The 62708-nt window shown below is 46.1% G+C and overlaps 1 protein-coding gene and 1 long non-coding RNA gene across 2 annotated transcripts; one reads left to right on the top strand and one right to left on the bottom strand.

The window, feature by feature from the left end:
* Positions 1-10848: 10848 nt before the first annotated feature.
* Positions 10849-13519, top strand: LOC116183824 (uncharacterized). The gene is made up of 2 exons (XR_004148520.2): positions 10849-10981; positions 13370-13519. It is a non-coding gene; the product is annotated as an uncharacterized LOC116183824 (long non-coding RNA).
* Positions 13520-20583: 7064 nt separating this feature from the next.
* LOC116183825 (helix-loop-helix protein 13-like) lies at positions 20584-22453 on the bottom strand. Its single transcript, XM_031505316.2, has 2 exons — positions 22006-22453; positions 20584-20621 (listed from the first exon to the last, which is right to left on the bottom strand). The coding sequence occupies exons 1-2, from the start codon at positions 22451-22453 to the stop codon at positions 20584-20586; spliced, it is 486 nt and encodes a 161-aa protein (XP_031361176.2).
* Positions 22454-62708: the final 40255 nt, after the last annotated feature.

The raw sequence follows: 62708 nt of genomic DNA, 5'->3' as shown, positions 1-62708 counted from the left end.
CAGAGCCATCTGCACAATTTTGACAGAGTGGGGAATATCTGAAAAAGCAATAATAGGCTCAGGGAGCTGTGAGCCAGCTTCAAAGTCTGATTTTCAGGATGCTGCTGGGCAGCCTTTCATTTAGAGGGAATTAGCGTTGGAGGCACTTCGCTGCACAGGTTGCCCTGGGCTCTGGAAATGGATGTATCTGGTGGGTTTTAATACAGCTCTTCTGGAGTTCTTCATGGCAGATAATTCAGATCAAGGTGCCATTGAGGGGTCTGGAATCAAGTTGGACTCAATGATCTTGAAGCCTTTTCCAACTTAAATGATTCTGTCTTGTGAGAGAGGGAAGGGTCAAGCAGTGGGGTGAGCCATTTTCTTGGGGACAGTAGAGAATGAAGGGGGAGATGCAACAGATTTTGGGTGGAAACTCAGGTCCAAGCAGTAGGACAGATGATCCATTAACTACTGGAAGGACTGGGGGAAAAAAACAGGATCCTCATTACAAGACCCCTTTATCATTCTGCTCAAGATTGACATCCTGGGAACAGCATGTTCCACGGTGAATCAGGGAAACACTTCTCCCTCTTGATTTTTTGGAATGTCACTAAGAGGCAGGGGGGACATTTCTGATAAATTCCAGCAGAACCACCTGATTTCCATGCAAAGTCCTCTGTGAGGACCAAGTGATTTGCAAGCACATGAGCAGCCACTTCCTCAGAGCTCACCTCCATAAAACCACAGAGTTTTCTCTGGAAAACTCTCCTCCCTGTCTGAGCAGGGAAAACAGCCTGAGACGAATGGAGACAACTTGGCTGCACCAAAAATAAAAAGGGTGATGAGCAGCTTTGGGTGGGGTGTGACGCTTCCATCAGCTCAGGTGTATCCCAGGCTGGCATTGCCTTGTGAGCTGTGACATTTGGGTGGCTCATGAAGATCGAGGGTCTCCAGCTCATCACCACGCAGGCACAGACAGCACTTCACAAACCTTTGGCATGGCTGGTGGGACAAATACCTTCTGGCTTACGAGGCAAAGTCCAAATTAACAGCCAGAAACGTCAGCGTCTCATGGTGTGTTGTGCAATCAGAGCTCTGATATTTTGTAATTAGTGTTGCTCCCTGCTTTATTTTTTCTTTTCTTAAAGCGGGGTCTAATATTTTTGCGGGGAGCACATGGTGAAAAACTGATTCAAAAAGCAAATAATAATAATAATAAAAATTGGTTGCAAATAGACGCCTTGTTTTCAAGGAAGCCGAGAACTTCCTAAAGGAAGTTTTCACAAGTCTGAAAACTCCTCTTTGGTGGAAAGCAGAAGTTTGATGCAGCAGGGTCACTGCAAGTGTTACAAAAGATCAATCTTCAGCATGACCTTGCTGACATGAGAATTTTGAAAGCCCCGAAGTGCGACTGCTCTACTTTGTGCAAAAACACTTATGGGGATAAGGATTGAGGGAGGTTTGGTAGTGCCTTGGCAAAAACAGGAACACAACGTGCAGCTGAAGATGTGTTGGTCGCTAGAGGAGATGGCTTTCATATGCTGTCTTGTGATGATGGGAACCTGCTGGTGGAAAAATGGGCTTCTAAGTGACAATTTTGGGTCAGCCAACAAGATGTGCTCGGTGTGTGGGTGCTGAATCCTGACACCCCCAGACCTTGAGCACCTTCATTCTGCTGTGTGACAGACTGTGAACGTGGAGGATTGAGATGGGGTGGGGTTTTCTCAATCCCAGGGGGTGTTCCCCGCACTGCTCCCAGCTCCATTCCCAGGAGTGTTGCCCCCGTGGGGAATGGGGAGCACCAGGAGTGAGGTGAGGCCGCTGCAGAGCGGTTTGCAAGCAAACATCTGCCGGGCACTGAGCACAGATAAATCCCAAAAAGAGCGGAGCAGACGTGTGATGAAATCCTTCCAGGCAGAGGGGAGGGGGAGGGGGCCAGCAATCCAACGTGTCCTAATATTTTCATTATAAACCCGGCGTATCAGTAACACGCACACGTGAAGCTCTGGAAATGCCGGGCCTGCAGCCGTGCCATATGTTTTAAATATCATCAAGTAGGCCAGTTTTGGGCTATATTTGATATTCTGGCTGTTGTCACTAGAACTGGACCAACAGATTCATATGGAATATGAATTGGTCTTGAGCTCGGTCTAATTGCTGACCCAAGGAGGGTTTTGCAAAAGGCATTTCTAACCTGAGGAGTGATAGGCTCGGTCTTGCACCGGGGGAGGAGGGCGGGCAGACTCTTGACCTAGATACAAATCTCTGGGGTTAAAATTCAAGAGGCTGTTGGATAGCAGGGACCAAAACATGTCACTGATAAGATTTGTTCTCTCTCTCTCTCGTAATCTCTCTTTTTTTTTTCCTTTTTTTAAAAAATGTTTTTGCTGGAAAATGCACCTCGCACAAAAATCCTGATTGTTGTTTCTTGCAAGTTGCAGTTTTCAGCATTTTCTCTTCAGTTTTTCTCACCACGAGGAAGTAATGAAATGTAGATATGTCCACATTTTTAATTTGGAAATTAATGTGAAACTCCCAGTTTCTTTCAAGTCCCCCACATTCTTTTTGGGGAACAATTAAATATGGAAGAAATCTTACTTCTTGCATTTTTATGTCTGTTTAAAAAGAGGGGAACCCCATCCAAATCTTTATTTTGAAATATTTACGTAAGAGTGTCTCAGGTTTAGGAGAAAAGCAGAGAAATATTTCTGGGGACAAATTCTTTAATTCCTTTACTCTGTTCCCTTTTGCTTTTCCTTTGGGAAGGTCTCCCTGTTAGCAGAAAGGGGATAAAGCAGAGAAAATTAGGGAGTGGAAAAATTAGATACATTTAAATTTTATTATCAAGCAATTCCCGGTTCTCTCCATTTTATTTACTTTTTGAGGAAAGGAAGGATGAATGATGTTGGGAGGGGGGTAGCACATGACAGATCCTTTCCCCTCTTACCCCCACCCTTAGCAAGGAAATGGAGTTCATGTCAAGCTGCGGAGGAAAGCGCTGTTCTAGGGGAATTTTTTGGGGTGGGAAAATTCGGCTGCCATGTCTCGGCAGACCCGGCGGCTCTTTGCAGGACGTGGGAGCCGAGCATCTCGCAGGGCTCCTGTTGCCACGTCGGCGGCAGGAGCCGGGCTGCGGGCGGGTTTGGGATCCCGGGCAGCCGGAGCGGCGGGGATGGAGCAGCCTCTGGCAGAGCCCGCCTGGCTCCGCAGCCCCGGCGCGCCCAGCCTGGCTTTGCCGCCGGACTTGGCACATCTGGGCGCGGGGAGCTCGCAAGGTGCTGCTCCTACAGACGCTTCGCTGGCTACAAAGACAGTTTGGGCTCACCCTGCAAATCCTGGATGCTAAAGATGTGGTTTCCCCCCAAGGGAATTCTGTTTGCTCTCAGGTTTGTTTTGCTTTGGTGCCATTGGAATGTGCAGAATTTGCTCATGGGTGCTGTCGAACACAGATGTGATTTGCTGTTTCTCTGAGCTTTTCCTTCTTTTCCTATCAGCTTCTGCTCAGGGAAATCAGTGCAAGGGAGTGGAGGCAGGGGATTTGTGTGACTGCAGCTCAGCCTGCAAAAATCGTGTTGCCAGTGACGCAGAACCAAAAGGCAGAAAAAAATCACCCCTCACCCTGGTTTTTAACCCTCTGTATCAATCGGTTATGGTCATTTGCTGCCAGCTCTTTTTGCTCTCACAGCTTGCATTTTGCCTCCCAGGTTCCTGTCGGGTATAGAGGTAGAATCTGTGGGCACTTCTTTGTACAGCTGAGGGAATCTGGGATGGACCAAACCCTGCTGATCCGATCGGTGTTGAGATGTGGTGAAAATTCAGGCTTGGCCTCCTGGGACCCATTAGAGCTCTTCACTGATTTAATCAAGAAGTTTAATACCAGAAGGGACTGTTTGATCTCTCGGACCTGGAGAACTTTGGTGAGACAATTCACTGAGGCGTTTGCCTAAAATTTGTCACTCCCTACCTCTTTTTTTTTTTTTTAATCTTTACCTACTTTTTATTTCCTGCTGCGTTATTTTTCCTTTCAATCCTGTAAGCAAAGTCTGTTCAAAGAGCAGCATCCCTGCCAGGATGGATGTGTCTCACTCAGCCCCATCCTGAGCCGCTCAGCCCGTGACAGCCTCTCAGTCCACGGGCCCAGTGTGACAAGAGCAGTGCTGGCTCCTTCCCTGCAGTGGCTCATAAGGACAAGTTATTAAGGTATTAAGTCGCAGGATGGGGGCCAAGGGGGTTCAGACACTGCCTGCACCACTGTTGCTGTCTCCATCCTTCTCTGGGCTGTGTTTACAGATCAGCTGGAAATTTCCTAAATAAGTTGATTCTATCCATCAACAAATCCCCTTTGGATAACGCACATTTCATGTCATTTTCCAGTGTTCTGCCTACGGGAGGATATAAAAACTCCTTTTGTTATAATATAGCCTCCTTGGCAGCTTGTAACTCAGTGGGAAAGGCTCTGGATTCCTGGAGGAGCGCACTGTGTCAGCAATTTTGGGGATTTCAGGCAGAGGGAGGCCTCACTGGGGAAAAAGAAGGAAAGCCCAACCAAAACTGTGCTCTCCTTCTGAGATGAATGGGTAAAAAATTAGGTTGAAGATAAAAAAAGTGCGAGTAAGGGGTGTGAAAAGAAGTTCTTCTTCAGCAAATCTGGTGGGATTTTTCAGGAAGCAGGAGCACGGGGTGTGTGTCAGTCAGATTTCATCCCAGAATGGAAATTCCAGGGAGCAAAGGCTTCCCATGTACACTTTTCCCAGGGATATTGTCACCTGAGCAAGGTGATGACAGCACGTCCTCCATCTCTGAGTGGGCACATCCCAAAGGGAGATGCTGAGGAGCATCCAGAATTTGGGGTGTGATAACACTGGAGACTTTTGTGGTCTCCAGTGGTGTCCCCAGCCATGACTTCATCCAAAAGTTTCCCATTCTTCTTTTTCCCAAAGAACATTTGCATTTCCAATGCAGGTTGGCTTTTTTTGGGGGTTGTTTGTGTATTTTTGTTTTTGTTTTTGTTTGGTTTTTTTTTTGGGGGGGGGGGTTGGTTTTGTTTTTGTTTTTCTTTTTTTTCTGAATTCAGTTGATCTGACCCAACAGAACATTAAAATAGTCAATTCCCCTCATCCAATTAATTTTTTTGCATTATCAAATGTGTATTACTGGAAGGGGTCTCTTTTCCCTAGAAATTTGAATTAATCTGGAAAAATGACTCCAAAGGTGGGCAGGGGAAGCAAAACATTTTTAAATTTAAAACCTTTCCTTGGAAATTTATAATTTTCACAGGAATTCTAACCCTCACAAAATATGGACTTGGGGAAGAAAATTTTAGCTGGGGGCAGTTTTGTGACTTTTTCTTTCTTTCTTTATATTTTTTTCTTTTTTAAGTTTTTGTTTTATTTTCCTTTTATCTTTCTCTTTTAATTTTTATTTTTTCTTTTCCTTTCCCTCTTTATTTCTTTTTTTTTTATTTTAAATTTTAAATCCACACAGAGCCCTATTCTCTGCCTTCCCTCTGCCCTCCTCCATAAAAATCCAGAGAGTTCATGTAACCATCAATAAATTGCACTGCATCCTTTTCCTACTGATTTTTCACAGAAATGGCTTAAATTTTAGTACCTCAAATGAAAAAAATTAAACCACAATGATAAACACAGTGATTTCTTCATCTTCCTTCTTTTGCCCTTTGCTGATCTGCACACAAAAATTATCTTTTCAGACTAGTGTTGGAGACGTTGTGAGTGTCTCCCAAGGAAAATGCTGCCAAAGCAGGGAAACTTTCATAAAAATTGAATCTGGCAGTGTTGGTTTTTTTTTTTTTTTTTTTTTTTTTTAAGGTGTTTGTCTGGAACCTGTGGCTTGTAGGACAGGCGAGCCTTGGATGCTCTCAGATATGCAGTAGCTCTTCCCTGTGATGTTTTTAAGTGTGGAAGGGGCAGGTGATCCCTACTCTGAATTTCAAGTTGACAAGGAACTTGAAATGTCACTAGAAGATAGGAGAAAATCCTGGGAGATGAATTTAGGATGGGCCTGCCCAGTCCCTTGCTCAGGGAAGCACTGCAAAAAGCAGAACTCCTTGGGAAAGTGCTCTTACAAGTGCTTTTGGTTTTTTAGATGCCATATTAAAAATGAAAGAGAAAGATCCTCCAAAATATTTCTTTTTCATAAAGGACCTTCTGTCAACAGCATAGAAAGATAAATCAAAGGAATATTTCGGGCAGCTGCTTTTAATTAGCTGATGTGACTGGCTGGTGGAAGAATTAAATTAGAGGGTTGATTTTCTTAGGGAGCAGCGAAGGTGAGGGGCAGAGCAGAGCCTGCCCAGGTGTGGGAGCCTCCCTCGGACTCCAGCACCTCCCAGCTGCTCCCACTGGCAATTTGGCATCTGCCCCTCCACTGGTCAGCCCCATGCCCTGAGCTGGGTGTATCCTGCACACATTTACTTCCAGCCTTGGTGCACCGGGCTGCCTGGCAGAGGGCCTGTGCAGCCCTACCGTCAGCGCTTTTTTGGGGAGATAATTACCCCAGCTCAAAGCCCCCTCAGCCAATCGCGTCCTGCTATTCATGCGAGCTGTTTCATAATGCTGTTTTGAACCCTGTTGGTGGCATAATTAAGATTTAATTAAATACAGGAATAGAAACATGTTGTTCATTTGACCATCTGTGAGTCAATGACTGCAGTGGTTTTCGGAGTTTCTATGCTACATGCTGTTAGTGAGTGTTTCATATTATTTTCCATCTCCCCAACCATACTTGCACGTTTTTGGAGCCACCAAAGAGCTAGAGCAGATATTATGATGTTATTATAATCTTGTGTGGGTGATCATCTCTTTCTGCTGCTCTTTGTTATTGATCCTGTCCCTCAAATCAGGCCTCAAGTGTAGCTGGCGCTGCTGGGACCATGGGGAACGGGGATGCCAAAAGAAAGATGGCTCAATCCAAAGATAAAAGGGAAACGGAGGGGAATTTTATTGATTTGCTTTGTTGGTGAAATAGTCAAACAACAACAACAACAACAATAGTATTTTTCTTAGTGCCTTCTACAGCACCTGGCACAAAAGCAACCTAGGACAGACCTGGCAATAGTCAAGTACCCAAAGTGCACATCAGGACCACAGAATGGCTCCTCCTCCAATCAAAGCCCAGGAAATGTTGAGCTGATGTGCCCAAATTGTGCATTTTTTCAGTTTGACAAAAACCCTTTGTGAGTTGGCATTGAATATAAGTCACATCTAAATGAAAAGAGTGGGGTTTCCCCTAAATAAAATTGGTTTATTTCTGAAACTTTAGATTGGAAATATTTTGAGTTCAAAAAAATATTATGAGGCTAAATTTGGTTAAATGTTGTGTTTTTAAATAGCGTAAAATTCACTCTGAGCCAAAACTGAAACATTTTGTCTCAGATACAATGAAATGTTGTGTTTGATTGAAACATTTCTTTCTCTAATGTTTGCTGACCTAAGGGATGAAAGTAAAAGAAGTTTAACTCAAACGATATTGATGCATTCTTGGATTTTTCTTGTGGAGGAAGAAAGAGGTGTATCAATGACCCAGTCCTAAAATAAATGCTTTCCAAAGCTTGTGCTGAAGCACCTAAAAAAACACAGCAGGATTTTGCCTTTGCTCCTCTTGAGCATTTCCTCTTTCCCCATTTTACACTACCAAATTAATCTACTTTTTTCATCACAATACTGCTTTAAAAATCAGCATTTTAGTGCAATAATTCCTTTTTCTGTATTTTGTTTGTTTGTTTGTTTGTTTGTTTGTTTACACTAGGTTTTTTTTGATTTCTGCTTTGGGGCACACATGAGGGTAACCAGTCAGGTTAGCAACAGTAACAGATACTTTCAAAGATTTGAAAAAATGTTTGCGAAAATGAACATTTTCTGGAATTTGGAGGGAAATAAGTAGGAAAAACACTGATGGTTTATTTCAGACTCAACAGGTGTGGATCCATGTTCTTTCTCAATAGAGAAGTTTGGGTTGAAGTTCTGCGGTGCTGTTCTTCCTAACGATGCTCTATGAACACATAAAGCACACGACTGTGACATCTCCTCTGCCTCTTAATTTATCTCAGTTCCACGAATTTCCAGAGATCCAGGAATCATTGTTAGTTGCCATCTTCCTCCACCTCATTCCAGCCTCTTCGTAAACGGGAGGTGTCGAGGGATCCTGGTGTTCAAAGGGACATTTTGGTCTCCACCAGCACTGAGTGCTGACAGCTACCCAGTGATCCCAATTTCCAAACCAATCCTACTCTTCTCCTTCTCCAGTATGTCCCAACCATCTCTGGCTTTGCTGCTGTTCTTTGTGCCTTTATCATCATGCAGGACACATCATGGATGGCTCGTGGCTTTCCAGGGCATCAGCGGGTTTTGGGAAAACACGATGGAGTGTTCCAGGGAGCTGTGGCAAGGGACTGAGAGAAGGCTCTAAGGCAGCAAGGAACTAGTTTCATTCTTACAGAAAATCTCATCCCAATTTTAATGGTGTTTGGAAGTTCCTGCTGGGCTCAGTCCCACTCTGTGGCAAGCCCTGAGATATGGCAGGTGCTGGGACAGCAGGAGTTTCAAAATGTTTTTCAATCTGTCTCTGCTACCGTTGAAATTGCTGCCTTGGAAAAATCCCACTTTTGTTTCAACTGGTTGCCCTAAAAAATTAGTGGAAAGGGCTCATTTTGCCACCACTGAGTGGCCCTGGCCGATGGGGAAATGATGGGACATTGCTCATCTCCAACCTTGATTTCCAGGAGTCGGGAATTTGGCTCAGCACTGGAGCCAAATGGAGCCAGTGGCCCCGTGCTGGGCTGGGGATGGACAGGATCCAAGGGGCTCCGACCTTCCCAGCCCCACAGGCCTCTCCGAAGTGCACCAGGAATGAGCAAAACTCTGGGAAATGCAGAAGCTCATAAACACCTGAAATCCTTTTCAAAGGGCACAGAGAGAAATTTATCACTCAGTGAGAGTCGCAATTTATTCCAAGTGCTCAAGCCTATGATTTGAATATTATTTGACTTTGGAATATCTTTTCCTTTTAATAAAAACCCAAATACATGCAGTGCATGGATATTTCTTGTCCTCAAAGTGGAGCTGAGCTACATTCTTGCCATCCCTTTAACTCATCCGTGACAGGGTGCATTTACAACAAAAAAACACACATCCAACACATGTGGCTGTGAAGCAGAATTCCCTCTGGGAGAATTTGCCTCTGGACAGATGTGGTTCAAGTCACCTTTCTGTCTAACAGAGCAGATGAGCTCCAGGAGCCCAGCTTCCACAGGCAAGGAATGATGAGAGGCAGAAACGGGACCTGCGTTACTCATATTTTCACCCTTTCCCAGTTGCTCTTAGAAATGGCTATTTTTAAAGATTTATATTTTTCCCATCAAAATGAAATTTTCTATGTAAAGGGTGTTCATTTATGTTTTTTTCCCTGCATTTTGAATGCAAAATTAGGACTGTGAAATCAGAAAAACACCGTTGGTTATAAGCAAAAGTTGGCTCAGTTTTTATGAGACATTTTTTTGTGCCGTTAAATCAGCATTTGGCTTCTAAAAACCCAGATATTGTGGAGGAAAACTTTGCATTAATACTGGGATGGGTACATCTAATTTCATTTTTTAGAGTCAGGATTATAAATCTAATTAGACTTTAAAGTAGAATTCTAATTAGGCTTAGAATTCTAATTAGACTTAAAATTATGATTAGACTTGAGCATAGAATTATAATTATACTTGGATGTAGAATTCTAATTAGACTTAGAATTCTGATTAGACTTGGACTTAGAATTATAATTGTACTTGGACCTAGAACTGGAATTCTAATTAGACTTAGAATTCTGATTAGACATGGACTTAGAATTATAATTGTACTTGGACCTAGAACTGGAATTCTAATTAGACTTAAAATTCTGATTAGGCTTGGACATATATTTATACTTGGACTTATCTGATTAGACTTGGATGTCGAATTATAATTAGACTTGGACTTAGGATTGAAATTTGATTTAGAATTCTGATTAGACTTGGATGTAGAATTATACTATAACTGAGCTTACAATTCTGATTAGATTTGAATGAACATAGAATTCTAATTAGACGTAGACTTAGAGTTAACATTCTAACCAGCCGCTAGAATAGGAAAGCTGATGGACATTTCCCTTGCAATAGCTGCAGTTTTCAAGCATTTCTGAAGTTGTAACTTCATCTCTGACCTAGTGGAGGGAAGTGTTTGAGCCTGGCTTTAGCTTTATTTAGGATCCCGTTTAATCCCTCTCTGAGTGTGGAGGGTGTAAAGATCCCAGGAGCTCTGGTTGTGAGGTGGCCGAGAGCTCGCTGAGGTTATTCTCTCTCTGCATTGAGATTCCCTGAGCTCAGGGAGCTGCTCAGAGGGAATAGATCTGTGCATTATCAAATAATTCTTGGGAACTGGGCTCACTTGCAGCAGTAACACTTTCCAGGCTCGTGTCTCAGCTACCATCTATCCACAGGGCATCTTCTGAACCTGCTTTGATTCCTGCGTCGCTTCGAAAATGTAGGATTTTGGGAGGAATATGCCCGTTCTGATGTGTTTCTCCTCCCTAAGTGGAAATGTCAGTGTTTATTTGCAAACGGCCGGAGAATGCTATGATGGTTTCTCTTTCCTTTTTCCCCTCAGGTGTTTTTTTGGCACAGCTACGGTGTGATTTAAGATAACTAACTAACTAACTAAAGGGGCTCAAACGCTGAAAGCCCCACGGGTGTGAGTGTCAGAGGGACCCTCCCGGCGGCACCCCCGCTCCTCTCCGTTACCGTGACGCGCTCCCATTTTCCTCTGAACTCTGGCACCCCGCGTTCCAGGAGACTGGCACAAACAGCCTCTTTATTCTGAGGGAAGGCCGCCGGCTGAGGTACCTCACATCCTGCATCAATAAGGATGCCGGCAAGGCTGGCTTCCCCTTCCCCTGCATCGCTGCGAGCGGGATCTGCTGTTGGAGGTCCATGGAAGATGCCGCAGGCTGCTTTGTGCTGGAGGTAGGAGAGCAGGGAGGGAGCCCTGGCTGTTTGCTGTCTGGGCAGAGCTGTGCGATGTGCTCGCGTCTGGCAGGTTTGTAGCCACGTGCCTGTGTTTATCCAGGCTTTCTCCTGCCGACGGGAAACTTCAGGATCGCAGCGAGCCGTAGGTTAAAGCTTCGTGCCTCCATCTCCGCTGATTAAGAGCGTTTCCTGTATTTAGGCGCAGTTTAAGCCGAGCTTTCCAGGTGGAACGAAGGGTTATTCAGCCCTGTGTGTTTTGATAAAGCTCATTTTCAGAATATCCTGTCCCATGTCCAGGCGGGCAAAAGTCAGTTCCAGATTCAGGCGTTTTCTGGGGTCAAAGAGCGTCCAGCCATGGTCATTAGAACAATGTGCAGACTGAGCATTTGGGAACACTGATCTCTGTGCCTGAAACCTGGTTTTATACCTAACATATCATTTGAGAGAAATTGTCAGAGCGGCAGGTGTGTCACTCCAAGCCTATCTTTAATTTGATGTGCAGTGAAACATTTCAAAGTGCACAGATGTCCTGTAGGGAAAGATGTCATGAAAGACCGAAGTGGTTGCATCATATATGAAATATGAATAAAAGGGCTTTTGTTTTGTTTCTGTCTTCAGGAAAGCAGAGATAGAAGAGGTCTCCTCCAAGACAAGTATATTTCTATGTTAAAAATAATTTGCCAAGCAGAAGTAAAATGATGCTCCGCAGCAGAGGAACAAAACAAAATTCCTCTGTGAGCTTCCCAGTAGAACATATATTTTTTTAATTTAATGGAGTTAATCCTTGTTTGTTTACCTTCTTGATTATATTAACCAGCAAGGTAGTGATTAAAGGCAGGAGTGTAGCTCATGCTAATTATATTTAAAGCCCCTGAACCTGTTTCTTTTTAGTTAGAGATGATTACAATAAACACACCTGCACTATTTTACAACAGGCTCAGCCCTGGCTTGGGATGCCAGGAAAGGCCAGGATTTAACCCTGCTTGGCACTTTGTATGGAGATACAAAGTGGGGATTTTTCCAAGGAATCTGGGAATTGCGGCATGGAGGGACTGGAACGAGTGGCTGGGCAGGTCTTGAAAATAAAGATGGATTAAACAATAATTAAATTCACTGTATTGTTCAGCAGGTAAAGCAGAGGATAAATGTGCTTCTGTGTGAACATTCATGGGTGTGTTGGTCAACATCAACTGGCTCTGCAGGACCTGTTCTGGTCTTAGCCTAAACCAGTACAAACCATTGCCCCTGCTGGTTTATACAGGAGCTGGCTGCCTTAATCGTGGAGCACAGAAATATTCTCATAAAAAATAAATTTCCCCTTTAGAGTGCCAGGTTTGGGTTAATATGGGGGGGTTTCAAACAAAAATAAGACCTGCAGAAGTTAATTCACCGCAGCAGAGTGGTTTGGGGAGATAAAATCTTCTATTCCTGCTGTTTAATTAAACCCAGATTTTTATTTGCTATACCTTTTAATTAAAGAGGAAGAAGATATTTGCTCTCCTAAGGCATCTGGTTGATTTTATGAAATGTGGGGTTTGGGGTTTTTTGTTGTTTTACTTTCTAGTTTGAGATTGAAATGCACCACTCCGCTCCAGCACATATTTTATTGAAGGAAGGTTAGGCAGCTTTTCCTCAGCTCTGGAGGCTGGGAGACAGTCACAACCATGAAATTCCCCTCTGGATTCGAGCTGATCTGCTCACAAAGCAAGGAGGGATAATAAAAAGTCCTCCCTGCAGCTGTGAACTTCAGCTAGGAATAAGTAGCAAGGTAACAGATATCACAAAGCAAAAGAAGTGGAAAAAAATCATGTAGGGCTAAAAAACACTTCCCTTGCTATTTATTCAGGGGCTTAAATTTATTTAAGCAGTGAGAGTATTTTAAAAACTACTTATTTCGCATTCATATGGTAGTAAAGAATTAAAACAAATTCCCCGAATGCATTTTTAATGTGGTTTTTAAACTGCTTTTTACTGCTTGGAAAAGATCAGTATTTATATTAATTTGCATTTGATCTCACTATTTGTGCTAAACACCTTTAGAAGGGAGGCTTCCCAGCTCTTCCGTGTTTAATTTTATGAAATCTCTCAGAAGTTAAGGGCAGCACTTTTCAACCTCATAATAAGATCAGATCTCTTCAGATTTCCCTTGAATGTTCCATGTTATTTTTGTAGGGCATAATTCTTCCTTCACATTATTTAAGATGCCTTGAAAGTCAATCATTTCTGATTTTTTAAAAAATACATATCAGCAAAACTCCCAAGGCTTTTCCAGCTTCTTCTGCTGATTTGATTTTGCAGTTTTATGGGATTGCAGAGTTATTATTGATTTTTAACACTATGAATTTGCTGGGAAGGTACCAACCACGTATTACTTTCATTTTGCAGAGCGGTTGAGTTACAGCCCTGGCTCAGAGTCGCGTGTTTTCCTGATGTTTTACCCCAAGGAGCAGGGTTTGGCTGTGGAAGAGCAGTACTGAGAACGCTTCACAAAGATGTAAGAGCCGGGAGAAAAATATAATGTGGAAAAAAGGAAAATTGAGTTATTGAAAGAGCTTTTTTTTTCCTGGTTTTTGTTTGGCTTGGGGATTTTTCACCCCCTGAAAGTAGATACATCCCTCTGCTAGGGCAGCGTAATGTTTCTGAGCCTGAAATTCCTGTCACGATGTGGCAGAAATCCTTCCCCGGGGTATCAGAAGGAGAGTTGGATAGTGTCTGTTGGAAACTTACTGATAATATGGAATTACCTTCCTGGAAAAGGTGGATTTAGGAGTGCAGCATGTATTCCAGCAGCAGAAAGGAAAACTGATAAACTGCTCAGTGTAAGGTGTTGATCCATCCCAACACAGGAGTTTATCCTCTGTGCTAATTGCACCCTCATGTCAGCTCTGCCTAATTTAAGTATAAGCAAGGCTTCCATTTAAACATGTGCTTTGTTGTTTCCCTGGCCTGATAAAGTGGGATTAAATGCTGCAAATCTGCCTGTTGGATGTGCAAAAATCGGTGCAATTGCTGCTTACAGCTGGGAAGTTCCACTGCATCACCCAAAATGCTTGAATGGCTTGGTGTGCACCTCCTCAGGAGGGGGAAATTATGGAATGGAGGGAATAAATGCAGTACCAGAAGTGTCTGTGATGTTTCAAACAGCACCAGGAGAGGGGTGCTGGCTGGAGAGCGTCTGCGAGCCAAAAACCTTGGGAACCACAGGCCAGAATTCCCGGTACCCGAAAAACGGGAGAGTTAGACGCTCGCTGCAAGGCAGGTCTGGAATTAACTCCCTGGCTGGGCCCAGTGCTGTAACCTCCAATAATGGCTGTTCCAGTTCATATAAGTTTGTTGTGGCCCGGGGAGCCGCGGCACCGCGGGCTGGGGAGAGCTCTCCCGCGCGCTCCAGCGGGGGATCGCCAACACGCTCCCTTCTCAGCAGCTCGCTTAGCAAAATGCCTTCTCTGGGGTTCCCATCTGGAGCTGTGAGCTGAAACGGGCTTTGGATAAGCCTCGTCTGTCAGTGGGACTTGTTGCTGGAAGGGCAGAGAGAGGGAAACCCGCTGGACACCGGAGAGGCTGCAAGCAAAGGCCCACCAGGCCCATGTCACTACATGACTGATAACAATTCCTTATCTCCGGGTGGAAGGCTTTATTATTCCCTCTTTTCCTCTGCCACATTTCCAGGAGATGGGGGTGCTAACGTGAGCGCACACCAAACAGCCAAAACCTGGGATTGCCCTTCCCGTTTCTCCATTTGCATCTGCGTGCAGCAGTGTCTGATGGGAATGGCCCGGGCTAAAATTTTCCATGCTCGGTGTCTGCCTCAGCCTGATTATTTTTGGAAAGGGCTTTTGGAGGAGATGGCTTAGCCATCCCTGGGAGTGGGATCAGAGAAGGAGGCATCTAGCCATGGCGCAAACTCTTCCAAGAAGAGAGCAGAGAGAATGCTGTGCTGCTTCCTGAGGGTGTTCAGGATCAGTGGATGCTCTGCCTGGAGGCTTTTTGTGCCAGCTCATGGCATCTTGGCTCCCTCAGGGAAGTTGTTCCCTGATATTTCAAAGCATTCAGGCACTGCAGAGGGAGGAGTTGTAAGGGTAATGTTTTTTCTTTCTATTATTCTCTTTCTCTATGCAAGGTGTGTAAACAGGACGTGGAAAAATGCATAAAAACAGCTTCAGAAGGATAAAGCACAAGGGTTTGGAGCAAAGAGGCACAAAACATGATCTAAGTGCAGGGAGAGATAGTTGTGCACAGCCTTTATATGCAGTTTTTGCAGCAGATGTTTCTGTTCACTCTGTTCCCCGAGGTGATGATCTACTTTCCCAGGGCTGAGCTGGAGCAGGGATGCTGGCAGGAGCCCTCCTCTGCTTTTGGAAAGGGGAGATTATAATCCTGGACCACGAGAGGGCACTGCCTGCAGCTGGATTCCCCTCAGTTCAAACACTGGCTTGGACAGTGAATCCAAAATATTATCTGCTTTTATTCCCGTCACCCTCTCCCCCTCTTCTGGCAAGGAATTGTTTTTGAGATTGGAATCACTTTGGCGCTGGAGTTTCCCTGTTCAGATGCACTCGGGCTTCAGCAAACAGACTGGGTGGGAGTCATCTAAAATTAGCCACTGTGGTAGAAATTACACTTTGTTCCCACAAAAGGAGCTGATATGGCTTGGAAAGCTCTTCCCAAGGTCAGGACTTGCTGGTGGCCCCCACAGCCTGGGTGCCTACACATGGATTTATTGCGGGGGTGCAGTTGGGAAAGCAGAGCTGGGTTGTTGCAAGCGGACTCCCACAAGGGATTTAGGATGCTGAACCAGTTCTGAAAAGCCACCCCAGTGCCTGTTTGCCTCTTTTGCCACCTGTGCAAAGGGACTGTCCTGCTCCAGGGCATAGCTTCAACCACAGGGATGGCCAAATCCATTCAAGGGAACAGGTTCATTGCTTCGCTCCCAGTGCCTGACCCAGGAGCAAACATCTTCTGCCACAGGATGGCAACCCTCAGGCCGCTCTGAGTTCCTCCTGCTGATTCCCTGGGTCATATCCCGTGCCCACAGAGAGCATGGACACAGCCCAGGAAATCCTGTCCCAAATGGCCATTGCTGGGTTTGAAGGTGAATGAAGGTTGTGACGAAGTCTCTGCCATCCCACCTGAGGGCAAACCATGGTGGTAGCACTCTCCAGGTGAAGGATTTTGGGCATGAGAGGTACAGAGAAACTTCATTCATCTCTGCATCAGGAAGGAATTGAAAGAAAGAACACCTGGGAGCTGCTTCATTAGCTGCAATTTTCCCAAGTATTCCCATTCCATTCCTTCCCTGGGAGGGTAGGCAGGCCCTGCCACAGGGTGCTCAGAGCAGCTGTGGCTGCCCCTGGATCCCAAGGCCAGGTTGGACACTGGGGCTTGGAGCACCCTGGGATAATGGAAGGTGTCCCTGAAATGGCAGGGGCTGGAATGGGATGGGCTTTGAGGTCCTTCCCAACCCAAACCCCCTGCCATGGGCAGGGACACCTTCCAGTATCCCAGGTGACTCAGAAATGCAAACTTGCTGTTGTGGGTCTGTAGCAAAAAAAAGAAAAAATAATAGAAAACCAAATTGTCCTTTCACTACCAAATTGTCCCTGAAACTACCAACATGTTCTCAAAAGAACAGCTCCCAGTGGGGATGTGATTCCTTTTGTTCCAGGATTTCCAGATTGATGGAGAGCCACGGAGTATTGTTCCAGAAAGGGTCAGCAGTTTACATTTGGAAGAAGGAAGGTGTAACAAATAATTCTCACATTTCTTGGCAAGGAGAGTGGCAGGCTGGAAATGGGGCTGTGTTTGGAATGAGAAATTCTCCTGCTGCTCTTGGGCCCCTCAGCTGCTCCTCAGAGGCTGGAGACCAGGGTAGAACTCCTCAGCACCTTCTGGCACCCTTCCATGGGAGGTTTGGCTGTGGAAGTGCAGAGGAAGCAGGGCTGAGGAAGACCAGCAAGGTGGAGCTTGACCCTCGAACCAGGTTGGTCATTGGTATTCCCTGTTTGGGAATGTGCTGATGGACTGAGGAGTCTTGGACAGGCCTTCATAAAGTCATCTTAGATTCTTGATTTGTGCAATGGTGTCTGGGTTGCTCTACAATCAGGTTGTGTGTGTACGTCATAGGATTTGTGTAATTTATTCCTGGAATAAAATGTCAGGGTTCAGAACATGAGATGAAGGAACAGAAAAATGAGCATAACTATCAGTTCCCTGTCAGAGAATCTCACTGTGCTGCCAGTCAGGCCTGTTGGCAGGAGAGCTGTGACCCAAGGAATGAGCCAGAGCTGTGAGGGGAGAGGATGGGTGGATATGGAGTATATCCACAAAATCCACACTCAGCGATTCCCCTGGATTGGCACGGAGTGTAAATGTCCTGCACAGAAATAATTTCCCCCTCATCTTTCTGCCTGGGAATACACATCCAGGAGCTGAAGTTCAATCAGAAAAGAGTGGGATTGTTCAAAAGCAAATGTGTGTCCAGCTTGGGGAGGGCAGGCAGAGGTGGGCTGTCCCCTCCAGGCAGCACCAATCAGCATAAATCAAATGTGGCTTTGCTGAAGGTGATGGAATGGCACCGGTGTAAATCAGGTTGTGCGTGAGGAGAAACATCTTCATCAGTGGTGATAAATGTATTGACCCCTACTCATTGATTCAAGAGCCCAAGATTAGAATTTCAGCTCCCAAAAGGAACATGATATTTCTGGTTTTGACTCCAGCCCAAGCCCCAGTCCTTACATAACCCACTGCAGGGTTTATTTGCTGCAGTTTTTCCAAGCTTGGAGTCATCATCGAATTCCAATAGCTTGTTCCTCAAAGCCCTGCTTTGTGTGATCATCACATTTGTGTGATGATTCCTTGACAGCAGCAGGGATAGGTGGGAGTGACCCCACAGCAGGCAAAGCTTGCTAGCCTGCAGACCCCAGCCCAGCTGGCAAATCCTGTGGGAATTCCAAGGTGCTGTTGGTGGAACTGGGCTGTGTGTAGCTCAGCAGATATTTCTGGTTTGTCCTGGCATTGCTGTTTGAATGTGGAGTACCACTGATGGGTGTTTGCACCTCAGGAGGACTTCAGCTTTATCTTCCTTCCTCAGCTGGAGGCACCATGTCAAGCAAAAGCCCTGACCCAGGAAATTTCTTCCTGCTATGTCATTGCGATGCTTTTGGTACCAAGGCTTCTGCAGGTTTGCGCTCCATCCAAACAAGCAGTGGCTAAATCTGAAAGATCCCCAAAAATCACCTTTCTGTGGATGTGCTTTCCTGATGCTACTGCACACATCCAGCTTGCTTCCAAAGCTGTTGTCCCAGATTTCTAATCTGGAGCAAAAAGCAAAGAAAGCGATTTCTGCTTGTAACCAGGTGCCTGCTTCAAATTGTTTCAGGATGTGGCATTATTGTCCCGTGTCCAGCACACAGGTCTGCTGTAGGGTAGAGAAAAGCAGGGCAGAGATTAAAATCTTTAAAATGAGGCATATCTGGAGACAGGGCTTCTGGATGCCCAAAATTAGCTTTGGGTAAAGGACTTTTTAGTCCCGATGGGGGATGATTCCCCCACGAGCCATGACAACCCTGGAGAGGCATTTTTGTACCTGATGATTGTGGGGTGTGACCTGAGGGGCCTGGCTGAAAGCAGCTTGGAAGGAGGAATCCCAAATTCCTGTTGCCCTCAGTGGGACCTTGCAGAAATAATGATCCTGTTGAAAATCCACAGAAAGCCCTACTGGGATTATTTGGGCACTATTTAGGCCACTGAGATGGGAATGGAGCTCTCAGCCCTGGCTAGGTCCCACTGAGCCCTCATCTCACCAGGAAAGTGACAATGTCATAGCTGCTCCCGTGGCACGTTGATGACATGGAGGATCAGCATTTCCAGAGTAGAGAACTATGTAAAAGTAGAAAAATGCATTTTCAGGTTTTGTTTTGTTTGTTAAGATTTTATTCTTTTCATGTGCTGTTTCCTGTAAAAATTCATCCAATTGTCTTAAGTGGAAGAGAAAGCAGAGTCAAAATTTGACATTGAATGTTTTATTCTAAATTGACTGAAATACATTGTTGCACCCAAGGTGAAATTCCCCTTTCCGTTTTGACAGAAAAATTGAAAAGTTAAAAAGGCTCTTCACAGTTTCCTCCGCTGTTGGAATCCGTGATATTGATGATCCTGAGATTGTAGAAAGTCTCTGTCTGTCAGCCCCACTGCCAAAGCAGAAGCCATAATTGGTCTGTGCTGGTTTCCAGGTTGTTTATTCTGTTTATCTCTCACATGTTCTGCTGCCCTGCCCAGCTCTGTCCTGCAGGGCAGCGTGTGGGGCTCTGCCCTCAGTGGGATGTTACAAACATTAAATACCAGAAACTCCCTGGGCTGCATTTACAATAACGTGCCAATATCTGTCACCTACGTTGGACAGTGTGTCCCCAGCCTGAACCAACAGAAAAATGCCAACACCACAGTGAAACATGGAGGGCATGAAGAAGGAGAAAAAGGACAAGGCACACCCAGTTTCCTCCACCTTGTCCCCTTTGGACCCCTTATCTAGAATCCTAAAATTTTACTTTTGCACCTGTGCCACACTTAATTATTACATATATCAAACACTCAAAGCTTGTAATTCATCCTTTAAGACTGAAAACTCTTTTGCATGGACAGAGATCACAGACAGTGTCTCTGGGGGCTCTGTCCAGGGGGGTTCCTGACCCCTGCCAGGGTCCCAGACCTGCCAGGGCAGCCAGAGGGAAGCCCTGGATTCCCACACTCCTCTTCAGTTTCCCCAGAGCCAGAACCAGAGCAAAATCTCAGTTCCTGACATGCTTTTGCTTCATAGAGATGGAAGATGTGAGATGAACTAGTAAGAGTGATAAATAAATACATTTTCTTTTATTTTCTGCTACAAAATGCCATGATAAAGAACATTGAGGTGGAGTGGTTTCAGATTGAGGGTGGGCAGGCCCTGGCACAGGGTGCCCAGAGCAGCTGTGGCTGCCCCTGGATCCCTGGCAGTGCTCAAGGCCAGGGTGGATGGAGCTTTAAGCACCCTGTGATAGTGGAAGGTGTCCCTGCCCATGGCAGGGGGTGGGAATGAATGAGCTTTAAGGTTCCTTCCACCCAAACCTTTCTGGGATTCTGTGAAGACATGAAAAATTTTGGATATCTACAGAGCTATGTCTCACCTCCTGTACTTTCATGGTCTCTGAATCACTGGTGACTTCCACAACCATCACCCTGGATATCCTGAGCCAATCACTAGATTTTCACAGGTGTTGCTTAGTTTTTTTCTTATGATCTTGTTTCTCATGTGCTGGAAGTTGGATTTGGTCATAATCCTCATCCAGTGGAAGAGAAAATGTTAGGGCTGTGGTTGTGCTGGCACTGGTTTCCAATGTTTTGCTATTCTTAAGTGGGTGCAGGTCTATCAGAGTGAGAAAGAGAAGCAGAAGGCCCCAGAGAGTGATGAATCAGCAGAGAAAGCGGCTGGGTGCTGGAAATGTGGTGGGAAGTGCTCTGGGATGATGAGTGAGGTTGTTGGTGACTTGTTCTCTCTTGCAGCGCTGGGAATTGAGCAGCTGGTACCCAGCACTCCAGGTTTTGCTGCCTTTAAAGGCCTTTTCTTAATCCCACTTTACCCAGGACAGGCGGGCTGTCAGATCTGCACAGGGGAGAGAGGAAAACACGGTCATTTCAACATTTAAATTAACCTTTAACAAGTCAACTATCCAGCCTCTCCAGAAGAGCAACCTCATTGAATTGGATCTTTCCAAGTGGAGCTCTTCAGGACAGGAAGTGTGGCAAAAGGGAGATCCCAATGAGAAATATTTGTGTTGTTTAAAATCTGTTAAAAGCAGGGGAAGCTGGCCACTAAAATACAATTTTTTTTGTCGTCAAGAGAGTTATAATCAGTGTTGTATCAAGAGTCATTTTCCCACTCATTCAGATAATGGAAAATATTGGGAAAGGAATAAAAATTCAATTAACTTTTCCTTTCAAGTGAAGCAATTGCTTTTCCTCTGCAGGCTCTGTCCCTTTAGCACTTCCTTGTAATATGAAAGAGAAATATTTCTATTCACTGGCTTTGCTCCTTCCTTACTTGTGCTGTACTTTTTGAAGGCTCATTTTGAAGGCCCCTTTTCAAGATCCAAAGGAACATATACAATAAAGGAACAGAGTTGGAAAGGGGATGAATTAACTTAAAATGCAAAGTACCAAGAGCTACTGAAACCCCCCCTCTGCTCCTCCCTGCTCTAAGCAGTACAAAACTGGTTGCCTTCTGAGATTGAGGCCCTGTGTTGGGCAGTTTGGGCAATTTCCCACCTTCATTATGCAGTGGCCCGATGAAAAATATATTCTCGAGGAAGAAAGGCCTAAATTCATTCCAGCAAGATCAGGGATTAAGTACAAACCAAACAGAAAACTGAACAACAGCCCTCCACTTTAAAATAGAAATAATAGTATAAGATTATAAATTGAAAATAGACATTTACTTCCCCATATTTTGAAAATAGCTTGAAATTTGAAAGCTCTGTCTTGTGTATCCTGGTTCGTGTGTTGAACTGTAACCTTTGAGAAACTCTGGGTTACTGGAACATCTGTATTTTAAGAAATGAAAAGCTGTTCATGTCCAAGCCTAGGTGTTTTTCTCAGCCAAGTACAAGCTAAAGAAAACATAGAAAATCTCTAAAGAAAAGAACATCAGAAAAGAAACAAGGAAAGAGTATCAGAAAAGAACAATTTCACACAGAATTTTTTAGAAGGTCTAAAAATATATTCTGAGAGTAAAAATCTTTCCTCTTTGTAAAAAGAACCTTAGCAAGTTGCTTTTGAGGGGGAGTGGGGGTTGTTTATTCAAATTTTAAAAGAAAAATATTCCTCCTTAAAAGAAAGTTAGAGAAGAGGGAGAATGATGATTTTCTGCTGCTACTTGATATAGATTTCCTCTTTTTCAAGGTCATTTCTGTGCTGTTCCAGAGATATTTGGGTGTGACGAGCAAATGCCCAAAAGCAACTCCCCCCAAAGGCCACCCGCCCTGGCTCACCGCTGGTGTTCCAGGCTGCCCGCCGGGGGCTGCGGGCGCCGCTCCTCAGGCACTGCTCCACGTAGGCCTTGGGGTGGCAGCCGGACAGGAGGATGTCCCCAAGCAGGGCGATGTAGGCGATGGCCAAGCGCAGCGTGTCGATCTTGGACAGGCGCCTCTCGTAGGGGAAGGTGGGCACGTGGCCGCGCAGCGCCTCGAAGGCCGCGTTGATGCTCAGCATCCGCCTCCGCTCGCGGAGGTTGGCGGCGTGCCGCTGCCCAGGCTGCCCGCGCGGCTCCAGTGGGACCGGGCGCTCGTCCAGCTCAGCACCCGCCGGCCCTGACCAGGAGGGCTCTGCCAGGCACTCCAGGAGAAAGTTCTCCAGCTGCGTGTCGGGATCTGCTGGCTCCCAGAGGAGACATTCCGCGGCGGGCTCTCCCTCCTCAAAGCCGTTGCAAAGCTCCTCCATGCCCTGGCCCACCGGGGATACTCACGACTTCAGATTAAACTGGTTTATAAAGAAAACTGGGTTCTAATTTCATTAACAGCCCCCACCCCACTCCCCAGGGAGTTCTGGTTGTGTCCTTGGGGAAGATTATGGAAAAATTTTTCACGGTTGCAAATCCAAGTGGAACTCGGGATTTAAATACTCCATGTCTTCCCAGCAGGAAATACTTTATAGCTCCTCTTCGCCTCTCAAAACTAATTAGTGCATGTGTTTCCCTTTTTAATAGCTGTCCACTACAAAACAATATGAATGAATTGAAGACAGAATGAGATTTCTATTGACTTTCTCCTGGAAAATCCACTGAAGCACTTATTGAGCCCTTCCACAGGTCCAGTTTCTCCACCTCCTTTTTAGAGCAGGTTCACAGAGGGATTTTGTTTGGTGAGGAGTGGTTGGAAGAAGGAACAAAATAGTCCTTTATCTTTTTGGTGAAGCATTAATAGCCCCACAAAATGGGGACAAACAAAACACTATTATATTGCTGTCAAAAACACATGGTCCTGTGTTTGACAGCACAAGACAGTGACATCTTCTGTTCCTCTGGAAAGTGGGGGATGCACTCCTGTGCAAAACTGGGGCACAGTGATACCTCATTAAGTAAGCCAACACCACCTCCTTTGGTTGCTGCATTTCCCATTTACACTTGAATCACACATTTACTCTGGGGACATTCAATGCTCTGTCTCACACCAGGGCTGTAAAACTACACAGGGTGCAGCCTGGAGTGGTGGAGCAGGTGGGCCACACCCCTGGAAGAGCTGGAAACTGGGAGAGCAGCAGGTATCAGCATCGCAGGGATGGGGTGGAAGGTGTTAAGCACCACCAGAGCTTTAGGGCAGGTACGTAATATGTGTGCTTCATTCCATTTTATTTCCACAGTACTGATGCCAATGTCTAAATGAATTCAGAAATAGTTCAAGTCGTATTTTTAAGGATTTGAGTGAATGGAAAGGAATCATGTTTTAAGTTAGAGCAAGCCTAAATGCTTTTCCTGAAACAGGTCATAAAGAACTTTTATAAAGGTACTTAATCACGTGCTTGACTTTGTGCACAGGCTCCCATCCTGCTGCTGTGTGGTGAAGTTTCAAGAGACACCTGTGAAGTTCGTGAGCCACAGGCAGATTCCTGACAGGACAAAGCTCAGCAGCTTCAGGTAAAGAGCCAGAGAGCAGAAAACGACCTTATTTATTATATTTATCATGGATCCCGAAGGATTCTCACGTTCTCCATCTAACAGTGTCTTAGGGTGCAGTCCTGGCTGCTTTGCCCTGGGAAAAGAGGGATTGACTTTAGGATAAGGCACAGTCTATTAAGGTATCTTCTTAGCAACCTGGCATTTTCTCTTGTGGCAATTTTACCCGTCCCAGGAAGCTTAAGGCAGCAGAAAACAGGCTTCGGGAAAGGCTTTTGCGGAGTAGTTGTGAGAAGGTGACAGTTTAGGAAACATCAGGGCTGCCTTTGTTCTCCTTGCTATGCAAATTAAGCAGGAAATCCATTAACTGTAAATCTGGGTAAGAAAGGAAAATGCCCTAAGTTAAGGCTGGACAATAGAGGACAAATGGGTGTTAAATAATTCGAGTTTGTCTTGCTTCCTCTGGTCAGCTCAGGGTATGAATTTTGTCCTGGTTTTGTACAAAGGCCATAATTTGTTCTGACACCAGCCTGCCAAGGAACACAAAATTTGGGTGTAGTGAAAATTCACAGTGACAGACACTGAATCCCAACAAGGAACAGGAAAGGAGGGGATGGATGCAGGAATAGCCAAAAGTCAGAGGTGGCAGAGCTAAGGCTTGAACTCGGAGTGATCAATGTGGAGTTCACTCTGCAATGGTTTCTGTGAAGTCACGGAATCATTACGGCTGGAAATGGCCTATAAGTTCATTAAGTCCAACTGTGACCCCAGCTGTAGTTCCCAGTGTCCTGTCCAAGCAATGCTCCCAAGAGTAGCTACTCACTCCAGGTTCTCCTCCAGACACTTCTCCAGCTCCCCAGTCAATATGGAGCTGAACATTGGTGGTGCTCATTTGGCACAAGCAGATGACGTTTGAAAATACCAAACTGGGAAGAGAACAGCTCCTGGAAAGTGCCCTGGAGGAGGCAGCTGTGCACTGGGAACAAGGGGCAGAGGGCAGGAGGCTCAGCAGATAACTCAGTGAGTTTTATGTGCTGGGTTCCCCTCTCTGAGCAGATGCTTCTCCAGTGCTCCAGTTCCCTCCTAGATCCATCACTGCTAGCAGTGTTGCCTGGGGATATGTCTGGCTCCACAGATGCAGAGCAGATGTTCCAGCAAGCCTCCTTTTAGCATGTTCAAGGGGAATTTGGCTCTCTTGGAGAGACTCTGGACAAAACAGGAGGGGAAAGGGGAGGGGAAGAAAGAGAAAATAAGAAAAGGTTTCCCCTTGGAAAGACAGCTATGAAAGAGGTCGGGTCTCTGGAGAGAAGACGAGGTTCCCATCCCTCATATGAGCAGCCCTCACCACAACTCCAAACCTGCTGCACTCCCAGGGTTTCTGCTCTGCAGCTCTGCTCATCAGAGAGGGAGGGAATTGGGCTAATTTTTCACCTGGAAGTTGTTGGTTAAGGAATGTCCCAAATAGATTGTGGGAGCAGGGCACCAGCCTGAGCAGGGGTGCTGTTGCTCATGACGTGTTGTTACAATTTAAAGAGCTGCTTAACTGATGTTTTCTCCCAAGGCCCTTCAGCTCCAGTGGGATCCAGAAATAGCACTTGACTGGTGGTCATTTTTAATCAATGGGGTCTGATGATAGCAGATTCTTGAGTCAGGTAACCCTGCCCTGGATTTATGTCTGTGACAGGCAAGGGAGCCATCATTGTTTGGGTTTGGATTTTTCAAGTCTGGATATCCACATCTGCCTTTAAATACTTTCTTATTTATGCTGGGAATGCCTTTCTCAGCCTTGTCCCCCTTCCTCTTCCATCTACACAAATCCACCCACAACCAACTCTGATTTCATGGATTTTTGGGTACACACCTGCTTTCAGGAAATATTTCCAATGCAGGTTTTTTTTTCCTTTCCTTAGAAGCTGGAAGCTGTTACGCTGTACCTGGATCTCAAAGATAAATGGGTCACCTGAGGTTATTTTGGAAGTGGATTCTTCTCTCCCCTTCTTGTCCCATTTGCCTCATTTCAGACTCAGCTTGGGGAACCTTCCCACTGATAAAACTGATAATTATTATTAATACTGTCTGCTTTTTTTTCCCCTGGGAATTCAGCTTGAATATATTTCCATCATCTTTAATTGCTTAATAAAGGGAATCAGCCCTTGGCCTGGACAAAGAACAGATGGATAAAGGACCAGATGCTTCACTTTCAAGTGAGATGACTCCAAAGCACAAGTCCATCATGTCATAGCTGCTAATCCAATGTTACACTGTGCAGCTCATCCTCAGAACTGGGAACTGGGGCCCAGATGAGCAGGGAAGAGCAGATGAAAGATGCAAAAAACAATCCTGGGGAAGGCTTTGTCTAGGTGGGACTGTGCAGCTCATCGTGGTGTGGCTCCCTCCACATGTGGGAGTGAAGGCACTGCCAAAATGCAGCTACAGAAGGATCTCCAGGGGCTGGCTGGTGGAGCTGCCTGGAGTCCCAGCCAGAGGGTGGACACCAAGGTCCTGGAGTTCCTCTGGAGCCACCAGCCAGGCCTGGGACACCTGAATTGCCGGGCACATGGTTTGAGAACACTGGGGGCAGGAAAAGTACAAGTATTATCATTTAGCAATGGAATGTGCTGCTTTTTAACCTGAAAGGATTGTGGATGTGAGGACATAATGAGAAGCAGAGCAAAGATTTCCAGGGCAAGAGCATTTCAAAGGGCTAATGGCTATTCCTGGGATGCTGGATGCTCCAGTAATTGTGAAGTTTTGCAGGATGTTGATTTAAGTGAAGAAGGTAACAGGACCTTTATTATTCACTGGGTAGAAACCTCAGATGTCAGAGATTGTGGAGGAAGACCCTGGTGAGTGGTTGTTAATATAAATTTGGATTATTTCAAATGTAGAATAAAGGAGTCAAAGTAGTCTTTGCTTTAAATGCCTTTGGTGTTTAAAAGTGAACACAGTCCCATTAACCTTTTGCAGAGTTACAGAAAGTTAATCCCAGTCTCCAGGAGAAGGAAGGTATTTTCTCTCATAAAAACACTCACTGGAGGTTTCCCCTTTCTCCCAGAGCCTTTTACATGTCAGGGGTTCACCTCTGGGCTCCTGCTGCCAAGTGATTCCTTATCCGAGTCACTGCTCTGGGACTGCTTGTGTGAGGTAGTTGTCCTTCTAGGGAAATGCCAGCCTGTGCTTTGATCTCAAAGAGTGTGGAAGTGCTCATGGAGTGCCTAAAGGAAAGTGGTGCTCCTTTTGGAATGGCCTTGAGAAAGCTGCTTGTCCAGAGAAGTTGTGCCTGCTTCATCCCTGGAAATGTCCAGTGCCAGGCTGGATGAGGCTTTAAGCAACCTGGGATAGTGGAAGGTGTCCCTGCTCATGGCAGAGGGGTGGAATGAGATGAGGCTTCAGATCCCTTCTAACCCAAACCATTCCATGATTCTATAATGCTTGAACCATCTCAAACATCCCTCCAGCAAGTTAAAATAATGCTGGGATTGCAGATAATTCCTATGAATAACTGTGTCCACATTCAATGAGAAATATCCCTAGGGAGAAGAGAGTTTGTCATTCATGTGACATCTAATGCTGTTCTTAGTGGTTTCATTTGGATATCTCTGAGTGGTGACTTTAGGTACCTCTCTCCCAGAAGGTTTGGGTTGCCTCTGTAGGAAATATGTTTTCTGCAAGATGCCTGTACAGTTTTTATTGAGGTGGGTTACCCGTCCCTGGAGCCCTTTCTTTAGGTACAAGAAATACTAAATATCTGTGGGTTACATCATTACTTAATGAAAAAAAAATACAGAGGAAAAACACCCCAACCCACCATCTCCCATGCCTGTTCCAGGGCTTTTTTCCTTAGTTTTCCTGCTTTCCCAGAGGAAGGAGCTGATGAGGAGACACAGCTGGGAACAGCCACACTGATGAAACAGAGAAGAGACCCATGTTTGTGCATCCTCAGCTTGCAGCCCTGCTAGAAATCTTGTGATCTTTCCCATTAATGTGCCACTTCTGTGGGATTTTGGAGCCCAAGACTCCTGCTGTGTCTGCAGAGAGCAGAGGCTGCAGCCCAGGCTGTGGCTGGGCTGGGACCCTTTTCCCAGCTCCCCCATCCCTGCTGGCTGCGCCTGCACAGCTGCCCCTGGGAATTGTAAATCCCGCAGGTGGCACCTCGTAAACCTGCCTGGAGACCCTGGCTCTGCACACAGAGTCCCCCGGGCAGCTTTACAGACTGATGCCTGCTTGACTGGCAGCTGCTGCCACTTTATGGGAAGCCAGCACATGTTCCCACTAAAAACCAGGAACAGCGGCTTGGGAAAAGCTCCCCGCCTGCGTGAGAGGCCTCAGCCCCACTCTCCATCTGGAAGGTGGCTCTTCCTGGCTCTTTCCAGACACCTTGGATGTGATTCAGTGCCTTGGTTGGCTCTGCGGACACGGTGGCAGGACTTCCAAACCTGTTTCTCATGGAGAGCTGTCAAGCCAGGTTATGGTGATGCTGAGCTGGGCACAGATGGGAGGGTTGGGTTGCAGAAAAGTCTTTTCAAAATTAAGAGGCAAAAAAATCAGAAATCTGGGAACGACGTTGGGTGCCAGCCGTGTCGACAAACTAGTCTGAAAGAGAAAATCCCATCCCAAATCTGGACAAAGAAAGGAGCAGATGGGAACAACTGGAAGCTCCTGCTGTAACCTATGGAAAATGCAAAGATTAAGTCTTAAAAAATTTTGGAAGCACTTGTATGGGCAATTTATTGAGTACAGTTGGTGAGGACACCACTCTGGAGTTGAATCCCACACCAGCATGCCCTGCCTGGGAAGTTTGGGATGGCTCACATCATCCGATGCTCAGGGATGATGATCCCATCTATTTTTCAGCATTTCCTCCTTTTTCCAGCTGGCAGGTCACTGTTCAATCAAAGAGGAGCCAATGCTCTCTGACAGACAAGTGTCACAGTGATGAGGGGGGAACCAGAGTCTTGGGGACAATCACCAAAGGATCGGGAGATGTGGGCAGGCACTTTTTCCTGTCTTTATTCAACAAGACCCCAAGCAAGTTTATTCACTGAGGTTTTGGCCATGGGAGTGTCTGCAAATGCCTGATTCTTTCTCCACCCTGTGCATGTCTCCTTTCCTGCTTGGTGCTACTCAGGCAGAACCCTCAACCCATATGGAAAAAAAACACTGACATTTCAAAGAGGGTCAGGGAATCTTAAAGATTGGAAAAGCTCTCCAAGATAATCAAGGCCAACCTTTGACTGAACACCCCATGTCCACTCAACCATAGCACAAAGTGCCATGTTTCTGTTTTCTGAATGCTTCCATAGGTGGTGGCTTCACCACGTTCCTGGGCAGCCTGTTCCAATGCTTGGCCACTCTTTCAGTGAAGAATTTTTTCCTTCTATTCAACCTGAACCTCTCCTGCCATAACTTCAGGGTGTTTTCCCTTGTTCTGTTGATATTTCCCTGGGAAAAGAGGCCAACGTCGCCTCTCCATAATCAATAGTTTCAACCACAGCACAAAGCAGCCACAGCTCCAGAAATCCTTAAATTGTTTGGTGGAGCCTGAAGGAGCATGCCAGGGAAATTATCAGCAAATTCCTGTGCTCTTTCCAGTGCTGGCAGAGTGTGGAATTCCTGGACAGGCACAGTGTGGCTGGTCCTAGGAAGTTCAGGGACAAGTATCTTTTAATGCCAAGCAGAACTGGTCAATTAGATGATGATGTTACTTTGAAAAAGCTTCCTCTCTTTTCCATCTGAGTGCATTTGGGGAAGGCTCCCACCAAAGAAAAAAAAAAGAGAAAAACAACAACAAAAAAAGAAACCTGAGCTTTTCATGCAATCTTCTGTTTCAAAAATTGGCACTCGGAGAGAATTATCAAAAATTATTTGTCAGGCACTGACATTTGAGTCAGTCTTCAAGGAATTTCAGATTTCTAGAGGTAGTGAGGAAAGCTTATATGGGAAATCTCTGGAGAAACCCGTGTGCTCTGGGGAGTTCTGGGCAAGCTGTGTTGAGAGCAGCTTTTGGAAAGCAGAGCTGTGAGTTCCACAAGCCACTGACAGGAATAACAGAGCATGGGGAGATGGTGTGCAACACTTCCAGACCTCAAAGGCTCAGCAGCTCACCACATTCCTCGGAAAAGCTTGGCTCCATTTCATTCCTTATTTTTGCTGCAGAGGTGCACTGAATGTGGCTGGGGTGTTGCTGGTGAGTGGGTCATAAGGTGGTGTCACTGGTCTAGAGAGGCCACAGGACATCCTGATCCTATGGAGAACCCCTGAAATGGAGAATAATATTTTATGCTTTGAAAATCTCATTCCCAGATGGAGAAACTGAAGCACCACCAGCATGTGGAGGAAGGATTAAATCTCACCAGGCTGGTCCTAGTTCCAGAGCTGAGCTCTTGGTTAGTGCCCAGAAGGTCCTGGCTTCTTTGTGTCTTGGTGTAGCACTCTCTATGTGATATATCCTTCCAAGAAAATACTGCTTGTTTAAAAGAGTGAGCCCCCCTTTTTAAGACATGATTTGTGTTTTTGAGTGTAGGTCAAATAGCAGACACTTCTGATTAATGCAACGTCGAGAGATGGCAAAAAAGAAATAAAAAATAATAATAAAAAAATAATCACATGCCTCGGTGGGAAAAAGTATAAAGGAGCAAACATCCAGTGCTGTTCAACATTTTGGGGGGTGGGGAAAGGAGCAGGAAAGATCATACCTAAACAGAAAGCCAAAGCCAGTGCTTGCAATTGCCAAGACATCAGCCAAAAGGAAAGCACAACTGTGATGGCAGTAAAATCATGTATGAGTCATGATGGGCCAAGAACAAGTTTGCTTTCTTTTCCCCCCTCATTGAGCAGATGATGATTAAAAGATAAATCATGCCTGGAGTCAAATCAAGTGATTGGATTAAAGTTTAGTTGAGTATTTAGAGACTGTTTGGGACACAATGGAAAGCTAATTGAAAACTTACATTTGTGAGACCCTTGAACTCTCCAGCTCTTAATAAAATACTACTGCAAAGTACACAAGGGTTCCCTGTGGGAGAGATTCCTCTCCACAAGAGCTTTTGCTCCTCAGGTATGTGGAGAAATGGAATTCATTTTCTTGACAAGTTCACCAAAGAAAGGCATGTTCGTGATCGTAACTCAGCTATTGCTCATGGTGCAGTAACTTAATCTGTTCAGCTCACTGAAAAGCAGCAAAGCAAGACAAAAGAAAGTCACTTCTTGGAAAAAAAAATTAAATGAGGATTTAAATACTTCATTCTTTTAACTAGACTTTGTTCTTCTGAGCAGCTGGTATTCCAGAGCGACTGGCTGCCTGCACTGGGCTGAAGTGACTCTGGGGTCTTAAAAACCATGTAAAAATTCCTTCTAGATGTGTTGTAGTGGGAGATGTCATGCTTTATTTGGGCTAATAATATAATTGTACTCTGTAATCACCCCCAGTTCTTAAGGAAGAACATACCCAGCCTTCAAAGCATTGTCCTTTCCGGTGGAAATACCGGTGAAACACACAAATGAAGAGAATAAACTCCCCTATGTCCTCACACACATGAAAAGGCAGAAATTGAAAACCCGGCTCTTCATGTGACTTCTGTGACCAAGCATGAGCCTTCCTTGGGAATCCTGAAGGGAAGCTGCAGAAACTCTCTGGCCAGGTTCATTTGCCCCCTCTGCACTGTGATTCCCATGGACCAAAACTGGACGATGAAGGGGAGCATGGCAGAATTACCACCTCCACATGTGCAAGGTTTTGTACTTCTCTAACTACTTTGACCTTTGGAACAGTTCTTTGGGTTTTTTTTTTTTTTTTTTTTTTTTTTTTTTTTTTTTCTTTTTTTTTTTTTTTTTTCTGCAGTAGGATGTGTTTGTGCAGAGACCACAGGTGGGAGAGAAGGTTTGGGGGGCAGAATGGGAAGAAATTATTATGCTGATGAATGTAGGAAGCCTCAGAGAGTGCACTCCTATTCTTATTAGTTGAAGACATTTCCTAAAGTTCAGAGTGGTTTCTTGCCTTGTTTCTGCTAGTGTCTGTGACTCCACAGTCTGTTCCTAGGTTCTGGTTTCCTCTTTGCCTTTTACTTAGCTGAAGGGCTTAGTGTGGCTCCCCATAATTATTTACCCTATAATTTTTTCACCTTTCTAACTTGTTCTAACATGTGTCCAAGACACCCTGTCATTCCCTTTCCTCACAACCTCACCTTTTCTAAGGCAAACACAGGTACCTCTGAAGTCCATGGCCTTATGCAGCTTGGCCATATCTGCTGGAGATAGATGAGGCAGGTGAAGATAAGGAATGTAGGGTTAATATTTCTGGGAAATTCTAGTTACCAACTCACTTCAGAAGAGCTTTCACTGAGTGCATCCTGTCTCACATGCATCAAACAATAAATATCTTAAATTAGTCATAAATAAATGCCATTACAGACCTTCTGTTTGTACTAATTAATGTCCATTATTTGCATTAGAACAGGCAGTTCCTCCACTGGGTAGCAGTGCTGTGGCCACGAAAGCAAGGCCAGCATTTGCTCTTCTTGACAGCTGTGCTTTGTTCTTCACTAGAAAGCTTTACTGTGTCTTAAAGTAATTAATGTGTTCTGGGAGGACTGGGTAAGAAGCCATCAGTCACAAGTTATGGGACACTCCTTGGCAGATTAGAGGGAGATAGGTCGGGAAGATTAATACATTTCTTCTCTCCATTGTTGCCAATTCCAAGAAGTTTCTCCCCAGAGCTGAACCTCGTGGGATGGACGCAGTCCTGGGGGTGACACCATGCCTTGCTCGAGGTCAGTTGCCTGTGTGTGAGTTCTCTGTGTGGAGCTTCCAGGGATAGGATGGAGTGAGGAACATTTTGAAGCTGGAGAAATCTGCTTTGGGGGTGATGGTGCTCACAGAGCACTGGCAAGAAAGGAGAAGGCTCAGCGCCTAAAGAGGCTGTGAGAAGCCTGAAGAGGCATTTTTTAGTGATAGGACAAGAGAGAGTGACTTTAAACTGCCAGAGAGCAGGGTTAGATGGGATATTAGGAAGAAATTCTTCCCTCTGAGGTTGGTGAGGCCCTGGCACAGGGTGTGCAGTGAAGCTGCAGCTGAACTGACTGAGCGTTGCTTTGCATGGGAAAATTGCCTTGAATTTCCTCCTGGCTATTGGGAAATGAGGAGCTGAGGGGGCTTTTGATCTGGTCTTGGTCAAAAAGCAAACTTACCTGTTTTCTAGCACATTCTGAGCTTGGGGAGCACCTCTGGAATAACAAGTTGAACACACCCTGAGACCATAGAATCCTAGAAGAGTTTGTGCTGGAAGGGTTCTGAAAGACCTTGTTCCAACATCCTGCCATCCTTTCCACTATCCCAGGTTGCTCTGAGCCCCATCCAACCTCTCCTCAGGCACTTCCAGGGATGAGGCATCCACAGCTTCTCTGGGCACCGTGTGCCAGGGTCTCACCACACTCTGAATATGCATCAACTCTGTGTAAGAGCCATAACTAGGAGAAGATTTGAAGTCCTGTATTTGAGGCTGTGATATCTTGTAGTGTGGAATTTTATCAAATAACTCGTGCGTCTCCTTCCACCACAGCCACTGGATTTGACGAGTTGGGCTCTGTCTGAGTGCTTTGATTCAGGCCACAGCCTGTATTGGGCCTCATAAAAAAGGTATGCATGATTTCAGGCTCTCCTCCCCTCCTGGATAACTCATCTCTTCCACTCTAATGAAAGTACTAATAATTATAATAGGAGATATGCTTTATCCTGAGGGCCTGTGCACTGCGTCCCCCCCGAGAGCTCTTCTGTCAACTGCTCTTAATATTCTTGTGCTCTTTGCAGCCTTATGGTTAGAAAACCTCCATGAGGGAGAAACATACAAAAAACACGACCCAGAATTGAACAAATCACACTGGGTGGAGTCTGGGGACACAGAGCCCTGGATGGATGCTTGGAGGACAGCACGAACATCTTCCTCCTGCCTCGGAGAACAACTGGGTTCGATTACGCGTTGCGCAAACTCGCTCTGGTTTGGTTTTCCCCTTGGAAGGCGAGGGCAGATGTTGTGTTCTGAGGCTGCCGTGGGGTTCCAGCCCCTGGGCTGTGTTTCAGGACTGAATCTCCCACTTTGTGATGCTCCTTTTGGGTGTAGCAGGCAGCTGGAAAAGGGGTAGGGAGCTGTTGGATGTCTTTGCTACCCACCAAACAGCCTGTGCTTTCTGCCTATGGAAGTAAAGGCAATCTGGGGCCAAGGGACACCAAAACCCAAACAAAACCAAAGCGTCAACATGAAGGGACATCTGTGCTGAGCTCTGGGGCATCTCCATGGAGTGTTACGGGGTACTAATATGTGTTTTCTTTGGGGAAAAAAAGGAATCTCCTGGCTGTGAGAGCCCAGAGTTTGTGCTGTGGCCATGGAAGTCCTTTGAGAAAGCCAAGCACGTGTGCTGGCCTTCCCCTCAAAGCAAATATTATTTGTGCAAGCTAATAATTTTAGCAGGGATTCCTTTCTTCCTCTTGAGGAGAGTTAAATGAAGTTATGGGTCAGTGAGAGGGCATCTGTACAGCACAGAGAAAGAATTTCCAAGCCTTGAGTGTAGTCCCTTCATTTGGAGAAGGCCTGGTCAAATTGGCTTTCCAAAACATTTTCTTTATTAAAGATTTTATTGGTTCTTTTTGCTGGTTTGCAGAGGCTGTTAAGCCTCTCTGAACTGGTAGGACTCAATGGATGGAACTGACAAGAAGCTGAGGGAAGTTTTAACCATTTCCATCTGCAAAGCAGAACTTCCCAGTAGTTTCCACCATACTTGTCCAAGTTTCTGGATACAAATCCTGTGTTATTTCCAGGAGTGAGTCATATTGTTCCTCCTTCCATCTGGTAAAAGGGCATTCCCATCTAGGCCTGGAAATTCCAACACAGATCCAGTGTGCCAAGGCTCTTCTGCATTCAGATTCTCAGGCTCACCCCAAATCCTTTTTGTTCTGAAAGAGGAGATTGAAAGCTCTCTGAGCAACTTCACTTACAACGTTCAGACCTCCAGCATGTAGGAATGGGGCAGCCAATAGCTCTCCTTGGGACTGTAATATCCTCACTCAGAAACCACTTTAAATCAGAATCGAAGCTCGATGAGGACTGTGCATTCACCAGTGAAATTAATAACTGGCTGTTGAGTTTGTAGTTCCCTTGAAAAGGCATTGGGTAAAAAAAACTGACTCGTGATGGGAGAACAGGGGCCAGAAACTAAAACTAATCTTAATGAAAAAGGGTATCCAACAAGCCACAGGGCTGTAAAATCTGCCTGATCAAATCTCCACCGGACCATACTTCCTTGCGTCCCGATTTTGAAAGCCCAATTTCCTGCGAGATTGTATGATTATTATTTTTTAATCTAAAATGTATGGCCGCAAGAAAAAAAAAAAAAAGGCATTTTAAAATAAATAAATCTGGCAACGCAAATGAGATCATGGAGCGGTTTGCGGGAAATGCCGAACATTGTGCTGCCCAGAACTTGGCATTTATGGAAATGACCAGCGGGGAGGAAATGGAATTGTTCTCATGGCCAGTGTCAACTTGGATCATCGAGCCATGCCGCAGATTTGGCATCCCTGATGGAACAGAGAGGTTTTCCAGGCCAGTACAATCCCGCTCCAGAGCGTCAGTCCTTGCGTAGGTTGGGGTCGGCGAGGATTGACAACAGGGAGGGACAGCATTCTATGAGTCTGGCGCTTTCTTGTCCCAGATTAATGATCTTCCAATCTGGTTTTCAGGCACACAGACTCAGTCACATGTAAATAAAAAACAGAGGGAAGCTTTTAAGAGACTCAGATGCTTGGTATTCCAAGCAACAGTGAGAGCAATGCCTTGCGAAGACGCCCCATTGAGTGAGAACATAGTGGGCCATTTGTGCCTCACCTTTTCCCTGGGATTTCTCTCTGAAGAGATTCCAAGCTCTTTCTCCCACTGGGCTGTTTGTCCTGGTTTCAAATTAAAATTTAGTCTTTCCTTAGCAGGATTCTTCCAAAGACAGATGCTGGTGGAAGGTGGTACAACATCCTGAAGGTCTGATCCAGCTCCTGGGGAGGTCTCATTGTAGGGAGATGAAATCTAAGGCGGCTGCTCTTCCTTAACTTTCCTGGTGTGGGGAGGTGCCTATGGCTGGGGAGGATGGACCCAGCTTCCTGATGTCTCAGGAGTTGTGGTCCAGGAGGACACAGCTGTGCCAGAGGTGTAGAAGGCTGAAGTTTGTGGTGGTAGTGGTGGGTCAGCACAGGACAGGAGCTGCACCTAAGCAGTGCTCAGTGGCTCTCCAGGTATTTCTCAAATGGAATTCCAGGCAGAAAAACAGGCAAAGAAGGCAAATCTGTTGTCATGTGGCCCCTCTTCTGTTTGATATTTCATGTGCCTGTGGTGGAGCAGCCCCACCTGGTCTGGTCAGGCTGTGCCAGCTCCATGGGTCAAAAGCTGTTGTTTCCAATTAAAAAAAAGCACGTGAGAGTTGTAGAAATGGCAAAGCCACAGCTTGGCAGGGTTGAGGAGGCTTGAGCGGGCTTGAGCACCACTTCACTGCAGGAACAGCATTAAAGCCCCATCCTACTCCCACTGAAATTGGTGGCAAAGTCCCCAGTGACCTCAGTCGGAGCAGGATCAGCCCCTCATTCATGGTTGGGGTGCTTCCAGCAAGGCCTCACTCTTATTTTGGAGTCTGTGGCTGTTCCAGTGAGGCAACGCTGGTGAGTGTGGGTCAGGACAGGAGTTGCGTCTAATCAGTACCCTGTGGCTCCCCGTGCATTTATCAAATGGAATTTCAGGCAGAAAACAAAGGGATTGAAAGGTTGAAAAACAAGAAAGGAATGTGCACTTGGCAGCTCTGCTAACCAGATGTTTGTTTCTCTTTCCTTGTTCTTAACAATGACTAAAAACTCGTGAACAGTCTCAGACCCAGCACAAGGTCAGCCCAAAAAGTAGGTAAGAGGTGTCGCAACAAGGCGGAAGGGACAGCTGGGGATGGAAAATGTTAATTTGTCCCAGAATACAGGCCTGTGGCTGAGAAAGCACGGCCCAGCCTCCAGAAGGCCTGGGCACATGTGCTTTCCCTTCCTAGCACAGGCCCCGGCGGGCGTGCGAGGCTCTCCTGCAGCATTCCCTCCATGCTGGCATGTGTGAACTGCTTCCAAGGGCAGCTGAGTGCTGCAGCCAGAGCAGAAAGCAGCCAGTGCTGAGGGGCTACATGTAAATATACACATCCATTTCCTGCAAAATGCCTGAGTAGCGCAGAAGGAAGTTGTAGCTTTGGCAATTTTGTGGGAGAAAACGGCACTTACAGAGTCAGTTTTATTATATAACAGTTTTCACTGCATTGCAAGAACTGCCTTCCTGAAGAATCCCATAGTTTTTTTGATAAAATCAGTCCGAAAAGGGAAAATCAACAACTGGGAACCAGCAGCGCAATGCCGTGAGGTTGCAGAGCTGTGAATTGGCTCTGGCCTCTCTGCTCTATAACCCCTGAGAAGGTGTACTACTTCAGCAGCATCTCCTGAAGGCAGTTCCCAGGACCAACATCTTTTTCCCTTGTTTCAAAGAAGAAAACACCTCATTAATCAGTCTGCAGGTGAAGCAGATAGATTAAAAATAAAATAAAAAGAAGAAAAAAGAAAATACTATTAATTTTTATTAGCAAGGAAACTGAACCAGAGAGGTAGAAGTTACTCATTTGTGACTTGCTTGTCCATTAATGATGGGATTAGGAGCTGAGCTCTTGTTATCTGACCAGCTGGCTCTTTTTCAGATCACATCTGTCCAGTAGTGACTCCACAGCCAAACAGCAAGTTTGGCCAGGAGGCAGAGCTTTACTAAACCGGTGTGCAGGAGACTGGGATTGTCTGACCTTTAATTTCAATCACCATCACAAACAAATTGTGTTTGAACAACTGGTTTTATCAGGTACCAACATTTTCAGGGGTAAAAAAACCCAAGCAGGTGTATTTAAGCCATACAGGAACACCTACTTGGGCTGTGTGCGACAGTGAACTGGGATTTTGGATTTCCGTTTGGGTTAGGATCAGCTGAGTTGGGGCCAGCAGCTGCTCATCAGTACTCAACAGATTTGTCCAGCTCAATGCTTGTGAGCATGACATGGATTAATCTGGGAGTAAAAACCAGACTGCACTGCCCAAGGAGGACAATCCTGGGCAAAATCAAGCTGCAGTCTCCAGAGAAAAATGCTGTGAGTGTGATTTCAGAGTGCCAGGAGGCTGCATAAGGGCAGTGAGGATGCTCCTCTCATCTACTTTTCCTGTCTCACCAGCCCTTGAATGGCCTCCCAAAATCAGCCATGACCCATGGCCAAGTTGATTCCTCTCCATCCTACAGCTTCAATGTGACCGGCTTGAGGAGCAGCAGGGATGCTCCTCAAAGCATCCCTGGGCTCAGGGACATCATTAACGCGCTCAGGGAAAAGCAGCTCTTGTCTGGACCACCTCAATATGTAGAGGGAGAGCAGGAAAGGAAGTTCCTTCTGGAAGAGCTCCTGTGCAAGAGTCCAAGCTCATTTTCATCCACAATTCAGCAGGGATGTGGCTGATCTGCTGTGATGAACCCAAGCCTGTCCATCCTTCTTGATGACATGGAGATGTTTCAGGGGAAGGTTAGATTGGATCTCAGTAAAAATGTTCGTCCCTCAGAGGGTGTTGGGCACTGCCCAGGCTCCGCAGGGGATGGGCATGGCCTCAAGGCTGCCAGAGCTCCAGGAGCATTTGAACAATGCTCTCAGGGATGCACAGGGGGTCTGTGCCGGACCAGGGGTTGGACTGGGATTATCTTCGTTAGTCCCTTCCAGCTCAGAATATTCCATGATTCCTGTGGCTGAAGCAGCGTTTCCTCTGCCCACCAGCACTCCCTAATGCCCTTGGGCAAGGCAGACTATCAGTGCAAGGGGTCTTTCCCTCACAATTAGATCCCTTTTCTGTTGAAGCTGGGTGGTGTCATCTGCATGACAGGTTTTGTTCCATCTTTGGGAGAAACACTTGGCCAATCCTCCCTCCACCCTCTGCTCCCCAGATCTCTGGCTCTCTTCAGAACCACAAGGAAAAGAAATCTTTGTTTGTTTATGGAGTTTCTGGAGCCTCAGGTTTGTTCTCCTCCGTCCTCCCTCCTACCAATGCTGGAAGTGCCAGAACATAAATGGAGTCGCTGACCATGGTTGGAAGGAGCAGTGCCAGGAACCTCAGGAGAAATTTGCTCCTGATCTTCCCAGCACTATTGTAAATGTAGGTGAACTAAGTGGGAAGAAATGATGATGTCTGATTTTAGTTCAGAATGATTTCTTTATTATAACTGTGTTATAATACATTGATATATTATATAAAGGAATATACTAAAATGACATACTTTCTTTTTTTAACTACTATATTTAACTAACTCACAACTTGTGACCTTCTCACAAGAGACTTAGACGCAGGTGGATTTGATTGGTTATCAGGCTTAAACAATTCTTACCAGAATCTAATCAAGCAATCACCTCTGGGAAACAATTCCGTAAACATATTTTACATAGGAAAAACAAGGAGCAGAATTAGAAATTATTTTCTCTTTCTTTCTTTCTGTGCACCTCTATGAAAAATCCTGAGAGAGAGAAATGTGCTTACCACACAGCACAGCCTTGCAGAGTGGAGGGATGGAGGAGAGCTAAGCAAAGCATCTGGGCTGCTGAATGCCAGCAGAGCTTGTGCTCCAGCTGGGAATGTATCATTGTTCCCTTCAATAAGTGCAGTGGCATGCAGAACCAAGGCCAGAGGGAGGTGGTGGCCATTTGCCTGCAGTTTTTCTGTGCCCAAAAGCCTTGATTCACTGTGAATTTCATGCAGATGACAAAGCAAAACCTCCAGATCCACATTTTGGACCACTTAAATGCCATTGTGGGCTTCAAGGATGGTCTCACCCAAGCCCCCTCTGCCTCCCACCTGACCCAAAAACTGCTTTGAAAACAAAACCTCGTTCCTGCTTCAACCTGAGGAATGGGAGTGACCCAGAAGAGTTTGATTCTGCCTTCAGAGGCTTCCAGGGTGGAGTCAAGCCCTCTTGTTCCCAAAAAGATGTTGCTGGGAGCCAGTGAGATGTCCAAGGAAAGGTGCTGAGCCCTGGCTGACCTGACATTGTGCTGGGGTGCCCAAGTTCCCATCAGAGAGGTATAGTGCAGGGAAGAACCAAATTTTCCTGCAGCCCAATGTAGATGGTGGCAGAAGGCCTTTATGTTTTTGGGGTTTCGGTGGGGGGGGAGGGGGCAGCTGGAATTGGACATCTGACATGCCAAAAAGCAGAAATTTGCTCTTGCTTTGGTGTGGGTGTTACTCTGGGTGGTGGGAGGTGTATCCTGTAGATGGAGGAGATTCAGATTCTGGTATCAAGGTCATCTGTGAGTACAGGAGAGCCCGCATGGATAAAAATCTGCTTCAGGCCAGAAAAAAAGCTCAGCATCCCGCAGGAGATGGGAATTTTCAGTGTGCCCCTTGTGTATCCAAGAAGGACAATGGGGGACACTGCATAACCTGGTGACAGACAGGACAGCACTGTCTTCCTCTGTCCACCAGTTGTGATCCCTTGCTGAGGGCAGCCAGGAGTTGAGAGGACCCCTAACTGTGTGTGAACCTTTCCTTGATCTGTTGCTGTTATCTCATTCTATGGTTTCCTTGGCTGCAATCCCAGCTGGATCCTTCCAAAGAGGTCTATGTGTGAGCGGGAGAGAAGCACCCTCCTTAAAGGTGGGTGTTTGGGGGCATTTTGTGTCTTACTTCCTCACAGCATTCAGATCTACCAGGTTTGGGTTCCTGCCTCACCTTGTCCCTCTGCTCTCCAACCCTCCTACTACCTGCAGCTCCAGAGATTCTTACCTTTAAGCCATCATTCAGAGGTCTCAGAAAATCCTGGGTCACAGCCTAGATTCTCTTCTTTTCTACACCAGTACACGAATAACTGAGCTCCCTGTGAGCTCCCAACCCTGTGGAAAAAACAGGGTGAAAAGTTCAGGAAACCACGATCCATTCACAGCAGACCTGCAAAGCACAAATATTAATACCAATAAAACAAGGAGGGGGTAGTGGTGGAATTCAGTTGCCAGTGGCTGAGAGACCTTCAAATCCTCAAACTGGGAGCAAGGCTTTTAATCCACACACAAGAAACTGTCCCTCCTCCAGCAGCAGGAGCAAACTGCCTTTTTTAAGGTGGATTATCACCAAAAAAACCCTGCCATTGCTGAGCTTTCCTGTAAACCATCAGCCTGGATGTATTTTATGATGTGATTTATAGAGTTTGTTTCTGAAGACTCAAAGCAACATTGCTATAAAAGTATAAAAGATGCATGTTTTGGTGGAGGATGAATGCCACTGCCTTTTTGTTCCCTCGTGGAGAATCTGCTGGGTGGGTTAGCACCATTTGGAAAGATGAATTCGTCATGTGTGGGCATTCACTGGCAGCCTTGGAGGAGATTATTGTGTCATCATCCTTCTGGTCAGCAGCAGCAGCCCCACAGCTGCTCCTCAAGCTCAGAGATTAATTAACAAGTTGGAAAACAAGGAGAATGTGCTTCCTTGTGCTCCCATCACCAGTCTGGCTGATTCCTCCCTCTGCAGGCATTTCCATGGCGCTTCTGCAGAATGGTTTGAGTGTTGCTGTTGCCTGTTTAAATCATGGAATAGATTAGATAATCCCTAGGCCTTTTCCACCTCTTGTGGTTCTGCTTAAAGAGCTGTCAAGCCCTGGATTTTAAAGGGCAGAACAAGCCAAGGCTTTTGAGGTTCTGCTGGGAGGATTACAACTTGTAACACATTCCAAAGCCTTCCAAAAGTGCCTGCAATTTCAGGTTTCCGGATAGAATATGTTATTCAGCTTTCTGCGGACCTTCTTTGTAGTTCATCACACAATCCCAGTTTTCCATCTGCATGAAGATCCCACTAGCATGAGACTGCCTTTGGTGGGAACATGCCTTCCCTTTCATCGTTTTTGACTGAAGATGTTTGCCTGTTGCTGGAGCAAAACAAATTTCCTTACAGTAAAAAGAAAAAAAAAAAAAAAAAAACCTGCATCTGCCAATTCACTTTTAAATGTAGCTCTTGCAATTTATAGGAAAATAAAAAGTCCCAGGGAAGTGAATTGTTGTCTTTCAACCCTGCCAAATGTACATTAAAAAAAAAAAACAAAACAACCCCTGATATGTCTTTGGCCTCCTTGCTTTTATTGTGATCTATAGGCTGCACATAACCATTGTATCTCCAATGGTGAGGGTGAGGGCTGGGGAGTTTTTGAAGGAGGTTGAGGAGCTTTCCACCTCCAAATAATTTCTCTGACCTCAGCTGGCTGCTGGTTTTTTTGTAGTGTGTCCTCACAGTGAAGGAGCCACTGATTTGTGGAAATGCTGAGGAATGACCAGAGGCACGTTGATGGAGCATCCCTGGACCCAACAGAGTTGCACCAATGTAGCCAGAAAATCTGAGCTCTTCCCTGGAGAGCTTCTCCCAGTGAAACTACTGGGGGGGACAATGGAACATGTCCATTGGCCTGTTTTGGTCTCTGGAGCCCAGAGCTTGGTGGCTGTGAGCACAGTGTCTGCCCTGTCACAGGTGAGTTAGCAAGACCTTCTCCTCCCTAAGGAAAACTTGGAAAAATTTGGTGGTGAGCCTCAGTCTCTGCCTTTGTGTAGGTTTCGGGGGAGGTTTGTTAATCTGACATATGGATTTGAAGCTGTAAATGCTCCAGAGGCTGTGGGCAAGCAGTGTGGGCTTGGGGAAGGGAGAGATCGCTGGGTTTGTGTTAGTCAACGTGCCATATTAACTAACACAGGCCATGTAAATGGCAATATTTACATTATATTCTGCTAGCATGGTTCCTCAGCACTGCTGTGGGACTTTGTTTGCCTGTCACTGTAACCCCATGCTGCTCACTTCCGAGGGGACATTCCCAGGAAGTGTCTGTCGTGAATTCCAAGCCTGCTTATGCAGTGACATTTCTGTGCCAGTCATTAAGTCCATCTGACTGGGTCTGCTTGTAAATCAGAGCAACTCCTTAGCGTAAAAGGAAATGGATTTGGGAGACACCAATTCACAAGCCTTGTGGTGGACATGAGGTGTTCATTCACCATTCCTTTCTCCATCCCTCAGCTGGATTAAAATTCCAGTTCTCTCAAAACAAACCTGGATTTCCTCCTCTCAGTAAGGAGTCGGCTTCCTGGTTTTGTGTAAAACCCAAATTTTTTTTTCTAAAACTTCAAGCTTTGAAATGGGGTGGATATCTGAGCTAATTGTGCACGTACACCTGCATTTTATGAATCAGATATTCTCTGAAGCTGGGACCTTCTTTCAAGTCACAAAAGATGAGGAATGTAGAGTTTCCAAGCTTTGGATGGAAGTAAAACTGTATCCTTGCCACTCAGAAGAAATCTGTTCCATCAACTGAAAGTTACATTATAAGGATCTCAACACTTGGAGATGATAAAGGCATCAGTTTACCTCTTTTTGTGCTGAAATCATGGCCGCATAAAACTTCCTACACCAAATTTCCTTGCTTATATTTTGATTCTTTTTTTTTTTTTTTTTAATGGACATTAAGGAATGATGGTGCTTTGCTGCTTGGTCAAAAAAATTTGGCTTCTTCCTTCATAGTTTTCCTTTCAGCAATCCACAGGCATCACAGGGGTGGAGGAAAAATAATTGGCCTATAACTTTGCCCAGCTCAGGGAAAACACACAATTAGTGTTGCTGCAAATTGCTCCTGGATTAAATTGGTGAGTTGAAAAGTGGAGAAGCCCCTGGAAATTGGAAAATTTCCCTCTTTGCCTTGGGATATTTAGGATCTAAAGGCATCAGCTGCATCTCTGGGCCTTGTTTCCCTAAAGGAGCATCTCTTGGGAATTTTCTCCATTGGACAGTGTGGGAGACATCAAAGCCAAGAGGAATAAACTGGCATGGGAGCATGAGGAAAAGGTGAAGGCTGTGGGAAACGATGCCTGCAGGCTCTGTGCTCCACATCAAATGAAGGCTCTCCCCAGCCTTAAAACCAGAGCCCCATAAAGCTCTGGGTGAGCTCCTTAATGGGTGTAAAATTCTTTGTCCCCGAGCCTGCTCCCCGTTGTTCCCACAGCCTCTCACCTGGCCAGAGCCAGGAGACCAAGGGCATGGAGGCAGCTGGAACTCTCCCAGGGTTAGGGAACTGCTCCAGCCCTCCCCAGGTGCAAAGGTGAACATTCTGAGGAGGGACATGCCCAAATCTCACGTTAAATCATGGCAAATTGGGCAGTTCTTTGCCTTGGGCTTCCATGTCTTGTAGTGTGGGGAGAAAAGGAGGGTGCAGGGTCAGGCACGGAGAGGTGAGGTGGAATTCTGACTGTCTCTGTGGTGCAGTTTGGAGTGCCCAGCTCCTTCCTTTATAGCCCCCTGGACTCCCTCACGTGGGTTTTTGTTCCATGTGTAAGACCCCGAGTGATTCAGTCAACAAGGATCAGGCCTGAGGGGAGCAGCAGACATGGAGCCCCTTGGAACAGAGATTTCCTGAGGTCAAGGGGCTGGGAAAAAATCAGTCCCAAAGGACTGAAAATACCAATCCACTCAGCTCTCCATTTTCACCCCAATGGGTGGGGAGATGACAGCCCCAACCCACCCCATGGCAAGGAATAAACCATTCCCTAAACTTGCCTCACTCCCGTGTGCAAAACACACCCCAAAACAGCTGAAGTGTCCCTTGTTCTCAGTGAATGCTACCAAAACAACCATGGGGAGATTAAACATTTTACTTCTAATATAAACAGAGTCATTTACTTCAGATTTTGTATAGGAAATGGGAATTTTGCCCCTGTGGGATGGGTCTGGCCCTGCCCCAGGCCTCAGCTCCGGGAACCAGGGGCAGAGTAGGAAGGAGCTCTTTCAAAGCACATAAAAATGGTCATCTGGAGAGGGCAGCCACCAAGGAGCTGCATGTTCTGGGGTATTTTTAAAATAGTGGGGAGATGTGATCTTTTTCATTAGCTGCAGGCTATCAGAGCTGTTGAGCTGAGTGTTGTGTGTGAAAGGGATGAGGGACGGCCCTGCCTTGGGGCAGGTGGGAGGTACTTGAAGGATGCTGTAGGCAAGAAGTGGTTGAAAAGCAGCTTGAGGTCATGGCACAAGCTCAAGGCTGGCTCCCAGGCTGCCTCATCACAAACCCCTCAGACTAATGTCTGCCCACCTTGGTGGGAGGGAGGGGAAGAGCTGCCCCTCCCTCTCAGCCCTTCCCTCCAGGCAGGTTTTGTCCATTCAGAGACCTTGGGCTGTGAGGAATTCCTTCTCATCCCACCAGTGAGAGCAGCATCCGTCAATCATCTTCAGACCCTGCCATTTTCCACTTTGCAGTGCTCAGGAGAGTTTGGAGAGCCTGTGGAAACAGCTCCATACTGGCATCATTCTGCCCTTAAAAATGCCTTGTGTTTTAGGAACAGTGGATTTGCAGGTGTGGATGGTCCTGGGTGGGAATGGACCACAACCAAAAGCCTGGACACAGCATCCTGCTTCCTCTGGGGAACAGCAGCTGTGTCCTGCAGAGCTCAGAGCTCAAGGGGTGCCACTGGAAGCCAGGTGGAGTCTGTGCAGTGCTGGAAATGGGAGCTTTGAGCACACTGGGGATTGTCCTGATTAAATCCTGCTCCCCACCCCACCACCCCACCCCAAAGGGAACCTGTTAACTTTGTGGGGGAAGTCAAGCATTGGAACACGAGGAAATGCCAGATTTATAGTTGCCACTGTAATCTCACACATGTGCTTTGATGCAGCCCTCGGTAACCTGACTCCCGGCACTTTTCCTAGAAGTCTGCACTGGTAGCTGAGTTTTGGCTGCCCATAGAAGTTTGGATCAGGCCTTTCCAGCTTTGGAAATCTCATTCTCCCACCCAGGCAGCTCCCTGGCACAGGTGATGGTAGTGTGTGCTAGGTCAGAGTGCAGAGAGGTGACTTTGAGGGTACTGCACCCAACAACTGATGGGGATTGTCTCTGCTCCCAGGGAACTGCAGTTTTCCAGGTCTTCTGCTGCAGGGGTTTTATTTTTTCCGTCAGTTTTGAAGCATGGTGGCATCTGAAACCAAGGTTGAGCTCTGAGCATCCTGGGAAGCCCCAGAAGTGCATGCCCACTGATCCCACCAGTGTTTGCTACAGCATGAGATAAAGAAGAATATTCTTTCTGAGATTAAGGGCTTCACATCTTGTTGTTCCATGCCTCTGTTTAGGAATTAATATTAGAGGTATTCCCTAACTGCAGAGCCCAGCAGCAGCACACTGTAGGCAAGTTTTGGCAGAGCTGAGAGAGTGCAGCCTGGATGGGAAGGCATGGAAGACGCGAAATCAAGGTACTGACTGGGAAATTCCTTGGTTTCTGGTTTTGGGGTAAGGGTGAGCCCTGCCCATGTCTCCCTGTTCAGGGCTGATGTAAACAAAGGTGAAGGACATTAATAAAAAAACCAAAACAACAATTAATGGAGCTTCTTAGTAAAAATACATTGGATAATACTTTGGATGGGGTGCCAGGAATCACTCCAGGCTTCCAGGAGTGATTATAGCTGCAGGAATTTAGGGTTACTTACATTACCTTGAGGTAGAAGCTATGATTCCAGGGAGCTGAGCAGATTCATATCCTTTGGAAGGAGAAATGACACATCTACTGAGAGGTGGGATGTGTCTCAGCAGCTCAAGGACGGACGTGACTCAGATGGATTCATCAGAAATTACTCAGGAGCTGTCAAAACACAGCTCCATTGCCTTTGGAAATTGGTCATTTGATGCAAATTTGTCAGCAGATCACTTGGAACTGATTGAACCCTGTGTGGTGGCAGATCTGAAGGCTGAATAATCGTGTGCTTGACCTAATCTTGCAAAAATATTCACCCTAATGACTAATAGAAATTCCCTGTTTAAAGAAAACATCTGCACATTTCAAATCTCAAATATCTGGAGAACCCTGGTTAAGACCATCAATGGAAAACAATTTTCATTTTCTCAGTGATTTACAGTGTTCAGTTTACTGTGCTGTCTTTTAAGTTGTCTGCTGGGATCCAGTTCAGACATATTAGAGGATTCCTGTCTATCTCAGCTTGGGATTTAAAATTGGTCCCCTGGCCTAATTCCTTCATATAATACCAGCAGTGACAACTCTCAAGTAAAGATGAAAAAAATAAAAGGGAGAGGGTGCAGGAAGACAGATGAAAACCAGTCTTTCCTTAGAAAAGCAAGTGTTGACTTGTTCCCAATCCACAAATAACTCTTTGGGGAGGAAATTCTGGATGTGAGAGGATTTTATGTAGAAGGTGAAGACACAGGGATGTATCAACTCAGGAAAATGTCAGAAGGCCACAATTCCACAGAAGGGAAGATCATTCTCATTCTCACCATTCTTATGCTGCTCCTGGATTGCACTGAAACCACTTTGGATGTGGGGAGAAATAAACCTGATTTTCAGACCAATCTTAGTTCACTTTAGGAATAAATGAGCTCTCCACAGGGAGAGAAAAGAGGAGGGAAGGTGTTATTCCAAGGAAAAAGGAACCTCTTGACTATGGATTTGGAAGCAATAACAGGGAGAAGCCTATTATTGGGGGAGAAATGCAAACAGAAATGCAATTACAGGAGGAGAAAATTCAAACTTTGAATGCACCTGATGTAGCTCCTTGCCAGCCTGGGGGGCAGGAGCCAGTGGAAGGAACTGTGAGGGTTAAACCATGGCCACAAACATCCACTACAATATTTCTATTTCACCTGTCCTTGGGTGTTTTGTTCACCAAGCTGAAGATCCATTTGCCTTCTAAATAAGAGGTGACAATGGGAATTTTTGACTTTTCAGTCAAAAATTTCTACTGTCCCAAGCTGAGGGCCTTGCACACTGGAATCTTTGAGATCTTGGAGATGGAGAAGAATGTGGTGGGCAGTGGGTAAAAGCAAGGAAATGGAGAGTAAGTGCTCCATCAAAACACTCCAGCTGTTTGCCCAAATCCATGGGCACGAGTGGGTAAATGTGGGAATGAAAACCTTGGCCACAGAGCCAGGGCACCCCTTCCCAACACCAAAATCCCACATGTTCTGCTGCTAATTATTCCCTTCATTCGCATGGAATGAAGGACAAGCTAAAGCAAATTGGCATTCCGGGACATTGGGAACCACTGGAACAAACTGGGATCAGGAAATACAAGGACAAGCTGGGGTTCAAAGGGTAGGAATGCAGGTTCCCAAATAAAGGGGTGATTATGTAGCTATTTAAGGAGGGATTAGAATTGTAGGTGATAATTGTAAGCAGCTGGAAAAGGAGGCTGTAAAGAGCCAGAAATAAAATAAAAGACAGGTGGGAAAAAAGAACAGATGAGAGAGGTGTGGTGGGAATCCAGCCCCAATTAAAAATATGAAAACAAATGCTCTGATGCACCTAATGTCAAAGGACCATCATACAAATGCATGAAATGAGGTGCCTTGTGAGGTGCTCTGACTTCAACTGAAACCCTGGCTTCTCCCACATCTTCCTGGGTTCTGATTTGAGTGGGAGCCTGTGTTGCCTGCAGAAGGGATCTTCTGAAAGGATACCTCTGTGGTAAGTGCAGTTTTTGGAGTCTTGCTGAAATGCTCTTGCTGCACCAGAGGGCTGTGATTGGCTGGACAACCATTCTTGATGCTTCCAGCTGTTCCTTCACAGTCCATGTTGCCTTCTTAGCCAGCTGCTGGGGGCTTAGAGGGAAAAAAGCCTCACAGATTTTGTCCAAAGCACTGAACATCCTATGCCTGGAGCTGGCTTTAATCTTTGCTGCCTTGGAGCTGGGATTGAACCAGGGGGGTTTACAGCTCTTACAGCCCTGGCTCCTGGAGCTACAGCCCATCACTGTTCTCAGATTTATGTTAGACCCACAAAACCTCAGTCTCAGTCTTGTGGGTGACCTGGGGATCCACTGCAAAAGGAAAAAACAATTCTGGCTATTCTCATTTGGCTGGGCTATGCATAATGCTTGGGAAATTGAATTTCACCTGCAGCTTGGACCCACTGAAAAACAAGAGCTCCAGTACTTCCAGTTCTGATCCTTCAGAACTTTTATCCTTGTATTTCCTTCGCCCTGCTTCAGAAACCCTTTGGCGCTGAAGGTAGCAGCACATGGCAGAAAGTGTGAAGAACAAACCCAGTTTAACCTAAATTTGCTTTTCAGAATAAGAACCTATCCCAAGCCCTTCATACTGATGCACAACCTGACCTCTTTGCTGTATCTCTTTTCTAATTCCCTTGACAGAACCACCAGATTAATGGAAGATCAATGTGTTTAGGCCACAGAGGAGGCAAGGAGGTGTCCTGCACTTCCAATCCTAGTCTGGGGGGTTTCAGCCCTGTGACACCTATCAGGAGCCGAGTGAAGAACAGGAAGCAAATTTACAGTAGGAACAACCTGGTCTAGTGGAAGGAGGTTGGAATAAGGTGGGCTTTCAGGTCCCTTCCAACCCAAACCATTCTATGATTCTATCTGTCTACAATAACACATCTTTTAAGACCAGAGGATCAAAAGAATCCTGAAGATATTTCTCCTTCTCCACAAAAAACCAAAACCAAAACCAAAACCAAACCAAAACAAACAAAAAAACCCAACCAAAAAACCACAAAACCACCAAAAAAAAGAACCCAAAAAACCAACCTAAAATATTGGTGTAAACAGTGGGAGAGGGTTTGAAGCTGGAGAGACCCTGGTCAGGTCTTCTGTGTTGGGGGGGTTCTGGACAATTTGGCCCATTTCTGCCACGTAAATAAAGGAATATCAGCTCCAAGCAGGGGCAATGCTTCAGTGATGCTGGTTTGGGAGGTCACCACTCACTTTTTGGCTCTTCCAGACCCTTGCCACTGTGAATGTGGGTTCCTATCCAAAATGTGACAATTCAGCCAAAGACAGTGTTCACACAATTAAACTGGAACCAGTGCAGGGGGTCACCCACAGCTCACCAGAGCAGTCTGTTCTTCTGGGTCACCTCAACTCATTTAAAAGAAAAAGAAAAAACAACCAGAATGAGAAAATAAAAACACAGCAGAGACAAATTTCCAGGTCTGCAGTCTCTTGTGACTTTTTAAGTTGTTCTAACTGCTTTGCCTCCTCTTAAAATGTTTCAGGCAGCCCTGGAAAGTGGTGGCTGAGAGGGTCCAGAGAGAGGACCTGGGTGTGATCCACTGTTGCACTTCTCCAGCTTGGCTGTAAAAAGGTGTTGGACATTTTAAGAGGTGCATCTGCCTAGCATCCAGCTCCTTGCAGGAAACCAGGGCGAGGGGGCCAAGCTGGTTTTCCTCCAGCTTTTTCCATCAGCTGCATCTGCCCAGCTGTTTACTTACATCAGTGCTACTCCTCTGCCTTTAAGCTTAGACCAGCCCTTAAATCCAGCAGGTGCCTTTGGCTTGTACCAGTTCATTCTGCCCAAGTTTTCGACACTCCTTTTCTCGCTGATTAGATCAGAATGTGGATTTTGCTTCTTAGCGGATCTAAACTGAAGGAAGCAGGGAGCAGGAGGGAGGTCAATATCTTTTGGGTTTGTGTGGGCATTGCCTCAGATCTGTGCCAATTAGGGGTTTATTTGCCACTCGTTAATATCAGAGCCAGTGTTTCCATTGGTTTTAGCTTGCACTGTCTATGTCCATGTCATCCATCCTCAGGGATGCAGTGATGCAATGTCTGTGCCTTCCAGGAACTGTCTATCCCATGAGATTCCCAGCTGTTTTTGAGGGCTTTTTAATGTTAAAAAAAAAATAAATAAAGGAAAAGGAAAAAGAAAAAGAAAAATACTGCACCCACTCATCCACTGGTTTTCTTGCAGTTCTTCCAGCTGTCCAGTGGCTACCACCCTCTGCAAGGATAGTCACACTCAGGAGGCAGATTCCAGGGGAGAGTTACAGTGACCAGGGACCTCATGCAAAAAGCAAGAAAAAAATGCTGGAAGGGTGATGGGGAGCACAGCAGGACTGTGAGAGATGAAGTTAGAGGTGAGGGGTCGGGCTGGAACAGCCATGAAACTTCTCCCCCATTTCTCTCAGGCTTCATCCAGTTGACTCCTTGGCAACTCCCACCTTGCAGCCCCCTCTCTGCCAGTGCCTTCACACAGCAAAGAAGCTGTGAGCAGAGGTTCAAGCATGTTCAAGTGACCAGAAGCAGGCTCATCCCCTTTTTCTTGCATTGAAACGAGGGGTGGGGGGCAGGCTCTGAGCTGTGAGAGCTCGGGAACAGGCTGCTCCATGGATGTGGCACATATTGCCAAGGCCCTGAGGTGGGGAGCACCTCAAGGGCTACAGTTTGGGTGCTTGGCTGGGTTTTATACTCTGTTTTTAAGAGCGTGGTGGCTCTCAGTGTGTGTGTGAGCACTCGGGGAGGACACCTGGCTCCTCCACTTGGGAATTCATGGGTGCAAACAGCTGGAGAAGCTGTGGGAGGGATACAGGCTCCAGGGATGAGGCTGAGAGAGCAAATGGCATTTAGGTGTCTGCCGGCCCGATTACTTCACTTCCTGGCCTCCCCTCCACATCCCACCCAGCCTGGGAGACCTGGGAAGCACGTTGCTGTGGGGGTTTAAAGGATTTGGCAGTGGGGAAAGTGTCAGGGGAAAGGTAAAACCAGAGGTACGTTTTCTTGTGGTGTGAGCTGAAGATTATTGCAGGTTTGGGGTTCTTGGGCAAGGATTTCACAAGAGAGTCTGTTTTGTAACTCTGTTTTGTTTTTTTTTTTTTTTTTTTTTTTTTTTGTTTTTTTGTTTTTTTTGTTTTTTTTTTTTTAATTGTTTCCTTTGAAGGCAACATGCTTAGCTGGCTCATTGCAGCACTTACCAAGAATTTGTCCTAGGACAGGATTCTTTAATGGGGCTGTCAGCATATTGGTTTCCCATGCTTTCATGGCCTTCCTTGGGAAAAAGGCACCTGCCCAGGGGAAAATGTTTATGGTGATGGGCAGGCTGCAATCTCCTTTTCCTCAGAAGCTGCACTGATTTTAGGGATGAAAAGATGTTTACAAGGGCTTTAACATAAAACCTTTTGGAAGTGGTTGCAGTTTGGGACACTTGCGTATGTCAGCAGCAAATATCACTTTGGTTACCTGCTGTTCTGACCTGAGAGAGGATCCAGGGAAATGCCTAGAGAAAATATCTGAGAAAAAAACAGTAGAGGTTGTTCAGCTTTGATTGTGGTTGTCCTGAGCAGGGCCAGGAGTTGGACTCAATGATGACAGAAATACTTTTTCTCTTCTCTTGAAGTTCTTTGTGACTTCAAATTGTTTTGTCTTGGTGATTGGACAGCTCCTAGCAATTAGGATGCTCATCAGAGCTGGGCTTTCCCTCTTCATTCCTTTACTGCTGTGTGCAAGCAGGAGTGTCCTCTGTTCCTCAGCTGTGCCGAGGAGCAGGTGCAGCCTGGCACGCCTGTGACTCATGGCCCGGCTTTCATCTGAAGCTGTGGATGATGGGGTCTTTTGGGACACTTCCCATGCTGGGATGTCATGCCGGAGGGCCCTGGATGTCCTGTGGCTGTTTGCAGATGTTGTATCCAAGTCAGGATATGTTTAGGAGCCTGGCAGATGTCAGGTAGCAGCTGTCACAGTGATGGGACCAGTGGAAGCTTGGAAATCTGGAATGAAAGGCTAAAAGACAGTAATTGTACCCAGTCTGAACCTTGTGAAGAGTACATTTTAGACTCTCCTTGCACTGATAGGGGGCCCCTGCAGTGATAGCCTTGCTAGCTTTCTCCAAATTTTCTCCTTGGAACAGGTTCTTGGCAGGGTATCAGGGAAGTGAAAGGAGCATGACTGCTGCTGATTCCTGGGGACTTCATTGTCTCTTTGCCACATTTCCCCCTCGCTTTTTAGAATCATAAAATCATTTAGGTTGGAAAAGCCCTTGCAGATCATTGAGTCCAAATGTTCTCCCAGCAGTGCCAAGGCTGCATGCACCAGCCATGTCACCAAGTGCCACATCCACAGGGCTGTTAAATATCCCCAGGGCTGGTGACTCCACCACATTCTGTGAATAAACTTTTCCTAAAATCCAATCTTTCCACCCAGTTATCCCCCTTTCTCATGGCACATGCTCTCCCACCCAACTCTTCTCTTCCCTCTTGCCACATATGACTTGCATTAGCCCTAATGGGAACTTTCCACGCAAATCTCCCACTCAGCAAACAGGGATGGTTCCTGCTTGACAAGATAATCTCACCCATGTGGAAAGCTTTTCAACTAGGGTGGCTTTATAGCTCAGTAAAATTTAAACTCATTAACCTAAAATTAAAAAAAAATTAAAAATCAATTCTTTATTTTTGAGCAGCATATCCAGCACATGCAAATGAGAACTGCTGGAGAGACCTAGGAGGAGAGACAGGAACAATAGTTAAGGGAGGAGCACCCCAGAGATGACATTCCAATATTCCTTGTTTGTTTTTCAGGAGCTGTAAAGATCTAAGTATCTGTGTGTGGCAAATATCTTCCAACCAGAAGTGTTTGCAACAGACCTATAGCACCTTCTGCTTCCTGCAGTTGTATAATCATAGGATCACAGAATCATTGAATGGTCTGGGGGGTTGGAAGGGACCTTCAAGCTCATCCCATTCCACCCCTGCCATGGGCAGGGACACCTTCCACCGTCCCAGGCTGCTCCAAGCCCCAGTGTCCAACCTGGCCTTGGGCACTGCCAGGGATCCAGGGGCAGCCACAGCTGCTCTGGGCACCCTGTGCCAGGGCCTGCCCACCCTCCCAGGGAACAATTCCTTCCCAGTATCCCACCCATCCCTGCCCTCTGGCAGTGGGAGCCATTCCCTGTGTCCTGTCCCTCCAGGCTCTTTTAAACAGTTCCTTTGGGATGCTCCAGTCAATATTCAGGATGGGCTGGTATACTCAGGATTGAAAGCAAGATCCAGAATCAGATATAAATATTGGTGAGATATTATCTAGGATACAAAAAAAATACGTGTTTCATATTGCACAGGAGGCCACAGTGCCTGTCTTCTGTGGAGTTTTTGTTCTTAAACACTTTGGGACTGGAAGTGACCATGGAAACAGAAACCACATTGGGAAAAGCTCTAAGAATAATAAGTTAATGTGTCCCAGGACCTTCATGGGTTCACCTTTATTATTTCTTCAAATCTGGCATTTTCCCCTTTTTCTTTCAATTTGAGGGGTGCAGACTCGGAGCTTTAGGCTGGAATTGAGTGGAATTCATGTGTCTGAACCCAAAATGTTGCTGTCAAGCCTGGGGGAGAATGGAGGAGGGGGTGTTGCCTTCACAGTGTACATCCCATGCGAAAAACCTGCTGAAGTCCTGGCAAAGGGATGTTCCCAGATGTGCTACAGAGATTTTGACCATGTTGGGATGTGCACATTTCCTTTTCCCCTTTTGTTCCAGAGAGGAGCATTTCACCCACGATGACTGGGCCACGCTGCCAAAAAAACAAAGCATTGCATGATGAGAGAGGGAGATACTCTTTGAAAAAAACCCAAAATTATGCCTTTAAAATGTGAAATAAATATAAAAGGGAAAAAAAGGCAGAGACAGCTGCATGAAAATCCCCATAAATTGTGGAGATTTCTGTGCCTGGATGGAGTCACGCAATCAGGAAGGTTGAGGTTCCTTGAGGAATGACACAAAGAGATTGTTCAGCCCCTGTCCCAGCAGCATGACAGCCTGGCTAAAATCCATCCTGTCCCCCCAGGATGAGCCCTCACCTCACACCTTGGCTGCGCAGAGCACACAGGGCTGGGGATAAAGCTGGATGTGGTCAGGCATGAGAGAGAAGAGAGGGGTTAGGCTGGGTATTAGTAAAGATCCCTTCACTGGAATGGGCTTCCCAGGGAATCGATGGTGTCACCATCCCTGGAAGGTTCCCAGACTATGTTGGACAGGGCTTGGAGCATCTTGGGATAGTGGAAGGTGTCCCTGCCCATGGCAGAGGGTGGGATTAAATGATCCTGAAGGTCCCTTCAAACCCAAACCATTCTAGGGTTCAGTGTCCATCCCAGCTAAGATTTTAGATTTTTAAGATTTTTTTTTTCTTCCCCCAGAGGCTGTTTGGGCACCCTAAGAAGCTCCCCAGAGAAGTGGTCACAGTACCAAGCCTGGAGGAGCTCAAGGAGATCTTGGACAATGCTCTCAGCCATGTGGTTTAGTTTTAGGCAGTCCATGAGGAGCAGGGAGCTGGGCTTGATGAGCCTGGTGAGTCTCTTCCAATTTGGGATATTCTATGACTGTGATCAGAAATGAATTCTCCTCCTAATGGTGAACATTTTATCCTGGCTCCTGTATGCATCACAGGCAGGAAAGCTGAGAATTTGAGCTAATTCCTGATGTTCTGATGCATGGAATTGTCCCTGCTCTTGCAGACTTGTCTCAAGACCTCCCTTGTCTAGATCAATCTATACTTTGTCTACATTTTGGACAGTACAGCTGGTCCTTTTTTTTCACTTTTTTCACTTTTTTCCCTTCTTTCACTGCCTCTTCAGCCCCCAGGGGCTATTGCTTCTGTTCACTGAAATGCTGTGATTTTGCTCCCTCAGCCCTCATGTTTTGAATCACTGTTGCTCTGGGGGAGAGGAAGTTTCTTTCCATGCCCTGGATGATATTAGGGAAAATCACCAACTGTCTGATGATGATTATTATTTTATAATTTTTTTCCCTGCCCTTAGAACACCGAGAGTAATGAATGTGTTAAACCTCACGCTGGCAGAAACCCGAGGAGACAGGACATCTATTTATAAAAATAAAGACAGAAATTGCCCCCAGCATTCATGCATCATTAGGAAGCTTAACCCCAGCCCCAGAATTATTCCCTTCAGTCTGAACATGTGCTCAGAGCACGGGAGGGCTGAACTGACACCCAGGCACCACATGAAAATCCCGGAGACCAGGGGAGGTCCCACGGAGACCAGGAAAGGTAATTCAGCAAAAAAAAAAAACAAAAAAACATAGAAGTTTGGGGAAAATCCCTCTATCTTTGCCACTGGCATTTGCCCAGATTGTTTGGGGAACAGGAGAGGAGGATGGTGAATGAAAGACAAGTTTCCACCTGCATCTTCCTAGGGATCTGCTGGGTCCTGGTCTGGATCCCACCTTGTTTGGAGGGATCACCAAAGGACGGTAGGTTACCTTTAGATATTGGGAAGAAATTCTCCACTGTGAGGGTGGTGAGGCCCAGAGCAGCTGTGGCTGCCCCTGGATCCCTGGCAGTGTCCAAGGCCAGGTTGGACACTGGGGCCTGGAGCCACCTGGGATAGTGGAAGGTGTCTCTGGCCATGGAAGGGGGTGTAATAAATTGATCTTTAGGGTCTCTTCCAACTCAAACCATTCTGGCAGGAGTTTGAGCAGTCACTTGTTGAGTTTAAATGACCCTGAGGGAGGGTGCTGGCCACATGTGAGCTGTTCTGCCACTTTCTGCTCCCCTGAAACCAGCTTGTGCTCAAACGCAAGCAGAATTAATTTCATCTGGCTATGATTCTGAAACTCCACTCAGATTAATTAAGCTTTTAAAAACACAGCCCTCATGGCCAGTTCTGTTTGTTGTTGATGGGAGATTACGTATGGTGATCAGGGAGCAGATTCAGCCTAAACAAATACCCCTTTTCTTTTGATGTCTTTTCAAAAGGATCCGCTCGGAAAGGAAGGGCAACACCTGCTGAACGTGGCAGCAGGACAAAAGGGGTGGCAGAAGAAACACAAGCAGAGCTCTGGAGGCTGCGTCTGGTTCAGACAGCTCCAGCCACAGCCCCGAGGGCCGGGTCACAGGAGCTCTGTCCGGACCTCGGAGCTGTCAGGTGCAGGAGGATCACAGCAGCTTCTGCTTCCTCGTTTACATTGGGATGAAAGGGGGAAACGCGCCCGTGAATATCAAAGACCAGATGATTGCAGCCAGTGGCCAGCACAGGCTGTGCTTTCTGTGCTTTGCAAAGCAAGCCAGGAGACAATTAAGGTCTAATCGCAATTAGACCCCTAAGAGCAATAAAATAAGATGGATTTATTCTCTGTTAGAAACCACAGCCTGATGGTTTTAGTCCTTCCTCAGGAAACAGCTCCTTCTTTTCTTTTCTTTCACTCTTCTTATTTTGATTGTTGTTTCCCCAAGCTTAGCAGGGGTTTGCTGTTTTCTCCATGAAAAATGGACTTCTCTGCTCTTCAATAAACCCCCAGTAAAACCAACAAAAGAAAAAAAAAAAAAAAGATTGGAAACTGATATTTCTGTGAAAATTGTCTCAGGGCAGGGCAGGAGGGAAAAATGTTTTTCATTAAATGTTGTGAATGAGATTTTTTTTACCCTCTCCTTTTAAGCATAGATCCTGTGGTCTCCCTCCTGATAAGCACTGTAAATAAATCCTTGACCTTGCCACTGCTTGATCCTCTTTTTCTCTGTGCCAGGATTGCTCCAGATCTCTACAGCAGCCTCCTCAAGCCATGTTACACCCTGAAATGTAGGACACTAGGATGGAAAAGCCCTCCAAAATCATGGAGTACAGCCATTCTCCCACCACTAAACCACTTCCCCAGGTGCCTCATCCATTGGGCACTTCCAGGAATGGTGATTCCACCAATTGCAATTCCTTGGGCAGCCTGGTCCAGCAAAGGTCAAGAAAAGGGTGGATCTGGCTGCAGAGAGGGCTGGGAAAGCCCCACGAATCATTCCTCACAAGCCTCAAACACCTTAAAACACCTTGACTTTCCAGTTTGGAAGCTCAGAATTTTTTTTTTTTTTTTTTTTTTTGGGGGTGGGGGTTAGTTTTCCTTTTCTTTTTTCATTTCAGCATTTCAAGTATAAGATTTAGTGCTAAACTGACAGGCTTAACTTGTAAAGTAACTGGCAAATCTTGAAAGAATTGTGGTTTTCCCCCTCCCCAAGGATGCTGCGAGTGCCACAGTTTTCCACTTCAGTGATAGATGGTACTTGCAGGCGAGCGTTTCCATATCTGAGTGCTAAAGCAGCCACAGGTCTGGTTCCTATCAAGAAAACATTTTGTCACACAGAAATTGAAACAGCATGGACACCACACACAGAAATGGGAAGGAGAATTGGACATAAAATTCATTTTGCCTGTAAAGGAAGGTGGTTTCTGCTGTCTCAGTTCACAGGAGAGCCAGGGGATGCTCATTTCCTGGGGATTGCCCACTCTTACATTTTACCTTTGGTTCTGGGGAGCAGTGGAATTGCAATGAAATTAGAAAAACAAAAAATCAGTAAAACCCCAAAACAACACCTCTTCCCTTGCAAGCTGAACTGAAGGAACTGATTTGATTGGAAGGGCATTATCAGGGTCAAGGACTCACCTCAGCTTCTCAAGTCTTTCTGGAGCCCAATAATTAAGAATAAATGTCATTTGGGCACTGAACGTCTATATTTTAAAGTAGTTATTTCCTTGAATAAATGCATGTTAAGGGCACAAACAGTGTCTATTCCATGCACAAATGTCCAAGAGGTGTACTGGACCTATCTGAAGTCCCACTGAACGAAGACTTCTGAGATGAGCATCTGTTTTACCAGGGAAACTCCTGGTTTTCTCTGTATATTAAAAGAAACTGACAAATGTCTAGGGAGAGTTGACTTTTTGGCGATGTCTTGTGCCACAACAGCAGTGAAGCTTCTTTGAGATCTCCCAAGAAATGAACTGCCCAGGGAAGTGGTGTAGCCCCCATCCCTGGAGGGGGATCCAAGGCATTTGGATGCAAAACTGACTAGGAAATTGTTCCCTAAGAAATGGCACCTGATTTGACAAAATAATGGCATTAATGATGTTAAGTAATGCTATTAAGGACAAAATTGGCCAGGATTTGCTCACCTTCTCCTAATTAATAAGGGATGCTTCAATATGTGTCACCCTTCCAACCTTTTTGGACATCTCCTTCTTTATTCTCAGAAAAGTCATCTTAAACGTTTTTGGGTTTTATAAATTTCATTTCTCAGACATCTTGTGGCTGCTCTGGGTCTGAGGCTTTCTTGCCTTTGCTTCAGAAGCAACTGTTGCTAAGGGACATCCAGAAAGCTACTGGGATGATTCCAGAAAAAGGGATTACAGGCAGAGTCAGACTGTGCTATGCTCATTATGGGAATAACAAAAAAAACCAACCAAAGAAAACAAAACCCAAACAAACAAACAAACAAACAAACAAAAAGCCAAAAAACAAAATCAAAAGCAAATAAAAATGAAAGGCCAGGAGCTGCAGTGCTAATTTTTGAGAAGAATATATTCCATTTCTCTTCCTGCCATGCACTTCCTTGACAACCTCAAGCCATTCCCTGGGTGTCTGCCACCACCCCCTCACCTTGGAGCAGTGGTCAGAGGGCAGCGAGGGCTGAAGAGGTTAAAACCATGCAGAGCTTCTGCAACCCCAGATGCTTTTGGGGGACCCAACAGGATTTTGACCCATTTTGGGGGACCCAAAGGGAGTTTTTTCCAGACCTCAGCCTGTGCCTGGAGCTGGATAACACCAGGCATTTCATCGGCCTTGCAGGATCACAGCTCGCCTGTGAACACCAGCCAAGTGAAAAAGGGCCAATAATGCCTTTCTTTTTTCTTTTCTTGATTGGCTTAAGTCAGTATTTTTAGCATTTCTATTTAAACCTAAGCTCAGAAATCAGAGCAGGTAATCACCAATTTCAGCACTGAGTAAATTATTGCAGCCCCACTATAAACCCACAGGGATTTGGGGAACAAAGTCATGAGGAACTCCGTGCCAGAGCCGGAACAAGGAGCCCTGGGCTTGACTCTGAGCAAAGAGCAAGCTGGGCACTGCTTTAAAAAAACCAGCAACTAGCATGGAACAAATTAAAAAGGGAAGCAACAAACTCCTCTGGGATTCCATAATCACTTAAACATTCCTCTGGGACATCTGAAGCCGGGAGGAAAAGGGAAGGGGGGTGGTAAAAAAGTGTTTCTAACTTAGGAGGAATGTTAGCAATAAAAAGGGACCCGTACGGGTGTGCCACAGCCTGGATTAGTCACAAAGCAGATGTGCAGCCTCCACTTTTCCCCCCTTGTTTTCACTCCTCCTTCCTTCCTCCGTCCCCTTCCTCTTCCTCTCTTCCACAGCAGTTCCACCTGCAGGATAGAAGGAGCAGGGAGGGAGCTGCAGAGCTGGGGGTGTTTGGTGTCTTAGGTCAGGGAAGGAAACAACTGCCCCAAAAATCAGTTTGGGAGGGGCCTGGAGGTGGGAGGGAATAATCCAAAAATAAACCATGTGGGAGTTTTATTTAGATTTCTGCTTGCTGCAGGGAGCTCACAACGGGGTACAAATAATGAATTTTGGGTGTTTGCCCCTTTCTCATACCCATAGATTAACAGGATCATCCCTTTCCTCTCTTTGAACCCCTTGGAGAAGCCACCAGGTGATGCCAAGCGACTCGGGGGTCAACAGAAATTATCCAGATTGGTCTAAACCAATTTTTATCTGCTTATTTAGAACGAAAATTGTTTTTTCTCCACCCAAGGAGGCAGGTCATATGCTGAAAGGCCTCAAAAATTCCGAGGGGAGCCAAGGAACCCAAATCCTTCTTGTCTGTGAGCTTTTAATGTCCATTTGGCTTGCACCACTGTGTTTGTATGTGTCAAGAATGCCAAGTTTGGGTTTATTGAAAGAAGAAAAAGGGAAGAAATAAAAAATCCCAAGTACCCAGAGCCCAAGTGTGACATAAGGAGCCTCGAGGCAACTTTCATCATGTTTTTAATGTGGTTTCCTTCATCTCCCTGGCCTGTTTGCTGCAGCAGATTGGATTTAGATGATGTTTTTACCAGATCAATGTGAGGATGCTCTCCCCACCCCCATCAGGTCTGCACTCATGGCTGCACATAAGAAGAACAAGAAAACCCCAATTTATTCTTTCAATGCACAGTTCCGAAGCACTGTGTCATTTTGTCCTCACACTAATTACAAAAAAAATGTCCATCCAAGAAGAAAAATAGCAAAATCTTCCTCATGCTGCAACAATGCTGATGTTCTCCAGGTCAGGATTTTGCCTAAAAAATAAACACAGCAGAACAATCTTTCCCAGCATTCCCTTGTTCCTGCGCCTGCTGCATGTGCTGTGTGCATCCCAGATCCTTGCATCCCATCCCAGATCCCTGTGTGCATCTCAGATCCCTGCAGCACTCCCAGGCTCTCCCTTCAGGGCTGGTTATTGGCACACAGGCAGATTATTTTTCCTTTTCCCCCATGTAGGAGCAGTGACTCACTTGCAAACCATCCCCACTGAACCCCATTTTTCTGTTGGATGGGAGGGTGAGCAGGAGCTGGAACCTTGCAGCTAGAATGTGCTTAACACTGGGCTGCCTTACATCTCTTCTGATGTTTATGAAGTGTGGACCAGCAGGTTCTGAACCCCTCCTATGGAATAGTAATGCCTGGGGCTCCTCTTTTAGGAAACCCAGGCAATTGTGAAGGAGTTTTGGAGCATGACCTGGATTCTGCAGATGGGAAAAGGGCTCCGGCAGCAGGGAAGCAGAGAATGCAAGGGAAAACAGCCTGAAAGCAGAACCAGCGTCTGCCCAGTGATGATTCAGGGGAGCACTGGGAAGGAAAACATGCCTTGGAGGAGTTAAGTGAGGCCCAAGGAAAGATCCTTTGCCATGAAATTCCAGCAGGAATCCCAGGATGTCAAGTGGAAGGGAGCTGTGCTGGCCAGGCCTGCAGCAGTGATTGCCCATGGCAAGGCATCCTTCAGGTCATCTCCAGAGGCTGATGGATTCCAAATCCAAGGTTTCATTTCCAATGGGCTCTCCATGACCTGATGGAGCTGGGGTAAAGCAAAGGGAACCTCTTTGCACAGGAAATTCTTTTCAAGGCCACACCAGCGCAGATATGGATCTGGACAGACTGCGAGACATGGGCAGAAATTTTTGACAGGTCTTCAAAGATTTTTCAAAGGGTTGAGCATCCCCAGCTTGGTAAAAAAGCCTCAGAGGAGATGAGGAGATATTCAGAAGGTCATGTTTGGATGCATAGGAGTGACCTTTCCCAGTCCAGATGTGCCCTGCCCTGTTTGGAACTGAGAGACCAGTGCTCAAATATGAATGTGGAAAGCAGGAATTTGGGATACTGAGGTCTAGTCTGGGCAGTTCTGCTCAGTACTGGACTATTGGGTCTTTGGGTTTTTGGGTCCAGGACAGGTGTTAGTCCTGCTTAGAACCTGGCTGTGCTTTGTGAAATTCCGTTCTATTTCTTGCCTGGAACTGAGAACAAATTACCTCAGCCAAACAAACATTTCACCTGAGGTCTGCTCACCCCAGCTTGCCCTACAGCCCCAAAGCTTTCCTTCCATCCTTTTTAAGGTGAGGAGAGCCAGGTAAGCTGGTGAGTAGAGATATTTTCATTGTTTTGTGTGCAGGAATTGCCAGATTTGGTGTTACACATTTCTCTTTGTCCCAAGGGTGCCTGAGCAAGGAGCTGACCTTCTACCTCATCTCCCTCCTTGTCATCTGCTGTTCACCTCCTGTATTTCTCCTTCCAGCTGCCACCTTGGCTCACCCTCTGCAGGCACCAAGGGAGAAAACTATGCTTACAGGAAAATTTCAGTTCTCTTTGGTTAAGGAGGAAATCTTTGCTTCTTACCCTCAAAAAATGACACAGGGATGCCAAAGACCCCAAGGAAAGCTCTGGAACTCCAGCAAGTGTGCCAGTAGAAGGTGTTGATCCAAGGGCTGGAGCCCCTCTGCTCTGGAGCCAGGCTGGAGAGCTGGGGGTGGTCACCTGGAGAAGGAGAAGGCTCCAGGGAGAGCTCAGAGCCCCTGCCAGGCCCTAAAGGGCTACCGGAGAGTTGGAGAGAGACTGGGGAAAAAGCCCTGGAGGGAGAGGACACAGGGGGGAATGGTTTTTAACTGCCAGAGGGCAGGAATGGATGGGATATTGGGTAGGAATTGTTCCCTGGGAGGGTGGGCAGGCCCTGGCACAGGGTGCCCAGAGCAGCTGTGGCTGCCCCTGGATCCCTGGTAGTGTCCAAGGTCAGGCTGGACACTGGGGCTTGGAGGAGCCTGGGGCAGTGGAAGGTGTCCCTGCCCATGGCAGATGATCTTTAAGCTCTTTTCCAACCCAAACCATGTCATTCCATTCTGTTTCAAGGCAACATTGGGAAGCAAATGAGGAGAGCACAGCCCCAGTGATGAACACTGTGT

The sequence above is a fragment of the Lonchura striata genome, chromosome 8 (assembly GCF_046129695.1).
Source record: "Lonchura striata isolate bLonStr1 chromosome 8, bLonStr1.mat, whole genome shotgun sequence".
NCBI classification, from domain to species: domain Eukaryota; kingdom Metazoa; phylum Chordata; class Aves; order Passeriformes; family Estrildidae; genus Lonchura; species Lonchura striata.
Note: the sequence above shows the minus strand (reverse complement) of the source record. Positions and strands in the feature narration are given on the sequence as shown.

Excerpts from the sequence above, each read along its gene's own strand:
- LOC116183825 (XM_031505316.2), bottom strand. The coding sequence starts at position 22,453 with ATGGAGGAGCTTTGCAACGGCTTTGAGGAGGGAGAGCCCGCCGCGGAA. Across the intron at positions 20,622-22,005 it reads GGCAGCCTGGAACACCAGCG|ATCTGACAGCCCGCCTGTCC; the intron begins GTGAGCCAGGGC and ends TCCCCTGTGCAG.